Raw genomic sequence first — 72,089 nt, 5'->3', positions numbered from 1 at the left:
CATTCTAAATGTCCAAACTCAAGGCCAAGATTTACGATTGATACCTGTTCGAATTGGTCATACAAGTACAGTTTATAATAAGATGCAAATTGGCTGTAACTTTAAGAAGAAATTGTTCCGCTTAATAATTTTCCTGGATTTGTATAGTGATTTTATATACCGTCATTGTATGAGTTATAACAATATACCTTAATTCATGCCCTTTCCCAAGTCATGTATAAGTAATCATTTTGAAAGTTATACCGTAACTTAAGGTTGTAGAACAAAATTGACCTCAGTGCAGCGAACTGATATGTTGTTCGCTTGCAAGGCGTTGCCCTGGTAACTGTGTAATCTCATGTGCCGCATATATACCATCTTATGCCCTTAGACTACTCTAGAAAATCAAGAAAACTCTCAGTAGAAGACAAAATGATAAAGAAATCAAAAGATTTGTCGAAAATTACGAAAGTAATGATTTGTCATGAAATATAGGTATTGTTCGAATGATTATATGTTTGTGATGATATACGTATCTAGTTTATATTTTCATGACTTATGAATATTTTTGACATTGTCATACGTATTTTTTTTCCAAAAGTAGAGAAATATACCCTACTAAAATTGAAACTGAAACTGAAATACAGACTGACATTGTGTGTGTGTGTGTGTGTGTGTGTGTGTGTGTGTTTCCTTTCCCATTCTATCATGCTGCTCATGTCTTTCGTTATTACGCAGAAACAACTCAAATCAGAAGCCGAATCATATCATATCAAATCGTCGACATAGATACCAAAACTTCATATCGTTTCCTGAAAAGGGCCCGGGAGTTGCATTTTTCCGGTAGTTATTGACTTGTTCAATTTTGAAAAAAACATGAAACACTTTTGAGGTTTTAATATTTCTAAAAGATAATTTGCAAGAAAATATCCACTATCCATGTTAATCTGGAGATCAAAGTCAAGTGAACAGATTATTGACAGTTTTATTGGAATATTTAAATGTTACAGTTCCATATTTCTTTTTTTATCTTTGTTGTTTCACTGTGCTGGCAGAGGTAATCATATCGACAAAATTATTGATTGGACGAGGCGATGACGTCATCAATTCTCAATCCTCCTGGTGGTTTGTACATCAAAGTAGGCCCTACTGTGAACCCGACATTTCATGCATGCCAGCAATTCAGCAAAAGTAATGTCAGAAAGTTTCAAAAATCATAATTGTTCGAGTATCTTAACGGCTGAGTATAATATGTGGGTGAGAATGATAGATATTTTCTTTTCTTTTGTTTTCTTTTTGTCTACGAAATCCAGTGTAAATTTGTGTGTTAAGAAACTCTTTTCCAGAACGTTTTCATTCCTAATTTTTTTATTTTTCATTTATACTGGTCACATAAAGGCTTTACCTCCTTATTGCCAACCCCCTGATGAACACACCAATGATGTATTTGAGTTGTGGTGAGGTAGTAAATGTTACGACCATATAAAAATGAAACTGATGCTATGGAGCTATAATTACTTAGTCACCATGCAATGCCATAAGCTCAATACTATCTCTAACGCCCCCATATCTGATAGCAAAATAGCTGGTACCGTGAAGTATAAGATGCTGTCTGACGTTTCCTTGAAATCAAGTCATATGTGAATTTCATAGTGGAATTACCAGCTGAAATTCATATAACACTTGAAAGTTATATGCATCTCAGAAAATAATCGTTTCTGTGGGACCCGCACCTTTAAATAAATCCGTATAATGGTTGACCCACGTAATTTTAGCTTTGCATATTTTGGGGTGTACTTTCCCACGTTGAACTACAATGATGATTAATTTTACACTAAAGCATGTCTGTTCACCGTAATTCAATCCAAATGTAATAAACGGAGGTTACTAGACAAGCGAAATCTACAGCTGTATAGCCTTTAAAGCAATCGGAACTAGAAAAGAGAGACAGTAAGTATGCAAGCTTACCTGTTTTAGCCGAATTATCATTTTATTCCATTTCATTTCATTTCATTTCATTTCATTTCATTTCATTTCATTTAATTTCACTAACTTTTCCTAATGGTACAGACTGTGTGGGTTTTTTTTTCAAGTTCCATCCATATTTCGTCATAATCCTTACTAGCGATTCATAGTGAATTCATGATGATCACATTATGAAAATCCCTTATGTGTTTGTAGGTGCAGCTGTACATGTATTATACTTTGTAACATTCCTCTTCTTGTTATTATTGTTTGCATTTGTATTTGTTTCATGTCATTTCACCTTATCGTTTTTGTTACTTTGCAATTATTTTGTATTACTTGGATATGAAAAGAAATGAATGCAAGTAATATAAAAAAACTCAGCTTATCACCGCATAAATATCCCATAAGATGGTGCAAAAGAATATCACTGAAATCATGCTTTCACAGCAGCAACCCAAAACATGCACAAGCTCACACGCATATACACAACAATTATTTTACGGTTATAGCTGCTTATAGACGATTGACTACCACCAAGTTTTCTTTCTACGTTTGCTTCCTGGGTAGGATTTGGCCAAAGATATTCTTCATTTCACGTTGGTGAGAGCATTACAAGGTAATGCGGGCGAGACCCTCTTGTTTCATAACAGGAAAGCTCTGATTTGAATCCAGAACTGCAGATGCTGCTTTACAGTAAGATACTGAAATAATTTGTCTTTGTACGAGACGAGATTTCCATTTACATTAAGATACCGCAAATCAAGGCAATTTACAGTATATTACCGTAAAATCAGTCTGACAGTATTTTACTGGTCTGGTGGCAGTATATACTGCAGAAATTACTGCTAAAGTTACAGCATTTTTTTTTACAGTGTATCGGAAGAGCACATCAGAAAATGCATTTTTGATCAAATAGATCGCGTATCAAGGAGTCATCCTTGAGCTTCACGTGGGTGACTACCAGCAAGTCTTCACTTTACGCTTGCTTCCTTCGCAACTTCGGCCAACGATATATACGCTTTCATGTAGGTGAGAGCATTAAGGTATTGTGGGCGAGACCCTCATGTCTCGTAAACTGGAAAGCTCTGATTCGAATCCAGCCAGGACGGCGCATGCAACATGTCTTATCAATTCTCATCGGTTACAATATTACGAACCCCCCCCCCCCCAACACACACCTCCAGTCGTGATTACTTGGAAAAGTTTTTCAAATGCTACAACATGCTCTCACAGCATGGATGCGTTTAAAGTTTAGAGATTCTACAAGAAATAGAAAGGAAAACAAACAAGTCTGACACTGTGCACTTCAATTTCACTACGTTTACTTTTCATGCTCCGCGGCGATTTGCTGAGTCATTTAAGTTTAAACAATGTTTGGTTCTGGGCAGATATCATTTGTTCAAATTTCCATGTCCCATTCCTTTGCAGTCACCACAGTGAACCCAACAGCGTTCTATTTACACCGAAGCAAGAATGAAATAGAAATCTTTAATGGGGCTATCATGCTGACGACAGGCGGTAGATGAGGGCTCTTTGGCCAACAATACCTCATGGAAAGAAACGTTTTGTGTTTCTCTTTTGAAATTAGAATTAACGTTAGACATGTCCCAAATAATATTCATATTGGAGTGGTTACATAATTTCATTGAAATAAGTTTACGTGTATGACGTACGATATATAGTATCAAACCTTGCACCTATCAATGCACTACCAAGTCCGAGAAATGCCAATTCCTCTCCCCCTATTTCTATATCTTCACTATGAAATACCATATTTTCCTTTTTACTGTATATAACATAATAGATGTTTGTAATCTTTGTTTTTTCTTTTATGTAAAAATCAGTGAATATCATTTCCATTGACACCCTCTCTTTCGGCTCAAAGGACCGGTACTCCTCTGATAACCCGTAATTAATCTTAATTTTCACCAAGTTATTCTTCATAAATCATTACAGATATAAAAACTGTTCTCGTGTGATCATGCCAATGATATAAATAGTGTATACATGCCCCGGAGACTTCTAGGATTGTTAAACTTAGTCTGATAAGAAAGAGTGAAATATTACGAGTTCAATGGTAAAACTTTGATTGAATTCGGATGAAAAATAAGAAAGTTATGACATTTTGAAGTTTCGCTAATTTTTCAGAAAACAGTTCTTGAATGGTCAATATGAATATGCGAATGGTAAAGTGAGCATGTCATCCCCTCGCAACTTGCCATATAGTTTGAACATAAGATTGGGAAATTTCCAATTTTTCAGCGTTCAAACACGCAATAATTATGCCCGAGGCTCAAATCCTGGTAGGCCCTATATATAACTGATGACTATTTGGAGTTATCAAACCAGGAGTAACATCATGTTTCAGACTTCACTGACAGAAACATTGAATTTTCTTTATTTTTTTTGTACACAATCAATGGAAAATTAAGAGGTTTCCTCACTCATCTACATATCTTTATCCACTGTACAAGAACTGTTTTGCAGAAATTAACAAAACTTCAAAATGTCTCAACTTCCTTATTTTTCATCCGATTTCAGTCAAGTGTTTACCACTGAACAGAGTAACTTATATTTGGACTGGATTTTTCCTTTAAATGTTGTCTTTCTAACCTTTTGTCTAATGTTTGATTTAACACTTAAAATGTTGAATCTACCATTTTATTTGCCAACTAAGTATAAGGATGGCAGATGCAGCATTTCATGAGTAAAATTTAACATTTGACAAAAGCTTGGAGGATTGACAACAGAATGTTGACTTGCCATTCTATTTCTTTAGAGTGCAGATATGAAATATACCTTGAATCTGTTGTGTCATCTACTTTTACTTCGTTTACGTAACTCTAAAGTTGCTTGGCTACATATTTCCTCTTTCTAAAGCAACAATCACCAGGAGGAAAAATAGAATCTTCTGTGAAGGCAAAAAAAAGCAACATGGCAGCGAGTTTGGACAACAGGTAAGAACATTAAAATCATTTGCATAGCGGTGAATCATCCAAAAAGCAAAAAATTATACAATACACGAACGATTCAGTTTGTTCCCTGTGTAGCACTCCAATTTGTTTGACCTCAACCTTAAATTTGTACGGGGATTTTCTTTTTTTCATGAGCGAACTTCTGCTCAATTGTCCTTACTCATGAAGTTAAAAAAAATAGTTTGGTACACAGCGCCAAAGTGACACATTTCGCCTTCCACGTACTCCAACAATTTTCTCGGGAAAAAAAAAACGCCAAACGATCATGTTTGCAGTTTCACCGCTTTAGAAAACAATAGCCAGTGTTTTCATGCTTTTTATGACTCAATTATTACAATTGATATATATTCAAGACAGCGCGTCAAGCCTTCTAACGAGGTGCATTATCGAATGAAAATCCATAATTTGTTGATTGAGTTAAATGCAGAAATATTTAGTAGAACACATCAGTGACGGAGGCTAAAGTAAATCGTAAGATCCGCTCAAAAGGTATGAATTTTTGAAGTTTCAGAACTGCCATCGCTGGATAAGAAGACTACAATTCATGATGTCACTGTGTGTTGACGATACTGTACTGTCTTTTTGATAAAAAAATGACTTCAGTTATTTTACAAAGATACAAGAAAATACCCTGTGATAACAAATAATTGAGCTAAAGCTTTGCAAGTGGATAGACGCATAGATTTAACACTGACCCTAGTTCACCCCTCCCCCCCCCCCAAAAAAAAGGCTCCCAGGGTCCCTGCAATGTTCACATACCATGACCGTCTGGCAGGCAAATTATATTATTCGACACTATTTCTCTGTCATGTTTATGGGTGTTCCAGCGCAGTCATCGTCATCACGGCCCTAGGCTATGTGATTTTTACGGTGTGTGTGCTGTTGTTGTGGTTTTTTTTTAATTATCGTTCGTGTAGCATGGTGACTTTGACGGAGAGCGCTGGGAAAGCAATAAGTTGGGCAATAAATTCAAGATGAAGGCTGCTTGTCAAAATATGACTCCCTAATCTGTCAACTGCAACGCATTGATGTTCAAACCAATGTATTCAGTATCGAATGTACTTCAATCAAAAATGGTGCGCTTTGATTTGAGGGTCGGTTTCTGCCGCATTCGATAATAATTATTTCAACCATGACCATAATTCAGTACAGATGGTGTATATAGCGAATCTCTCCTGCAGTCATATAAATTGGCAACATTAGAGGCCAAAAAAAAAAGGCTACTCAATTATAATATATATAATGACTATTACAGTCAGTTATAAGGCCCACCAAAAGTTTCGCTTATCACTTTACCAGGCTCTTCAGAATTATTCTTTGAGCCCGAAGATGCTGACAAAATCATCTAATATCATAAAACGTCATCAGAAGTCGGGCACAATTGAAGACGTGTAGTGTGAGTGAAAAGCAGAAGAAGAAGAAGAAGAAGAAGAAGAAGAAGAAGAAGATTATTGCCATGAACGAGGATCTGTTTCAGCGTTATTTTTGCATATTTGTTTGTTTGGTTTTTTTAAGTGTTAAAGGGATTCAGCGGTAGAAGAGGCTCAATTTTCTTTGTGTGTGTGTGTGTGTGTGTGTGTGTGTGTGTGTGTTTGTTTTGTTGTGTGCTGTCCTGGCTTTGCCGCGAAATGTTGCACTGCGCAGACTACCAACCCGCTGAAGGAGCTGGCTTTTGCACCTGACAACACAGGCCGCTTAGTTTACAGTGCGCTAAAATGGCGCCACCTGCAGTTGTACTTTGTGTCAGCAAGGAGGTAGTACACTGTTCCGGGGAAATGACCATGTCCATCTCCCTGGTACTACATTGTACCTCCTTGGTGCAAGCAAAGTCAACTGGTCATACCACACAGATTATTGTTTAGCTACCAACTTACCACCATCTTTCAACTCCCTTTCTCTCATGCCAAAAGTTCGAAATATAACGTATGCACATATGCATAAACAATATATTATCTCATATCAACAACGTGATAATAATAATAATAATGAACCATTTTTATAGAGCGCAAATTACATTCAAGTCTCTAAGCGCTTATGATGCAAACTAACGTTTGCTGTAGTTGTTAATATGGTCGAGTGATGATGGCTGTTAATTACTATGGAATTTAGGTACTAAGATACGTTCTAAGAGCATAGTACTTTTTGGTGTACCGTGAAGTGTTGCCGACTATAAGATTTGAAACTGGTGATTATGGACTCACCGTAGTTTTGGAGTTGAAGATTTGATACACTGCAGTGGGCTACCAGCAAACCTTAAGCGTATGATAATGCTTTGCTTTGACAGGCATGCCAGTCTTATTACCCTAGTTTTGCCTTTGAAATCACAATGTTTTTGTAAGGAACTGTATACAGAGTTTTGAGCTTAAGATTTCCCCGTGAAAACCTCGGCTACACCCTAGAACTACAACACAACATTGTAGCCCAATGGGTCCACTGATGCGTTTTGTTCATGTTTTTTTTTCCTTCTCTTTTTCGTTGTGAAAATCAGAGGTATACGGGCATGATGTCTAGTTCGGAGTAGTTGGATTAAATCCAGGGTGGCCTAAAATCAATAGTGCTTGGGTTTGTAGTAGTAGTTGTTGTTTTTATTGTTGTCATTTTTTATGTTGTTATGTTTGTTTGTTGTTTCTCGAAAGTGCACGGTACGACATCAGCGCAGGGACTGCGTAACGTTTTTGATCATGTTAAACATCTCAGATTCCTTTTCGCGTTTCCACTTCGCTTCTCCAGTGTGACCAGGTATATCGAAGCGATATAACCTAGAAGACTCCATTTCTTGGTCTATCAACGAAGTATCGAGATGCGATAGCTTTCAACTATCATTGAAATATCAATTTACACACACACCTCAAAGAAGAATACATTTTAAGATAAAGGCATAGGAAATGCATGCGTGCATACCGAAAATCGAGAACTGAATTAGCATCATCTTTTATATAAAAAAAAAGTTTTGGCGTAATCTAGTCACAATTGCTCTTTATAGTCTTGATGATTCTTGACATCTATGACAATTCCAGACTGATGACTTGAGCATGGGCCTTCGGTGAGATAGAGATCAAAAATTTGTAATGACAATGATGACGCAAGAAATTCAATGATTTTACTGTATATTGTTGGATTTTGTTATCCAATAGAGTAGGTATCTCACATAGCATGACCTCTGAAAGTTGAATAACACTGAAGGTTGATCTCACACAACAGATTTGGTGTTGTTTATAGACCTGTGAGATTTTTTTTAATAAGATAAATCGCGTGTACTTTTACAAACAAGGGATAGAAGGTGTCGGTAGTGTCGACATGTTATCGATTAGTGCTAAGTAGCCACAACCAAAACTATAGATAATGAATGTACACAACGAAAACAATGTTAAGATGGTGAAGAAGTCATAAACAAATGGTAATATTTATGAAGGCCAGTATCTGATAGTCACGTACAGTTCAGCATCAGATTTCATTAGCGATACAAGGTTGGGCCGATATATATAAATATATAAATAAATATATATATATATATATATATATATATATATATATATATATATATATATATATAATATGTGTATGTGTGGGTGTGTGTGTGTATATGTATATAATTATATATCGGCAACTTTATTATTATTCTCATTAGTATACTCATCAAATACGGAGAGCACAATGTTGGTTGTTAGGAAAGGAGAACTCTTCTCCTTTTGTTATTGGTACATTAACTTTAAAGAAAACAATAACGAGTTGCACGTTTTCCAAATTTGAGTGTTATCATGGAGGGACAATGATTCTCTCATTGAATGGATGAGGTCTGTCATTGAACTTGGTCAAATAAACAAACCAGCCGGCACGATTCTAGGTTTGTGTTTAGGGTTTCCTCTATATCTTTTGATGGTTCAAAACCTTCAACATGGTCACGTGTCCAATAACTTGATCAATGCCACAAACTTAAGGCCAACCCACACAGTCCATTTTTTCTCTCTTCATATTTAAGACATGGTCTGTCGCTGCGAGCTATGTGGTGAATGTAATAATAATAATAATAATATATATATATATATATATATATATATATATATATATGAATGTGTGGTTTGTCTTAAGAGGGAGTGACAAAGTTGGCTAGGCCTACTGTGTATATACACTCAGCAAAAAAAGAAAGTAGACACTTTTTCGAGGTCATATTTTTCATAGAAGATTTTTATGAAAATCAATGTATTATATACCATATTAACGGTAATCTAATTGCCTATTAAGCTAATAGGTTAATTAGAAAGAAAACTTTACGCATGAGTAAGCAAATTAGATTTTGTCCTCCAAGGCACAAAATTAAAAATTGCAAAAATTGACAAGTTCTCTTTTATTTGCAAATGCCCTTCACGATAACATTGACAACAAAAGACCAGTTTAAGACAATGAGAGACATGAATGAAATAAGAAAAATAAGTTTTTGTTCTCTTTATCTCTTTATAACCTCTAAGAAAACAAAGTGGGAAACTAAGGGGGAAAAACAAAAATTTTCTGTCAAGTCAAACTTCAAATGACAAAGGGAATAATAAGCATAAAGATGGTTAAATGAGCAGAATTTATTCATTTATTTCTTTCAATCTAGTGATTTAAGAATCCATGTGACAATTTCAAGAACCGAACATTATTTACAATTTCCAAATTTGAAAAAAACCCTCAAATTTCTACCATTTTTGTTAATTATTACTTCTTCTGTCATTTCATTTGAATTTAGATTTGACACAAGATGCTTTATTTTTCCCCTTTATTTTTAGTCTTCATTCATCTTTTGGTCTTTAAAGAGATCATAGAGATCAAAGGTTTATTTTTGCAACTTAATTCATGTTTCTTTTTGTGTGAAATTTGTTGTTTGTTCTTATTGTTCTATGGAAGAGCACATACGCATGAATGGCAAATTGTTCAGTTTTGCAATTTTTACTTTTGTGCCCTGGAAGAGAAAAACAATGGTGTTCACTCATGCGTAAAATTTCCCTTTTTGATGATCTACCAGGTTGATAGCCAATTAAATTACCTTCAATATGGTATATAATACACTAGCTTTCAGCCAAATATTCTATGAGAAATCTAAACTTGAAAAAGCGTTTACTTTCTTTTTTTGCTGAGTGTATATGCTCTACGGAAGCTTAAGTGAGTGCCATCGAGACGACGAATTCGAATTCTTCACCTTCTCGACATGGTCGAGGAGGCTTGAAGGCGACTTGTGGGCTCGTGTCTTCCCAACTTCTTCGGTCCGAGAAGGGCAGAGAAAAGAAAGCTGTGATGCCTTTTGGAAACTTCCGGTCTACCCGGTAGCAGGCTGTACCCCTGGATACAGGAGCGCACCTTCTGACATGTGACGAAATTCAATACCTGTTAAACTGCTACCGCGTGTAAAGACATGCCCGCGTGTTATATCACATGGTCGTTTCCCACATTCGATATAATTTTATGGGCAGTGCACCCTTTTGGAAATTTAACTCTGCAGCACTGAAATAAAAATTTATGGGCACATAATAGAGAATAGGAGATGACTATAACCGGGCATGACCCTCGTCGTAACAATTAGAGTTGGTGTTACAGTTCGACAGTTCTCACTGGGCCCTACTCCTTTTACGATAGTCTACATTGTGTAAGATACATTTTAAGGGAGGAATTCAGAACACGTAGTTACACACACACACACACACACACACACAAATGGTTTCATGCCAGGATGAAACTCTGACTCTGTTAATTATTTTGTCCGAAAGAAATTCGTTTAAAGATTTGAAGAAGAATTGAATACCAAGAAACGATATCACAATATACCCAAAGAAATGACATATATTTTATAAATTGTGTGCAAACTTTTGTTTATGTCAGAAAATGCTATAAACGTAATTTATCCATTTTTTATTTGGTTTTGAATGTTGAACCACGGAGACGATGAATTAGCAGTTGGGGTAAAAACAAGTGTAAAAAATGAGATTAATTTTGTATATGCAATCTTTTCCAGAGCTTCCAAAACAGGACGTTTATTTGTTACATGCGTGTTTCCTTTTTTATTATTCGTATCATTTTTGCAAAGTTTGGAAATTTGGATATATTTCATACAATACAGAAATATTGGATATATTCTAAAGGCAATGCCTTCCTAGGAAAAAGCTACACGTTTGAGCAAGTTTATTCATATCCAGTAAAAGTTACTCGTTGAAATTATTAACACTTTACACAATTTAACCTCTCTTTGTAACATTGAATGAATTTCACGCCACGAAATGGAAATAAAAAATAAAAAAAGATGTACATTATCCAAATTAGTCTTTGAGGCTGAATCAGCTAGGTCTAATAGACATGATAGAGAGAAAAGAAAAAAAATGAATAAATGCATTTACAATATCAGAAGAATTTTTGTTAAAATTCTTTCTATTCAATTTTATTATGAGCGTGTTGCAATTCACGTAAATAACACGTCATCTGAAATTTACCAATTGTTTATCTAATTTCGATGTTTTTTATACTTATTACACTTCATCACACTTGGTCTACACATACATAATAATATAACACAATACGGCTCTAGGTTGAATATAATGTTCCTTGTGTCATCCAAATGCTTTTTGCGGATTTGTCTTTTTTTTTTTTAGATGGCTATTTTTTTTGGCAAAGGTATATTCTTAAAGTTACAATGCTTTGATTTAGTGATGAATTTTTCTCTTGGTCGGTTTACGTCTATTTCTTCGTAAACATCCATTGCAATTGTAATTGCATTCTAATTGAGACAATTGCTACAATCGGTACAAATTACATTTGAAAAATTATGAGACTTAGATCTTATTGAATTTTAGAAATATTTTAGAAATATTTCAGATTGAAATACACCATTATCTCATCAGTTTATTCACCAGGATGTAATTTTCCATGATATCATATACTTTGGATAAATATATCAAACTTCCAATCAGTAGTTCTTTGTTCTGAAAACATTTTGTTACCTTATTCAATAACGGCAATAGCATAATCATTAGATTTTTTAAAAACCAAATTAATAAAAGACAAGAAATATCACCAATGACCGGTATCTACGAGAATATATTGCTGTTCATCATTTGATCAGATTTTTGTTTTCTAAACCTGAATTGAGAAGGGCAAACATGATTGTTATTTAGGAAGATATATATTTGTTTATGAATATTTTCCAGGAAAACACTGGGTAATGCAAATATCTGTCCAAGAACTGGAGTAAACATTGTAATCACACAATATGATCTATTTCACAGATTTCTTATGAATCATTGTGACGTCACAAGAGATTTCCTGCTAAAAAGTGTACAAGTGAAATTCAGAAAAAGCAATCGCTTTCAAAGCATCTGCTGCCCTGTTGATATCTTAATCTTTTTATCTATTTTCATGTTTAGTTCAAGAATTTTAATGACACTGACCAGCTGACAAAATAACTGTAAACAGGATATCACACATATTTCACCAAGGTGTCTACATCTTGTTTTAATCTACTGATCAATACAATGTTGTAGAAATGATATGTGGCATCGTTCATAGTGTTTTTGTGTACTTCCAACAGAAAAAAAATGTACCCCCTCCTCAAACAGAAAATCTTTTTGAAATATTTTATGTTTCAACTTAAAAGCCTATCATTGTCTCCCTAGCACATTATAAATTTGCCGGCTACCTATACCCCCTTTGTTAATTCTAAAAAAGTCATGTTTCAAAAGTTGAATTCCATTAAGATTGTGGTTTGTAATCTTTTATGTGTTTACTGACAAATGTGACGTAGGCTATAGTGAACGTCAGCCTACGATTCCATGAAATATGCTTTACAATTCAGTTTTCTTTATTTTCCTTTTAAAAAAATCCTTCCGTCTGGTAAATAGTACGCAACGATTTTTTTTTTCCTTTTAAAAAATGTTGTGAACAATGAGTTTTGTCAGCCTCGTACAAGCAAACATGAAACTGAAAGTTCAACTATATAGAATACATCTGCAATTTAGACTTGCACTCTTAAAACTGCGGTTTGCATTTTGTACGACCATTCTAAATTCCTAAGAGTCGAAAATAGTGAACTACAGCTAAGCAGGTAGGTATCTATATTGATCTAATCTCAAATATCTTCTCATTCTTTCTTTGTTCTTGTCCTTCTGTCTGTCTGTCTGTCTTTCTCGTTTGCTGTCTCACTGAAAGTCTTGTCTGAAAGATGTCTGAAAGAAAGCCCGGTATAATAACGAGACTGATCGTCGGCGTTACACGAAACAGTGACAAGTGTAATCCTATCTAAGTCTTACCCCACTATTCACCTTAAGTGTTTGACCAATACCTCGTGCAAATATCTCTAAGGTTAGACTGGCTATAGTGCTCTAATCTTTTAGATAAGACTTTAAACCAATTTGCTCATTTGAGAGGCTCTAATCACTCAACAGTAGAAGTAGTGCTTTCCACAATTCTACAGGCTCCACGTTTCTATAGATGTCATGTCGTGTGTTAGCCAAAAGGCACAAGATACCCGTGAAAACAAGTGCATTTACAAAGGATAATTGTGACAATCTGTCAAAGAATGCAATGTCTAGAAAGTTAAAGGTATAATATCTTAGGCTTAGGTCTTTATATTCTTTCATTTTTTTTATCTTCAAAATGAATGATTTTATTTCTTGCTTGTTTCTGAAACTCTTTTGCCCATACAGCGTAAGCAAAATACACGTATCTATCCTTCGTTAAAGCTGTTATCATTTAGAATGGAAATCATGCCATCAATTATTGGTTAGGTTACTGCAAAGTTCGTTAGATGTAGTGTAGAAAACAACCGAAAAAAACCCTCCAAGCTCGTTGAAACTGCATTAAAGCAATTGAAGATTGTTTAGGTTGACTTCATAGTAGTGAGACTAGTTGCCAACGATGAAAGCAGTTCCTAAATCGACAGAGTTTAAGTATGCAAAATTGTGGAAAGTTGATTTAATATTCAGTTTGCAAATGTGGTGCTTTCGGGGATTCGAAGAGAAAGTTGTTTCTATTGTTGTGTAGTGGGATCAGTTTAGTTTACAGAGGTACGTTCAATGAAGTATCGTGGCACACAGTTGAGTATATTTTGGCGAACACCTTATTCGAGAGGCGTTTGGGAGCGATCCTCTCTCTTCGAGCTTCAGAATGCAAGTCTTCTTCTCTGCATGTTATAATTCTCTTCAATACATTCAATCATACACATTGGTTACACGGTTGTAACATACTATGAATGGGTGAATGGGGGTGGAGTATTCATGTTAAAGAGAGGTTTTAATGGGGAAAAACTTTGGTTGTTATTATAGGAACATAGGCGGGACTAGTTTTATAAAGGCGGTAGTATTCTTGGTTTTGGATTCAGCAACAATTCTAAGTAATCAATGGGGCAGGATGTTTGGGTTGGACTCAGCCTGGTCGTAAATTAGATGGGGCTAGATGTACTCGAGGGATGATGAAGGTGACTCACTGGAGGTGGAGAGTATAGTATCGGTAGGGGTCATTGACTGGCCGGAGGTGAAGAGACATACTATCCGGTCATCATACACTGTAAAAACATCGGTGTTAGATTTAACACCATGAGTGTTAAAATTAACTTCGATCAAGTGTTAATAGAGGACCACACCCACAGGTGTAGAAAATGCACTGTGATGGTGTTGAAAAGTGTTCACCTGACACTTCGTGGTGTTAATTTGACACTGCACCTGGTGATATTTTGACACTGTACTGGTGTTAATTAAGAAATGACACCACATGGTGTTGATTTGATATTTGTTGGTGTTAATATCAATGGTTTAACACCCGTCCAGCTTCAATAAGAGACCACACCAGCTGGTGTTACTGTGGTGTAAATTTATTTTCACATTTTTTCAAAAATCTAGTATTTTAATGTAAAATTCTTGATCGTCTTGTTTAAATAAAAAATCAACAAGAAGTGCAGTTACTAAGAAACTCTTCAAAAAACAGTTTTATATTTGGAAATGACACCCGGAGTTGTTAATTTAACACCATAAATGAGCACCGAAAATTTAACACCAGCTCGGTGTTCACTATTTAACACCGGACTTTTTGCAGTGTAGTGGAATGGGAGGAGGTAGTGATAACTTTGTGTATCATTACACAACACTACAACCCCTGTGAAGCGAACCCTAAGGAGAAAGGTTAGCTCAGAGGGTCTAGTTTAGGCAGCGTCGCGTGGTCATAGTATCGTGTGTAAGCTCAAATCTACTATAACCGGGACTATACATGATTATTGTCTTTTCGAGAGTAACGACGTCCAATATTCAAATGAAAATGTGTCGTATTGTCCTTCAATCTACTTTGATTATTTGCATTTGCTTTTTGAGGTCTTTTTGCGCTGTCAGCTAAGAAAATATGTGTCATTATCAGATCACAGAGCAACAGTGTGCCAGGAAGGTTTGGTTATTCAAAGAGACCGACATTTTATCACATTTATTTTAATCAGCAACCTTGGATAGTGGTAAATGTTATTTGATTTAGTTATCCAGGGAGGTAAAAAAGACTTTAACCTTCAACAGCTAGCTGTCTGTGCGACGATGAGCTTTTTATGACCCCCTGACATGCAAGTCCATGTTGGCTTCTGCTGATGGGGGTTATATAAGTCGCAAATTGTAAAACTGTCTGATCAAAATATGTATCAATAATATCATAGATTTTTTGTTATTTTAACGTGCTTTCTTACCGCACCACTACTGTTGCCCCCTCCAAAAAAAAAAGAAATGAAATAATAATCTTCAATCCTTGAGCGATGTCATAAAGCAGTAAAGTGTACAAGATAATCATCACAATGTCAAATGTTATGCACTACACCTTGACTATAACCCTATACTGCATAAATTGAAAATAGCAGTATATTTATAGGTCTACAGTAAGTCTACATTTTTTAATGGAAGGAACAAGCAGTTCCCTAGCTATATCATTATCAGAGTTTAGATGAATGATAAACTTCGTGATACCCGCATGCTGACTTTTTGTGTTTATTTTCAATCGACCATGATCAATAATGCTTAGCTTTTGACATTTCATTGCATTTTGTTTTATTAACATCTTGCACCAAGAAAATGTGACTGCATCGATCACTCCTTGCCCTCAGTAACACTCCTTCTAATCGACTTTGATCTTACAGTCCCGCCAAATTTGATTTCAGTATTATACCTCACATCTTTTCTTTGAGATTACACCGTGCTGCCTTTTCTGTAAGAAGAAGTTCCTCCTTAGTGAAGCAGCGCATTTCAGGGATTGACGAAATGGGACCAAGACCATTTCGTAACTATTGCTGCTAATTTCCTTGTCACATGAGCGTTGCGGTTAGATTTGTTTGTTTGTTTGTTCATTTCCATCTGAGAAGATGGCTGGATAGCCCATATTCAGCTACTTTAAGCTGGTCTTCCATGGGGTCCAGTTGGATGTGTGGTGGGACCACTTCACCGGGTTAAATTCTTTGATTTTTAATTTGAAAAGCGACATTGACCAGATGGGGATAACTTGATCGAGTGGATAAGTCTCTGTACTCCATTATCGTTATTGGTTCGAGTCCACATCGTGTCCCACAAAATACTCACATTGTGTTCACATTGTCGACCTCGTGACGTAAACACATTGTGTCGAACCCTGGACATTTTGTTTACACATTGTCTTCAGAGTTGACTATGTGAACACACTGGAGAACACTGACTTCACACTGTTAAAACGCTCGAATCTGACACCGTGTATCACTGTGCGGCAACCTGGCTATACTATGGCAACGGATAAAGCATGGCCCTCGACAACAGTATTGATGGCACAGAAAAAGCTGTTCTAAAAGTTGATCGTGTAATATAAAAATATTCTTCAAATCTGCACAACGAAACAAATCTCACTTCGTTCATCTGAAAAAATAGGACAATATCATTTTGTGATAAAGCATGGGATGCTTGCCTGCTTCCTTCTGCACAATGAAAATTCCTAGGAATGATTTAACGATGTCACAATTCGTCTTTATTCCAATCCTATTCTGATTAATATTTACGATGATATGAGAGATTGTCCTGGCAGTCTTTGTATATTATGCAAGAACACTACCATAGTTTATGATTAGTAATTCCAAGAAACTTAATACTGAACAATCTCCCCTTTCCAATGAGTCCTCGATCTACATGTAAATTTATGATAAGCATATCTTCAAACTCGGTTACTAACTCTCAAATCCAAAATAGCAAGAAACTTCTTTTGTTTTACATAGTATAATCTAAAACGTGAACACAATAATTCATTCATTTTGTGCAGAACCCCTCCCCTTTTTTCCTCTTTTGGATAAATTACTGGGCAGTAACTGGGCGTAAGTCTGAGGGAGTCCGCCAAAATTTGATAAGTGCTAATACGTCAAAACAATTACAAAAGGTCTTGGTTGCACAATAAAACGACAATCCCCTCCTGTTAAAGACGGGCGTCAAAAGTCTAACAATAATGCACACCTTACCAAGCTTATTTCATTATATTTACAGTCAGTTCCCCCGTTATCATGGTTATGTGTTTAGGGTCTTAACTCGACATCCAAGCACTTATGCGCCATCATGCTATCATTTGTATATAAAAAGGCTCGTCTGTAATTGCTTTGAGATAGAGTGATAGGGTGTTAGAATACGATAAGCATGATTTGATAGAAGGATGCCATGATAGTAACAGCATCATATGGAAAGAATTCCTCTTTACAGTGGGAATAATGTTTACCGGAGACCAACAAAGTCAGCAACATGTTCCTGGTCATTAACTCGTGTTTTGGGAAGCACATTACAAAGTGAGCCAGTTAATACCAGAAGGTAAACGAAGCCTGACGGTTTCGCAACAAATTACGAAATCATTCCAAATCAAAGTCTTGGGATACCAGGATTTCATTTGGTTGACAGGTATAAAGAGTCGTGGTGAATATCGGGGATGCGAAAAGAAGAAGAGTGACCACGAGTTGGGGAATCACCGGTAGGTTTGACGTCATTTTCATAAAGGGGTTTAGCAACCTTACTCCCGAGAGGTACATTTTTGAATTACTGACTTATACTGAGTCACTTTTAGAAGATTCCAGAGCCACGGTCTGAACCAATTTATTTACCGTTTCAAAGAACTTTTGTAAAGATACATACATGGGAAAGAAAAAGAAGTACTGGCACTGGTTTGTGCAATATCAGCACGCTTTGCCATTCTTCATTACAATTATTTCTGGGACACTCAAGTACGTAATGATGTATAACGATGGTTGATGAAAGACTTTATGATGTATAAAATAATATACGTGTTGAATTTATCATTTCTGTCTGGTCACAAATGTTACACGTGCATAACAAAGTAAACAAAAATAATAATAGCAATGATAATAGTGGTAATAATAATGATGATAATAACAAGAATGATAACAATGACAGGAAACTCTAAATTAGAGCTCAATAAATACACTAAAAATACACTCGTGGCGCCATGGAAAACAGAATATGAACAAGATATTTGATATATTTAAAAATAGTATCATAAACCATAGGAACATACAAAAGAACATACATCAAACACAGAAAGATATGTGTAAATGCTATCAATGGACATTTACCAGGCAAAGATTATAAGGTTTTCCCAAATTTAAAAATGTCAATAGAAGGTGCTCGTCAAAGAAGTGCGGGATGGTTATTCCAAAGTTTTGGACCCATGTATGGAAAAGTATGATCCCCTAATTATGTTGTTCAGAGATATCTGTAGGATTGTGAGTTTGATGAATGGAAATTTCGTGGCAGTTCGTAAGAATCAAGGTTTTCTTGAAGGTATCAGACACATAAAATCTTAAGCGCTTTGTTTTTGTTCTTTTATTTTTAAAGGAAGTTGCAAATCATATCAATCAATGTTCACGTCATGTACTCCATACATTGTAATTGAAAATGTTGGCCATAAACACATGGCATAGGAGTGACAATTAATTTAATATACGACCGATATGTTTGCAATGAATATTTTGTTCTGATACGTATCCATTTATTGTCTCCCTTCGGGTACGCACGTGGAGAGCAGGTCTATGTTTTTCTTTTTCTGGTATGTTATTATTGTTGTTTTTTGTTATTGTTATTGTTATTGTTATTGTTATTGTTGTTGTTTTGTTTTGTGTTGCTATTTAGAGGCAGCCATCAAAGTCGTACTATAAAGCCTTCATCAATCATGATCATGAGATTGCCATCTACTGCTTTCGTCAGTGTAAATTGATAAAGTTCAGTTCCTCTTCATCGAGATATGGAGTATACTCATAATCAGAGAGGTGGAAATGTCCCCTTTTCATCTTTCTGCACATATGAGTTCCAACAAGTATTATTGGTTCACGAAACTATACAGGATTATACCTTTTTTTTCCTTCTAAACCATGTGTCAAACTATTTATGACTCGTTACCACGAAAACCTGATGAAGTCGCAAAACGTCAATCTTCTGATTGTAGTATCTAAAGTTCTCCAGACTATTAGTTTACCAGTGGCATCCTACATGACCAACTTTATTAATAGCTCAACAAAACATAACAAATCTAATAACAGATGAACCATATATAAATATATATATAATTCATATACAGGTATAACCACCTGGTCTGGTCAAGTCAGTGACGCACGTCCAACCAATGGCCCAGCAGTCAAGCCTGGCCTCAGAGAGTTCAATATTCAGCTCAACAAATTCAACGCGTGTGGTGCCGTGTTTTGCAAACGATTCCTGGAATTTTCTTTGATTTCATTCAGCGTTACTACTATTCAAAATAATGCCTTCGAGAGAGGACAAAAAAGGCACACAGAAAAATAGATAGACCAAGAGAGAAAAGGAGAAAGAACGGGAGAGAGGGAGAGAGATTATCGACCTAAGCGGGCAGGTGTTAAATGGCGATAATGGGACAAGCGTTTTGCAATGTGTTCCACATGATTCGTGTTAAGTAATAGCTCTACAACGAACAAATTATATCCTTTTCAAAAACGAAGGGCTTTTTACACTTGTGTTTCTTAACCCCGGACTTTCTCTGACCCAGGACTATCGTTAGTCCCGTACCAATTTTTTCAGCTTTTTACACTCGCCAGTTAGTCCCGTACTATCTCTTGTCCGGGGCTAAGGAGAAAACTGACCTTTTTACACTCGTATTTCTTAGCCCCGGACTTTCCAAACCACATGAATATTCATAATTACGCTGTGTACTGTACACGTACACGCACGCACCGGCAGCACTTGATTACCTCGTTTCTGATTGGTCAGTGAGGGTCGGACTTCGTCTCCGTCGCTTAGCCCAGGATTATTTTTTCGTTCTGTTTGGCACCGCAATTGCGGTGCTAGCACCGCAATTCTGCTATTTTGCAGGGCCAGATAGTACCGTACTATCGGTGGGGCTAGCCCACTTTGGCAAAAACGAGTGTAAACAGAAAGTGGGCTAAGGATAGTCCCGTACCAACGGTGGGGCTAAGGCCCCCCCTTAGCCCCACCGTTGGTCCGGGGCTAAGCAAAATTTTACAAGTGTAAAAAGTGCATGTGGTATTTCAAATGTTGACTATTCATCCTCCGATGGCATGAGTGAGTCAGCAGCATTTCACGGCTAGTAACATCCGGTCGATTCGAGGATCGCACGGAAAACTTCATCCCTTTGATGTCACGAAAAGTGTGCTGACTGATGTGATTCGTTCTAGCAAATTTATCATCAAAGAGGCCAAATTTTGTGACGTCAGAAGTTTAGATGGAGATGGGAGTGGACTTCTCCATTACAACGGATACTCAATATCAAAACGGCGTTAGATGAAACATATTCCAAGAGCTCGTTGCTGACAACATGTATCATGTTTAACAATTCATAACTCACAGACAGAGCTTATCCATCTGGATAATATCATACGTGTAATATAGTAATCGCATAGGAGTGCACCTGAAGGACACAAACTTGTTATTTTATTTTGCAATGTAGCATGCAGACATCTTATTTGTCTCTTTCGTCTGATAACTACTCTTTGGTGAATTATTGATAACTACTGATAAATCGCGGCGTGGGTCTGTTACTTTTCATATCGCAAGGGTAGAATGAACTGAAAGACAGGAAGAAGAAGAACAGGAACTCAAGATTAAAAATAAAACGAAGAAAGAGGAGGAGGCGGGAAGGGAGGAGGAAAAGAAGACAGACATGTAGAACAGAACAATCCGAGAGGAGAACAAAAGTCCGCAATAGCAGTTGGTAGCCGCGTTTGAAAGCAAAATAATATTCTGAAACTTGTGAGAGTTCTAAAGCAAAAACAGTCATGACAGTCTCGTGCATGCCAAAGTATAGACCTATACATAATCACGTTCTATTCTGAAAACAAACGAAAACTAGGTCACAGCCGTGGTTCACCTTTAGTTAATGTTACATAGATATATCCCATATTTTGTACTTTTTTGTGATGATGATGATGATTATTATTATCATCAATGTTCTTGTTGTTTTGATTAAGTCTGAATTTTTCAATCCACTCTCCGTTTTTATTCACATCCACTGATTATTCGGGGCTTACAGTCAAACAACGTTTATTTTTTGTAGCTCTCGTCATACTTCTCTAATATTTGTACAACCTGAAATACATTAATATTCCATATTGGCTACAAATTTTTCAATCCGCTCTCCGTTTTTATTCACATCCACTGATTATTCGGGGCTAACAGTCAAACAACGTTTATTTTTTGTAGGTCTCGTCACACTTCTCTAATATTTGTACAACCTGAAATATATTGATATTCCATATTGACTTTGGCGGTAACTATCACCAAAATTATTGAGTGTATAAACACACGTGTGCATTCTTTTTGTTTATTTACTATTGACAAAGTGCAATAATTTGTGCTCATATTATTTTCGCTGTACCCTGATTTGAGATGTGTCAAATAGAATTGAATTGAATCGAATATCAAGAAACGGTGTGCTGATGAAATGACGTAACCTACATTTGTTAATTGACCTGAATTGCATTGCCAATAAAGACACATTCGTCATTATGAAGGAAACGGATCGGGTGTATCATAGGGGCCTACGCGTGGCTTGCGAAACGCACGCAGGTAATTCCAAACAATGGTGTCTACAAATTCAGGGAAATTCCCGCACCAACCCTGGGCGTGGCGGTAATCTCTGTTCCAACAGCAAATTTGGCGTAATAATGACCCTTTGCTGACGTCAGAACAACGTTGAATATCATCTACGTAATAATCGTGTGTTGAGAGGGCGCAACGTTAAAAAAATGATAATACTTTATCAGAACAAACAAGCTAAATTGCCAGGGTCAATATACATGCAGATATTGCTAATACTGGTAAACAAACATCCGCACAAACAGAGACACACGGACACAGATTATGAGTGGGTCTATGTTTCCATATTTCAATACAGACTTTGAATACAGTTACGCGAACATTCTTTAAAACGAAGAAAAGAAAAACGAGATCATTGTTAAAATGTGAGTGTGAAAATGTGAGTAACCTGTTGAAAAGAAGGTTAGTGTGCTCCTCTTATGGGGAAGCATAAGAGGAGAAAAAATACAGAAATTATATTGCTTGCTACAAATAAAGAAGCACATAACAGAAACGGAAAGGAACAGGACAGAAATAGAAAAAGAGTTATATATGAGAGAAGGAACTAAAAGGGGAGTTTCTCCACAAAGGAACAGGATACTATAGATCGGAACAGAATTCAGCATCTTAATTAGACTAGACTGTGCTGCATGTACCTTCAAAATGAGGTCATATAAAGCTTTTGTGGTTAAAGGAGACCTACCGATGATTTTTATTTTTAGGTTCCTTGCATCTGAGCATCTATAGATTGGTTATAGGGTCTACAGTGTACAGAGCTTCAGAATCTGTCGTGATTGGGATGAGAAATAAGAATGTTTTCAAAATTCATTGCAAATCACAACGAATGAGGATGATGACGTAGCAGCTTCACATAAGAATGCGTAATTGGGTGCTCTAGGAAGCAGAACAATAGAAGGTATGCATAAATTTTAGGCCTTCATAGGTGAACTTGTTGTAACTTTGCAAGTGATATTGCAATGGAATGACATTGCTACATTACTGGAATTATGAGCCTCCTGTATGCCATAATCTTTGTTCAGCGTATTATGTTTTCTGCGTTTCAAAGTATTGGCTTATTTGCTCAAGGACCACAAATCTTTGCATGGCACTATGATCCATTTATATACTACATGATGTGAAATTACATAAATTCTCAATCATATATAAATATATATATATATATATACCTGGGTGTCCTTTATTGATCATTGTTATTCTATGTCCATGTTGTCTGGCTGTCTGCCTGTCTGCCAGTCTGTCCTTAGAATGTAGCTCCATATCGTATGGTCTGTATTTGTTTGTTTGTTTGTTGTAGTTGTTTTGTTGTTGTTGTTGTTGTTGTTGTTTTGCTGTGTGGTTGTGTGACTGGGTGGCTTTTTGAGTCTTTATCGGGGGCGATGGTGGTGGTTTTGTTTTTCTATGCTGTTCATCCGGTTAACAATATGTTTCCCACACTTTTGCACTTGCTTCCAAGTGGATGGTGCATGGTCGACGCCAGTCTGCTAGGACATGGTCAATGAACCTGCCTTAAAATGATTCATGACTGTTGGTGACAAAAGAATGTGAGGCGATTGCTTGGCTGTAAAGGTATTATTTACTATTTGCAGATGAAACAAAAACCTAGCTTTAGTGCTTCAAAATAGCTCTGAAATGCGAGTTAGGGATAGAAACAACCAAGGTAAAAATATTCATCATGTGTAATCAATGTTAAGTATTATTAAGTATACAAGATGTGAACAAGAGTGATAAAAGGATTGTTTACAGAAAAAGAAGTACGTCCACAGTTATGGTTTATTGAGAAAAATAGTGATATCTCCATATATTTTAGGCTTTATTGCGGAAATTTTATATGGTAGGATGTTTTGTGATATAACTGACCTACACACATGCATCAAATAAGATAACTCGAACATTTTTTGAATCATTGCTCCCAATGGAAAAGATGCGGCACCTTTAATACACCTCCACCATTAACGTCACCCCCAGAGAAGAATTGGGTGACATTGTTGCAGGTATGTATAGGAGCTGTCAGTCATTAGCTGTCTGCAGCGATTCCCGTACAATGTCATTTATGATCTCATTCGTCTTCATAACTTGTACTCCTCCCCCGCACTTTTACCTAACTCTTCACCCCCCCCCCTCCTCCTCTGTGAGTTAATCCTTGAGAATATCATTTTCGAGTCGTTTTGCTCTAAGGAAAAAGCTGTCATCTCATCAAGCACCATTACATATGTTTATTGCACAATATAGATTAACAACTGTCTCGTGCACGTGCAGAACACCAATTTTTGCCTAATTAACGTCGTCAGAGCTGAAGATCGCCATTATTTTGTTGTCAAAATGATACGTTAACTGTTAAATAAATGGCCCTGTACTCAGAGAATGATCTGCCACCAGATTGAGTCTTCAGTAGACTGGATCAATGACACAGATTAGTGGCATCAACTTGATCAAATTGACGCCCCGAAGTCTCTATGGACCGTCATGTTCTCATAAATGCTGGCAAAGATGTAATCCTGCTCGATTACCAATGACACAGCTTTTATTATAATTATAGAACGTGCAGGAGCAATTAAGGTGGTATGTCTTACAACTGACCTGATTTCAGTCATTACGTTTTGATATCAACCAGGCTTCTCAAACCCACGCCATGCAGGGTAATGCGGGTTCAAATGTCACTAATTCGCAGAAGCACCAGACAAAGGCTAAATATTTCTTCCTGAGCTTTATAACGATTATATCAGACTAATAGATATGTGATTGTTGCTGGTACTTGAGGAAGGAGCAAATATTGACGGTTCACAATGTATACCACGGCAGAGCATGATTAGGAAGTGAACAGAGTATTTTATCAAGGTATTTGTACAGCCAAGTTGCCTTGCTAGACTCAGAGTCGAAGGTTCATGCTTTTAAAGGGGAAATCATTCCCTTTGAAGGCATTCATTCCCCAGTGTGTTTTCTCTTTTTGATCATTGATCATCGATTATAATAGTACCTATATATACTGTATTATGTATGTATGGTTAACCGCAGAGATTTCCGCGCGTCTGCCCGTTTTCCATAGATTTATACAGAGACCACCTCCGGGAACAAAGTGTACAAAAGAAGTGGTTGGTAGATTTTCAACGAAATTAGACAGACGTCATGTCCGTGATACTACTCTGTGAAATATTTATCTAATTCAACATTCCCTTGGAATTGATATTTTGTTCTCTATAGCTTTCGTGCTATGTCAAATATACAACATCATCACTCCTTTTTGTTCATTGTTGTTGTTGCTGCTGCTGTTCAAATCAAAAGACGTTATTTCCAGCAAAAAAAAAGGAAGTTTAGTAAAATCCTCAATCAACCTTGATAAGTAGGGTTCATGCCGCATGTTTAAAGTATCAAGAATTGGCAAGTAAAATTTGAATTGCGGCTAGGGTGGTATCATAAGACCGTGGAATGCTAGAATGTCCCTGTGAAATCCTTCTTTGCAGACGATCAAGTAATAGAATTATCTGTAACCCATTAAACTCAGATAGTTTCTTTCCCATGTGAGCATAGGACAGCAGGTTCCCGTGAGCAAAAAGGTTAACATTCTTTATGTTTGTCCTGGACGTCGTTACATTCTACTGCATTTAATTTCATCAATGTATGAGTTGAACGCAATGGCAACAAGGACAGCAAATAGCTTGACAAGTACGATATACATATATAGGACATAAAAAATAGGCCCTACCTATTTTCCCTTGACCGCGATGATGCGAAAAGCGCGCTTCCATGATTTAAAAAATGAGCGCATGATACCAAAGCGACTGTGTTTTCACTTTTAATCATTTTACATGAACTTCTGTGTCCAGTAATGTGAGATAGTAAGGATATCATAAATGCATATTATCTTTTTTTTTATTTGATTTGTCTGATTTGATTTATTTTTTCTTTGTGTATGGCATTGCTTTACAATTTCATCAACTTTTGGCAATATGCATCAAACATTATACATACATTGTTTCCTTTGTTTAAAACAGAGTATGACTATTTTGCACGAGTTCAACAATACACGTACTTAGTGACCATTTTGACAATACTGCACATCTCTTTCGTGTATTGGCCTGCATGATTATTATCGTGAATTCATCGTTCCCATTCGAGACTGTGGGTATGTTTGTTCTAAAACATCACGCTTTGACGGATTCAAGAACTGTGGTTTCCATTTTACATTGGTTGCTCCCTTCACGTCAACCATTAGAGTGCATGGATGTGATGGTACGAAGGCGCGTTTGTGCGTCGGTATACAGGCCTACTTGAAAGACCAGGTACGGTTACCAATATCTATTATTAATATTTGCTCACGTAATCTACAAGGGGTGACATACATCCTGTTCGCAGGGGCGCTTTCCAAACTTGGTCCTTTGCCAACACCTCCCATAATACGATAATGTATGTATGTGACACCGCGAGGAAAAGGCAAGCAAACTTGCCAAGAAAGAGACACAGAACATTATTTCATGTATATTGTTGTATCATGTCGTTATAATATATCATATTATGCATATATGTATATATATATATATATATATATATATATATATATATATATATATATATATACATACATATATATACATACATTAACATAATTCTTTCGTTCACACATATTGTATACAAACTTTATGATCTAGCTGCGTCGCTTAAAACGTGTTAACAATAATAGATTTTCAATGGTTAGGCCGATACTTTGTATCAATACACCGTGCTTGTATTACCTTTCTGTTTGGAGAAAATGAAAAACACCAATAAATTGAATTGCAAAGATACACACATGCAGTGTGTACACATACTGTACATAGGAAACGATAGTAATTGGTAATGAACAACTCTGGCAGTAAAACGATCATGACAAGGCATCGGCATATTCGGTCTGTACATTGTAATTGTGCCAAAATGAGGGGGGGGGGGACTAGAGCCTCGTTTCATAGAAAAAAAGAGGCTTGCATTAACAGCTTTTATGTATTCTATCCTTTCGTCAACACCGATGGCTTGATCACCTCTGATTAGACGCCATTTAGCTGTTGACGCGGGTATGTCTGGTTATTATAGCATGTGACAGGCGATTTGTACAGTTAATGCATATGTAATCACAACGAGTAAATACTTACATCAAAGTATATCATGCAGGTGAGTCAAGTATGCACATACACTCCCATCGTTTTTGATACACCGCTTTACTTGGAACTATGTTCCACCGGGTCAAATGGACCATGAGCAATTAGTATATAAGATCTTGACAAAGATGAAAGAAAAAAGAAAGCTAGCCTGAATCAACATTGTGGTTTTGAAAAGGAACACGCTCTTGGCCTCATCCTTCCATTTTCATGAGATGATAAACTGCACCTAGACAAATATTTACTAAGTGCCGAACATAGGTATGTTGTACATCTTTACTGTTACTCCGAAATCTGTTCTGGATAGCATATAACATAAATTCCTATGTAATAGTGCATTTTAAACATCCGGAGAACCATAAATTTGGTATACATCATTATACTTAAAACCTATAAGCACTGATGTTTGACATGAAATTGGCGTCGGCCAACTTTGAATATCGGAGGCTCACCTTTTCATCTTTAATTTCAATTTGAGAGTAAGATTATATCTAGATAAGGTTTGCTATCATCATACTCTAGTCTTATATCAAGAATATCTCATCCTTTTTTCCACGGCCAATCATAATTATGTTACTAGTTTCTATCCGGCAGTGTTGAAAATCAGATATGGAAGAAATTGTTACATACAATATATATCATCGTATTATTTTCTGAGGAGGTTTCCAACGCTAGGCGAGAGCTGAGAAAAGAATGCCGAATCATATAGCATTTTCTTGCTTCGCGATAGAAATGCTCAGACGATGCTGACCGCATAACCGTACATCAAGCACCCAGGAAACATTAGCCTGTACAACATGAATATTTCCAGTTGTGCTGCGCGGTAGATTGTAGGCCTATTTTGTTGGCGATTTATCGGTACTGGAAAGTGAGTAGTTACTACTACTCCTACCCCCCCCCCCCCTCCCCGCAAAGAAGATGCAAAAGAAGAAGAAGAAGATGATGATGATGATGAAGTGGAAGGAGAAGAAGAAGAAGAATAAACAATGTGGACGAGGGGTTTTAATTACCCGGAGAAATAATAGGAGTTCGAGGAAAGCGGGTGCGATCAAGGTGCGATTTTCAAGTGGGTCATGATCTTTCTCTTTGATCGGGGTTCCATTTTTTTCTTTATCTCAGTGCAAACACAGGTATCATACCACATCCGATCACCTCATCCATTAATGATAAGAATAATGACAATGAAATAATATTTGTACAACGCATATCACAAAACATGAGTTCATATCCCCATACACATTTAATGAAGGAAAACATAGAAATAAATGAAGGAAGATAGTTAAGAGAGAGAGAGAGAAGAGATGGCGTGACGAGATGAAAACTGATAAAGCCTTGATATACAGCGCAGAGTCTATTTCATTGATGTTAAAGAAACACAATTCCAAAAGACTCTTGAAAACTAGTTTTGTATTAGCCTGCTTGAGATTGCAATGTAGTTTGCTCCAGTTGGAAAAATCTTACTTTGCTTTGACAATATTACTGGGTTTGCGAAAAACAAAAATAAAGACAAGCAACATTTTGAGAGTTTAGGTTTCTTGGCGGACTTAGTTTGTTATTAACTGCTGTAGATGATTAGAACCCATGAACACTCGTGTTAAGCTCTTGGAGTCAATTCGCTGCTTTGACTATGGCAGCCAATCTAACATCTCCCCCACCAGAAAAAGAAGAAGAAGAAGAAGAAGAAGAAGAAGAAGAAGAAGAAGAAGAAGAAGAAGAAGAAGAAGAAGAAGCCTAGAAGAAACGATCAAACAGGCCAGCACACAACAAAATCCAGGTAGCAACAATTGTGTTCACCGATTGTTTATCAATTGATTGATCTTTTTTTAGATGCATTTCCGGCACGCTGTCTTCTGAGGTATAATATCAGTTTAACCAAGACTCGCCTAGGACTTCCTTAGTTTAACCACATGTAGTACTGAAGACTGTCTATTTATGACGTAAGTATGACCAGAATTTTATTATGCAGGTTGGCGAGGGGAAAGACTAGAGGGGAGTGTGGTGGGGCATGTGGTGGAGTTGGCGGCTATATGACATCGTTCTGCGTGTGCAGATTATGCCTGTGTCGATACTTACGTAGGCCAATGTCTGCTGTCATAAAGAGAGACCCGTGTTTGGGATGCGGTTTGGCCGTCAGTGCATGGATTGTCTCCGTCGATAACGAGGAGCTAATGGAATTAGCGCCCTCTACGACAGAAAAAGAACAACCGCCTTGCTTGCCGATGATCCCGCAGATCTCGGATGTTCCTGCGAGCATAAAAAGAACCGCGTCACTTGGGATCAAACAGAGCATTCACGAAGTTCACAGAGCAGAGAGGAAGGTCAACCAGTTCCGTCTGCCCGAAAAGACGCAGGGTATCAATAGGAAGCCACTAAGCATTCGAGAGTACCGTAACCGTGTGAGCCTGGGAGCGTGAGGATCTTTTTTCTCATTCAGAATCCAGGGGAAAACAAAACATATATAACGCACCGATTCGGCCAAATATCACTTTGTCGGCACAACTTGACTTGGAACGTTTATGAATTTCTACTCATTCTCTGACTGATACGGCCCCACTGATACGCGTTCATCTCCTCATCACGTCCGTACTGTATAGAGTGGACTTATAAGTTGTTAGTATTTCATCCATTTCAGTCAGAAGAAGAAGAAATCATTAGAATGGAATCCATAAAGGAGGCTAGGATTTCGCAGGTGATCATTTCGATGTCACAACTGGAATGTCAGGACAGCAATAAGACGGATTGTGGAAAAGACACCAATGACAATACCGAGGTAAGACACTAATTTATTTCAGACAAAATCTTTCCTTGGTTCAAATCAGCCGCCCCCCCCTGTTCTTATTTACGTGTATATTTATCTGTCTTATTAAAATCTGATGTCTGTGCAGAGAAACATTAAATCTCATTTTCTATGAATGAAAAGTTTGAATGCAAAACCAGATAAATGCCATTTCAAAAGCTTTTTATTAAAATTAGATCATCATCAAAGTAATAGAGAAAAATCAAATTGTTTCAATAATACTGAACTCGTTACATAACAAATATATTTTGAAGATATTATGAAAATCATATTGAATATAGGCCTATACATTATTATCAATCAATTTCTTTGTTTTTTCAGACTCTTCGATCTCAAACATCTCAGGTTGATAAAAATGGATGTATCCGTTTTTGCATTTTAAATTCTTTTAAGTGTTGTCGTTCTTTCATCCTCTTCTCTCTATTGTCTAAGCTGTTTTGTCGTGCAAAGAGACCTTACGCTATCAAACGCGCACCATTGACGCTCAAAGCACAATATCGTCAACAAAAGGCTTTAAAAAGTGGCATGAAGCTTGCCTTTCTCATTTCATGATACAATGTATTATCATGACGCAGGCCATTTTTTTTCAAATAATATTTCAACCATGGAGCTTTTGTAGCTCCATGTTTCAGCCATCAGTCAATGCAGGCGTGTGTGCGAAAAACCCGCGGCGCGCAGTAAAGGAGTTCACGGGTCATGGCGTATTGGTGTAAAAGGCAATTCTTCCTTTTTTATTTCCGCTACCTCGCTCGCTCGCTCTTTCTTCTCAAGGAAAAAAAATCGAAACAATCTAAACTCGAACTTCAGAAGATTCATTGTAACAGGTGCATCTCTCAGGCAAGAAATCAATACATTACTTCTATTCCCTTGGCATCGATCCTTTTATCTATCCAGATTAGATTATTTCCATCTCCACCAACCAAATTGGTATGTAGGCACAGTATAGTAAGTGTGTGTGTTCAATTTGTGAGCTCCTTTTAGGTCATTTATCGGCCATTGTTTTCGATAATTGTCAGCTCATCTCTAGATGAAATCCCATAAACGACTTCAAATCGGCAACTCCATGTTGTTGCTTTTTTTTAATGTTACAGTAATACGTGTTTGTCTTTTAGCGCATATTATCATACAAATTCGAATTATACCTTGTTAGAAGGAAAAGTCATAGTAATAAAATCTGTCAGCCCTACGGGAAGGAGAAATCTAAAACCCAAATACTACAGTTAAGAGTAACCATGAAAATAATGTGAAAGAGTACAGCTCGGCCTCATGATCTGAACTTGCTGAGCTCGAAGCTTGAATAGAAAAATCGATATTTTAACCGATCATGGCAGTACACGTGATAACAATAGCACATCTCTTTGTACGAATGTTGAATACTGTTATTTACGAGGTGCTATAAGACTGTACTGTCTAGCTAACCTTTCCCTCGCCTCTCTTACTACCTTTCTTACACTCTTATCTATTCATCTCTTCTACTCCCCCTCTTCGAGACACATTGTGCGCTGCGAACAATACGTGTCGGGTTCTGAATGGAAAGACAGGCTAAATATTGATGGGATGCATGAGATGAGAGCCACATAAAAATATATATCATATTTATTCAATCAGTCCTCTCGAAAAGCGAACGTGTGTGCAGCCTGACCGCATTCACAAAGAGAGAGGGGGAGAGAAAGAAAACATAGGAGAGATGGATAATATACCTAGAATTAGTGCGCGAACAATAATCAATCGGAACATATTTATGTGCGTGTCATGAAAAACCCAAACATAGCTCAAAAGTGATCGAAGACCTGGGTTCAATGTAGAGTTTTTGAGGCTGTGCCATAAATAAATCAGGGAGTAAGGTGTTTGTGGAGAGTATGTCCCTGTATGTTAGCCACATTCAGTCTGAAATGATATATGTTATCTGCCTGGTAATGACACAATGGGAACATATTCGTAATTTTCACATGACCCGAACGCAAGTGTACCGTGTCAAATTGCTAGGATAGACATCCCATCCATGAAGTAATTACCGGATCTACCCTGGGTAATCTATTTAATCCCCGATCCAATCCTAGGCTCCAGGCTCCGTCAAATCCTCATGTCGGGCCCCGCCGTTCCTCAGGTAAAACATTCCACACCGCGCGACCTACTCAAAACTAGAAAAGCACTCGGAGAGTGCAACCTCCGCCAAGCAGCTTTATATCAACATCCTCCTATTTTTATCCTATACATAGACAGTGATCCGGATCACTACCAACGTTTCATCGTCTGTTTCTTGTTTAAAGGGATAGTATTTATTAGTATAGTTTTGGTTGAGACCTAATTTCAGGTTTCCAACATTTTTTGGTGAGATAATGAGAAACCTCTTATGAAATATGAAAGAGCATATAATTTCATGAGGAATTAAACGGGGCTTTTTTTAATGAAAATTGGTTTTGAAATGGCTGAGATATCCAAAACAGAGCGATTCTAAAGAAGTATGGGACCCACATTTTATTACAGTCGCTTTGTTTCACTTTGTTTTTGGATGTTTCAGTCATTCCAAACCCGATTTTCTACAAATAAACTTTGAATTCCTCTTAAAATGGTATGTGCTCTGTATTATTTCATAAGTGTTTTCTTGGTATCTCACAAATAGTTCAAAGCCCAATTCTCATCTCCACCAATACTGTACCATCCCTTTAACAAGTCTGTGGAGAATTTTCAACCAGTTGCTTTCATAACTTTTTGAGTTATTTTGCAAACAAACAAACAAACACACACACACACAAACAAACAAACAAACAAAAATACATAAACAAAGGTACACACATACAAACAGAAAACAATCAAACAAACAAACTAACTAACTAACGCAACCCTAAAAGACAACCCCCTCGGAGGAGGTGATAGTGACGAGTCCGCCAGGGCAGGGAGGAGAGCGTTTCACCTCCCTGGTCACGCTAGTCAGGGGAGAGGCCGAACGCGCATCGTATTCCTCAACAAACTCAGCACGAGCAGACGATATAACCCCCACAGGTTCTGCTGTGTCTTGCCAAGAAGGTACCAGGCTGGTCTGCTATAGCCTTCTCTCTCGTCAGTATAAATGGTCCTCGGACAAAGAAGACAACGTTACGGATGAAACACAGAACAAAGATGGGGTGAAAATCCTACAAGACTGCCTTCTTTAATAGGGAGATACTCAGGCGAGATTATGAATTTGATAGCAGTACATGTATTACGAAAGGTTTCATTTGTCTCGAGATATATTGAATATTGAGCTTAAGGAGTCTGCAAAATAGTTCATCATGCACATTCTATCTTTGGTACAATCGTGAAAACCACATTGCCATAAATATTTCGGTTTGCACGACACTGTGAAAATCTCCTTCAGTGCGGTATTAAAAAAAAATGGTTCTCATGAATCGATTCATTCATCGTTTAGTAGTATTCTAGTTAAGAACTTCAAGAGCATCAGGAATGTATTGTAGGTATGTATGGCGTCAACGTGGCATGGATCAGTGGTTTCAGTCTTGGCAATGATAAAAGAGCCTGCCTAAGAGTCTTTACAGTGTTGCAAAGTTTTCAGTGTATAAAGCGCCGACGCAAATGCCACTATTCACAACCAAATTAATGATGACATATTGGAAAAGAGGGTACATAAAAAAGGGGATAACTACCCCTCCCGCCTCAAACCCCCTCCCCCCACCCCCACCCACCCAAAAAAAAAAAATCGATTAGTTTTATCGAAGAGGGGGAAGTATTAGTGAATGGAAGCAAGCTTGTGATCGAGTGGTGTAGGAGTAATTTTACGTCAGAGCCCCTGCGCGGTAAACGGATAGACAAGTCACTGTCTATCGCGTGACAACAAAACATGTGTAGCCGCGACTCAACGCTATCGCACATGCTTCAAATATGATAGCCCCTCTCACCCTCCCTCCTGCTCTGCCCTTCCCCTATCTCCTACCCTCCCCTCATCCTTTCTATCCACCCCGTCTCCCGTTTCCTTATGGTCTTATCCCCTCCCACTCGTTTTCTAAAGGCCATGGTCTGCATGAGGCAGGCTTTGCGCTTTATTAATCTTAAGATGACAATATTCCGTTTTGTCAGCTAGGAGTCAGGTTGTATGATTCAACCAAAACGGAATCCACCCAATAAACGCATTAGTGTATAAAAAGTAGCTGCTCATTCATGACAGTTTTTCAGGCTTCCTCCGTGTTTTCACCCCCCCCCCCCCCCCCCCCACGGTCTCCCTCCCCCCGTTTTTCTCGTAACTGTTGTATAATTTCGTATTTTGCAGTACAAAAAAAGGAGAAATCGCAAAATGTCACGCTTCAATCTAAGTTCAAATTCCAAGCAGGTTTATCCAATAGCAAATAGGGGCGTATACCCAGATTTGAATGCAGTTGTAGTGTAGTAATATGTATGTATGCGCGCACACACGCGCGTGTGTGTGTATGCACATGTATGTATGTATGTATGTATGTATTTGTCTCTCTCACACTCTTTGTGAGTGTCTTATCCATATATGCACTCTTTTGCCTCCTCACAGAATACAGGTTGTATCATTTTGTCTCCCCGTTATACTTCAAAAACGATGAATAAGTAGACAGTGCGGGATGTGTTCCACGCAAGGCATCGATTTGATTTGTTTAACGTGATGAGGAGCAGAGTTGATTTCGATGCGGACTACCCACAATGCCTTGCAATTGACCCGCGGTTCCCCCTTCCAAAACATCGCGTTGAACTTAATGGGAAACATTGTGCCCCATATCAACTTTCAGTGAAGTACAACTTAATATTCTATATCTAAGATTTCTTCTGCAGTAGCGTGGGATTCATAGGTGGTTCATTCGCTGCTCCTGGGGTACATTAAAAAATCACGAATAGCTCCAGTCAGCGAATATGTGCATCAAATCGTAGGCCTACGCTCATCGGTAACGGTCGGATCCAGTCGAGATTCTTCGGCCATGTGTGTGCTTACACAGAGATCAGTGATAAGCCCATACACAATCCGTCAAAGGGATTCTCGAACATATCCGAGCCGGGCCGGGCCGGGCCGCGCCAGCCTTCTCACTCCGCGAATCTCCACGCTTTAGGGTCTTTGACATTGGGGCATTGAAAGTAGACACTGAAACAGGACTGGAAGGCGACTGAGTGGCGCTCTGTGTCTTCTACAGGATTCATCGCACATTTTTTGAATACTACTTGGGTCGAACCAGAGCTCCAGCTTAAATTGTGAATGTGACACCTGCAATTTATATGACCATATGGATCTCCAGTCGAAATTCAATGAAAGTCGGTTCGGCGCGCCAGAATCACCATTGTGGCGCGCCCCGCTCAGCTCTCAATAATTGCGGGGTCAAAACCTTGCAGTTTGACAACGGCAAAGCAGAAATAGACATACTTATCAGGATAAATTCAGCAGCGTCATCTCGCCTTTGGCGGGTGCATTCTTTATCAAACAGTTCCAATCTATTCATGAAAATATAAACCATTTATAACGTCACAATTTCGGGCGTCAAAGTTGCGTCCAAACCTGGCAGGATTTGCGAAGAGGAATCCTGAAAAAAAAAATCATGCCTTTGTCCCGACATCTTGAAACATTGATTTTATGAGTGACCGAGAAACTGTCATGATTTGACTTGCCCAGTACGTAAAAAAAAAAAATCCCTTTATTTGTCATGCCGTCATGATTGCGAATGTAAAGAAACGATGGCGACCTAAGTTGATGGAACTCGAAAGGGCAAATAAGGTTGTGATGTGGAAAAAGAGGGATAAGGGATGGGGAGATGTGAGTGGATTGGGTTTGTGAAAATAAATGATGCTGACGGGGGGGGGGGGATCATCGTTGTTTGTCATAGTTATGTTTTTTTATCTCGTTAGAATACGATCAATACCCACAAGTTATATTTCAGATAGCAAGCAGGCGTTGCTCTCAGAGCTCGACCTGATCAGTCCACACACTGTGCATCATCTTGACTGAGGCTATAGCTCCCACCCCATCCCGATGCCTTTCCTCGCCTCCCCCCCCCCCAATAAAAAAGAACTAAGGATGTGGCGGCAAAACGGATAGAGGACCACATGCCTTTCTCTTCATTGTTATTTTACAGGGTCAAATTTTGAAAGAATGCAGCGATTGTAAAGACTAGCGAGAAGTTATAGGATTGCTCACTTTCTTTTTGCAAAACTTGTAAATTCAAACAGTTCTTTGGAGATTTGCGAGTTCGTTCCTGTCCGGTGAGTAATCACGAGTAATCCGCTAAAAGCAGAAGTGCCTAGACACTGGCATTCTTAACTCACGAATATTGTCGTGGTTTTTTCACCTGCTGATCATCTCGGACAGGAAGTCAGAATAAGTCAATATTGCCGGATCGGCCAGAAATAGCATCAGATCGATATAAAAGACAAGTGAAGACATCGAGCGATTGTTGAGTCCAGTAACATCCCTGCTGGAAAGAGCACAGTGTCCCACAGTGGACGTGAGAAACACAGTGTGAACACAATGTGAATACAATGTGAACACATTGTGAACACAGTGTGAAACACAGTGTGAAACACAGTGTGAAACACATTGTGAACACAGTGTGAAATCTCTTCACACTGTTAAATTCGAGCGTTTTAACATTGTGAACACATTGTGAATCATCAATTCACAGTGTGACGCAGAACATTACCATGTGAACACTCTGTGAAAACCAAACCACAGTGTGAAATCATCTCCGTTTCTCAAAGTCGACTGTGTCACCACACTGTGAACACACTGTGGGACACTGTGTTCTTTCCAGTAGGGATCGCATGCTCATAGGCTAGGTGATGTTGTCAGCCTAGCTATAATATGGATGTGGAAGACGATTACACAGCTAGGGGAACCTAGATGAAATACAATCAACCTGGAAATTGAACGAATGTCTTTTTATAATACTTCGAAAACAGTGCGATTTGAAGTTTCTACAATCTTAGATCGAGGAGATCGAGGTCATGTGCCTGTGAAATTTTTACCAGGGTCGGAAAGTCGTGAAATATTATTTTCTCGTCTTTGGTTACTTTTAAGTACTTTGATATTGCAAACTTTCCAATGCCTGCAAAATAAACCCTCCTTCTTGTCATGTTTGTATACCAGGCTGACTCAAAAGATTATGCTGGAAGGAAAAATCGATGTTCGTTCTCACAACAACACCCTTGACACGAAATCATGACTTTAGTGAACACGATGCCAATGGAATTGAGGAAGATTTTGTTGTTCATTCGATTCCATTTCTTTATAAATCCAATACATGTTTATTGGTTTATCACGTGCAGAACTGGTTTCAGTGCAACCATGGTATAGCTTTATCGTATGTCATGGCTCTGGTGATAGCATTAGCCTGTCAGTCTGATTCACCTTTGCAACCCCTGTGAATACATTTTCAGTTTCTGTTTAAGATCATGAAGACACAAGGATACGGTTTCATATGTGACTTACAGCCATGCGATCCAATATAGTAGGCCTACACGAGTTTTTCGTCTCAGATATGATGCCTGCTCTTATTCTAACCTAGCAGCAAGCGCCCGGTTTCTCACCTGTTCAATTCATTTGAAGTAATATTGACTTAATCCCTTTAGGAATGCATGCATATTGCGTGCAGAAGTATTGGTAAGGTAGGGCCACCCCATTTTCCTTCCCGCTCGCCCTCCCCTTCCCTCCGGCAGTCATCGTAAAGGATATAATATGACTGTTGATATTTTGAGTGCATTGTGTGAATGTCTATACATGCATAGCCCAATTTGTGACTGTTAAAATGCCAAATTTGACCTTAATGATAATAATAATAGTAATAGTAATAATAATAATAATAATAATAATAATAATAATAATAATAATAATAATAGTAACAATAAATATTATTATTATTATTATTATTATTATTATTATTATTATTATTATTTATTATTATTATTTTGATAATAATAATAAAGGACGTCTATATTGCGCAGCTTCTATACTGTATGCGCATTACCACACAACACAATTATAACGTCATTTCGTTCAAAAATATGATTTTGATTTCAGATTTTTACCCCGCCACACTTTCTCACTGCCCTACCAACTCACAAGGTTGGATAGTAACCCTGACATACAGCTGATGAGGCATCGGTTGCCCTGATAATAGTATCCCTAAAGGATATTTTAGCGATGTGCAAAAACGATCTCGAGAACTTCGAAAGCGGTAATTTGTCCCATCAAATAGTTCCAGTTTAGGTTAACTAACAGAGAAAACCTGCCTACTGCACTGTGCTTTGTAGTTACTTGATACAAGGTCCAAGCGTGGAGAACCACGCTTACTGAAGACCAGTTTATTCATCGAACTAATAGGTCACCCTACGTGTACTTTGTGTTCCCTTGTGGAGTTCAGCGTCTTCAAGAGACAAGCACTGGTGTGGGTTTATAGATATTTAGGAACGCTTTAGAAAAAAAAAAATGTTGGAGAAGGGTTTCTTTCAGCAGCTTATTACGCGGAAAAAGTAGACGCCTGTCTCCAAAGCAACGAAAGCAAGTAGATGATAATTGTGGCTGACATCAACTGAACATGGAATGAGGCGCCAGACAAATTCACAGCATCCTTGGTCGTATGTCGCGATCCTGTGCGTGCGTTTGGATCACTGGCAGTGAAATGAGCACTGACGGGCATACGACGAGAGCTAAGCAGGAGAAAAAACGTGTTCAGACAACACGCAAAAATAGCTTTAATTATCCATGAATCATGTAATGAGTGTGTATAGGGGTTACTTTAAAGTATAACACGCCAAAAGGTAGCTCCCACCAATGTGAAAGCTGAATGAAGATTGACGCGGCTGTGGCACTTTCATTAAGGGTCTTTTGTCATTGATTGTTAATGAAGGTCTAGTTTGACACCTGCCTCGGCACCGCCGTGATCAATAATGGATCTAGTATTTGGCAAGTGCCGTTCTAACACGGTTAGTTTACCAAGACTTTATGAACTACCACGTGCCACATAACGATTGTTCTCGGAGAGTACGTAAAATAATGGTGATAATAATAGAAAAAATGATACTTTAGTACTTACTCTCCCATGTAAAATGAATATCAGCGTTGCATCAGCTTAACGTTTGAGTTCACCTAAAAGACTAAGTTTATTACAGTGACGATCAACCGCTGCGGTTTTGTCTCTATGTGATCATATAATACGAATGTTGCCGGCCGTGCATTTAAGATTTATTATGACTTAATTTGATAATGTTAAATTGGTGACTATCAACCTCTCTACAATTTGTGCGATGCATCCTACCGTCTTTAACTGTCGCATTGTTTTTACACGAAATATTTATATATTTCGTGAGCTTTGAATTCATACCATTGTTATCATTCTTATCGAACTGTTTAAAAGGTCTTAAAATGACCCTATTTCACATGAGATTACATAATCATAACAGTTGGAACGAAACCTCCAATCAAAAGCGTCTTCGGCGAGGAGACTCGGCGGCTTTATCCGCTTCTCCCCGGGAGCCGTGCTAGGGCCCCTACGAGACACTTGGCGGCGTGTTTGCGGGACCGTAAATATTTTCGGTAATACCTGATGTAGTTCTTTAGTATGGTAAAGCCGTATCGTTACGTGAGAACATCCTAGGCATTTGGAATAACCAACGATCAAGGTCAGTTGTTAAAGATACGTACGCGTATTTACCTCAATGTTCCTGGTATGAAAAAAAAAGTATGAATATATTTGTATGTTCATCCATGTGACAAAGATATCATGATCTAATCCAGCGGGATAAGTTCCACTATGATAGTGTTTTCAATCAAGTCATCAGTGGCTAAAGGTGTCTCTGAATGCAGTACATCCTGCCTTGGAACTTCCTTGAAGGAAATGAAATCTTATATTCTTTTTTTTTTCTAGTTCCTTCTCCATTATTAGACGAGAAATATTTGATCTATTCTGATCCGGTTATCGGATAGTGATGAAAATTATTTTGCCCCAATTTATGACAAAACATTCTCATCCGTACGGCTTCATACCAGCAACTTGGTTGAAATCCCAGCAGTTACTGTTTGATATTTGTAATAATGTATAACAGCAGAGTTTAGATCAATTGCCAACGCCAGACACTTTCAAAGGGCTCTGATCTCATTAAAAAAAAGAAGAAGCAGTGAACAAGCGTGGCAGGTCTGAACGACTAGGCTTGCATTTATCGAAGATTGTCAAGTAGTGGTTCGAATTCGATTTCATTTGTCGAAGTGCACAATCTGAAGTTCGAACAGGGACTGTACAGTACTGGCTGAGGTGGGGGTTCATGTTTTGCACATTCCTAAGTGCGATAATGAGAAACCTCTTATGAAATATGAAAGAGCATGTAATTTTTAAGAAGGGTTCAACGTTTATTTGATGAAAATTGATTTTCAAATGGCTGAGATATCCAAAAAAGCGATAATAATAAAAGGCGACATGCCACAACTTTATTAGGATCTCTTTGTTTCACCTTGTTTTTTGATATCTCAGCCATTTCAAAACCGATTTTCATCAAATAAACTTTTGATACCCCATGGAATTGCATGCTCTTTGACATCTCATAGAGTGGTTTCTGAATATCTTGCAAAACATTAACAGCTAAATCCTCACCTCAACCAGAACTGTACACACCCTTTAATGAACTGTATATACATTTACAAGCTCATTGGCGATTGTATTCTCTCACTCTGCACAGTCCTGAAAGAATTTACATGAGGAAACTAGTTTAGCGGAACATTTTCTCCGATCATCTGGCTTGTAATTCTGACTTGACGATTATTTTTCCAAATCTCACTGCAGCCTTGAGAAGCGGCCAGGATATAGTTTCAGGTACATGAAAGCAGGTCTTAAATAGTACGTGGATCAAATATCGTTTAACGCGAGGGATTTCATGGTTTGCAGATATAGCTTCCCAGCCTTTCCCTCACTCGATCAAATTCTTCAAGGGCCATGCCCGCACATTTGAATTACCACTTATCTGTTTAACGGAACAGATACTTGCTTGGACCTTTAATGAGTTAATGGGGTGAAAAAAAGGCCTCACTGTGGCATTTTTTCACCCCATTAACTCATTAAAGTATACATTCCCTTTTACAAGTATATAGATACTAGCAGATCTTCGTCATGGTAAGGATAAAACCTCATTTTGACAAAATGTTTGAGATAATCTAACCTCGAGACGTTCTTGGTTATGCAACCAAAGTTTTGGCTTGTTGGTACCTGGGACATGAACCTGTAAATGATATAGCGAAGAGGAACATTCGATGACAGTGTCCTTCCTGCTAGGGGTGGAGTTTCGACGCGATAATTGGACCCAGGAAGTATCACACACCTCGATATGAATTAATAGTGGGCCGGAAGTGTAAGCAAAAAAACATCCTACGAAGAATTTGAGGGACGGATGGAATAAGACTGAAAGAAAGGGAAGGAGAAGGGAGGTGGAAGAGGAGGAGGAGGAGGAGAAAAAATTTAAAAAAAGACTACAAACTTTTTGTTCAGTGTATAACTGGGCTGTGCACAGGAGATCGTATGGTTGAAACCGTATATCGTGTCACGTGTCATTTGTCGTTTTGTTTCAGTCTCCTTGGTCCCAGGTATAGAAATGGGTATAATGGCAAAATACTCTCTGTATAGGATGAGGACAGATGAAATTGAGGAGGCCGCCAAAGGGGGGGGGGGGGATAACATAGTGACAACTGGTGACATACACACACACACACACACACAAAAATACTTAAGTACCAAACAAAGGAGGTTATTGATGTTTACAAACAGAAAATACGGGCTTTGGTCCAAACTGGAAGGCACCTCCCTGGTCCAAAGCAGTGCAAGAATATAAAGGTTCATCAAAACCTCTTTTGATACTCACATGTACATCATTGATACATGCGTGCGTATTTCAATCTGATTGTCAAGTCTTATTGTTGACAAGGTCAACGATCTGTGAAGTGAGTCAATAGTCTTTGTTGCTTCAACATCTCAGCTGGGAGAACTAACTGACCGCTTTGACCTGCCTTGGACACGTGTTACCCCACATGTCAAGTTATAGCTCACACAGAGTAATTAGGGAGGTGAACCCACCTTCCGAGCATAATCTGAGTCCTCGGTTTAGGGGTCTCGTGGGGTATATAGAGATAACCGACAGTAGTCCGTTGAGATTGTCTTTTCTCCGATTGTGCCGAGATTTCGGGAAACGCAGGGTGATCATCAATTCACTTGGCAACCTTCGCAGAATTGTTTGGGGTTGTTTCCTCGATCACACTAACTGTAAGACTCGTAAAAGGGATAAAAGGATTTCTCTGATAGCAAAATGGTATAATCGGTTTAGGGGATAAAATATTATACAGAGGTTTACTTTATATGTGCCGCCATTCAATGTGATGCCCTAGCTCTAACTGCAGAAATCTGTTTGGCGCAATTATCTCATTACTTGATTTCTTTCGCCCTACAAACCTCTCACATTTCTTTTTATTTGCCGCAAGAAATAGATAAAGCTCTGGATGAGTCCTTGTAGAGGAAATTTAATCATCTCATTTACGTCTCATATAATTTTTTTTTTCGCTTGTTAAGACGAGAGATGTTAAAGAAACTTGCCCTACGCCATTTCAAACTCCGATATTCAGAACGCCACTGGTATCTCCTCGCCTTGGTATGTTTGTATACAGACACCGACACGCCCGAACACATACACACACACACACAAACACACACACACACACATACACACACACACACACACACACACACACACACACACACACACACACACACACACATATATATATATATATATATATATATATATATATATATATATATTATTATTATTATTATTATATATACTCGATTTTGTTATTATGTATATAAAGTTGAAATATATAGTTATTTTGCGTATCTGTTTTACATTCAATCTTAACTTCCATTTTCAAAGCGGAGAGAAACAGTCAAGAGGAGGGAAAGTGATGAATGAGATGATTAACAAACCGGGCTGTAAGTTTGGAATCAAGCAAATTTGCCGTGTGAATTGAAACTGGAATCGCGGAGGGTGATTTTAAACTTTTTTTACAATTAAGTTTCAAATCACGATCCTGAGGTGCTTTTTCAATCATGTTTCGCCGGAATTAAGCAACGAAACTAGCGTGAGAACGTGATTGACCTCCGATCATTTTGTTTGTTTGTTTGTTTGTTTGTGTGTGGTTTTTTTTTTTTTTTTTTTTTGGGGGGGGGGAGTTACGTGACCCTTCAAACACTTCCGGAGAAAACCCGCGTTACTACACAGACTACAAGAGTGTTTGACAAGAACTTGGAAAGAAGCCACACCTCCCCTCGTCGCTCTGATATTCAAAACTGCAGAATCCGCGAAGCTTTTTCCTGCGTGTGAACGGACGGTGATCTGAAACTTAATTGGAAAAGAGTTTGTAATTAAGCAACTCGGTACGTGTGAAAAAGCTCAAGGACTGATAATCGCGAACTGGTGCACATCATTAGAATTCATTGGCTTTCATGCGATCGTCAGAAATGTTGCTTTCATTTCTCAGTTCAGTTTAGTGTATTTCTGCATTCCATGAATTTTCAATGCAGAATTTAGCAAAATGTCACATTTTTGTGTCTTTGTTTGTTTGTTTTTACAAACACAAGTTTGCCTCAATGTGATTGATTGAAAAGGTTAAGTTACGAAAAAGAAGAAGATACACTGTACATGCAAGTACTGCATCTAATCAGTAGATAAATAACGATTCCAAAGGATTGGTAGCTGAAACAAAAAAAGTTGTTCTGTCTGAATGAAAATGTCGAATCTTTTTTTTTTCTATAATGACTCCTCCGCGGATTATCCAAATCTTTTGCCTCTCCAAGAGCTTGTCGAGAGCTTGAACAAGAGCAAGGACAAATAGACCGCCGTGCCAACCTCTGTGAAATGATTTAACTGAAGTCACATGAGTTGTTCCGGATGTGACGTACGTAGGCTGCATGGGTCGTTTACAGTATTATTTGGTTGAAAAGTATTATGATAATGCGGAGGAAAGGTATAGAAGGAAATGGCAAATGTAAAATCACAGTAGCCCCTTGGATAGGAACTCCTTAATTCCACCCAAATTACGTTTGCTATCTGTGTTTGGTGTATGAAAAGCAACGCACTAACAGTGTCAAATAAATAAATTTCAAGCCTGCATAGAATATTTTGTATGTCGTTTTCCCCTGGTGAAACCTTCTCACGTCCGTCGCTTATCATGGCAAGTGTATGGCACGGACTTTTCGGTGAAAGACATTGGGATGCCGTCTTGTTATCATGGAATTAAAGCTGAAGACCTGCTAACGTGTTGGTGTGGATTCACTAGGTGCAGAAGGATGAGAGAAAACATCAGCCATAAAGTTTCAGGCAACTCAGATAATTTGATCAGAAATTATGAAATTTTACAGTTTTGCTGAATTCTACGTGTCACACTCTTTTCAATAGAAGAAAACGAGACAACAGCAGTGGAAAGATAACAAGGGCAATAAAGGGATCTTAAGTTTTCATCTTTTACTGGAGAGCTGCAAATGTTCCTTTTACTCTTTAATATGTTAAAGTACATATCATTATCCACGTCTCCTGAAGCATAGAGTAATGCTTAAGTGCCTCTCCGACCTAATACTAGTAGATTTTTTTCTTATTTGTTGTGAAGTAATATAAAGGTACGTGATGAACACAGTTACATGTGTGCTTCGGGCGTCCCTTTAAAAGGTAGTAATTTCGTCCCGTTTGTAGCCACGGAGCCCAGTTGGCATACACTCGTTGCGTTGAAGGGATGTAGCTATCCCATTGTAGTCTTGTGATTGTTTGTAAATAATCCTGGACCGTCTCATCACTATTTACTTGAAACCAAAACGAATTAGGAAAGAATGGCTGTTCCCTCTTCCGTAAAACCGGTATTCAAAACTTCCGAGTCCAAGGCTTTTCACTTGACACTGCTTGGGGGAGTACAAAGAAAACAAAGTGATAGTGCAAGGTGAAGTGGAAAGTTTATCAGATTTTGAAGCCAGTCACCCTTACGACATTTTCGTGTGCCGTGTCGCCTGGTTATTCCATTACAAGGAACAAACAGAGGGTTGCTCTATTCCACACAAACAAAGCAAAACGCAACGGCAGACTCGAGCTTTCTCAGCCACTATGGAACACTGTATGGACAAATATTGCAGCAGTATTGCTTTTTTCAAGGTATGCGTATTTTGTTCTTTCCAAACATTTGCATAGACCGGCGTACCGTACTTTTTTGTGGTTGTTGCTCGTTTTATTTTCGTTTTTGCTTTTTAATTTGAGAAAGGACATTCTTAACACGATTAAAATATGCTCCTCGTTAGGCCATATAATTTCCAGCAAAATATGTCTCCTATAGGCCTAGATCGTCAATTATCTTTACTATATCTGTTGTCATCATAATCGCGTTGTGCAAAGGTTTTCCAAATGGCTAAAATCTTAAAGCAAGGATATATATCAACAAATCAACTCCACAATATTCGCTAACGTTTTCCGAAGAAGAGTTCTTGTGTGCGCCTGTGTGTGTGTGTGCACGCGTTGATATCATTTTTAATATTTCCGGAACTCAAAATTCTCTCGGATGTGACATACCTGGATATAGCCAGTATTGCTTCACCAGAGGTCCCTACCCCTAGATCGCATATGGTATTGGCACTCTTCCTCTGAAGAACTTCTGTGACTGGTTACTTTCCTGGACTGGTCGACCTCACAAGTCTTTCCTTTCTTCCATATTTTCTGGACATAGACAGAAATTATGAGGGGTGTTGAGATCATGGAAAAGACAAACATTTTTTTTTGTTTTCGTTTATAATCAGTAACATGTCATCGACTGTCAATTCGCGTCATAGAGGGCCTACCTAAGCTGTTATTTTCGCGTACATATGTTTTCGTGAATGAGGAGGTTTCATACAGACATTTTTCGTGAGTCGTTTTGGCGATTTGACGAAGAGGCAAGTAGTAAGAGCAAGGAGGTACTAGCCTAGTACCTCCTTGGTAAGAGCAAGGATATGAGCCAACTAGTACGTACCCTGGCGTGTTGCGATATCAATTTCGCGTATTGTTAAATTCGCAACCGAACAGCGATTCGTGAAATTCGCGAAGATTGAATCCTCACGAAAATAACAGTTATTAGTAGTATTTCATGTATTCAGTGAGTGCGGCAACATATAGTGGCGGCAACGTGACAGTAAAAGGAGACATACATTGTCACGTAAGATGATTATGGCTATGGTGGCGCTGGTGTACAATGGGCGTCGTTGGGTGGTGCGTGTATATCGACTATTCGGGATTTTCTCGATGTCTTTTGAATCGCTGGGATGAGCTCTGTCTTTTCCTGGTCGTTCCAAAGAATGGCTGCAAATTACTGTCTGATTGTTACAGCCTGATCCGACACCCCCGTGGGGATAACGTAGTCAAAGCTCGGCTATCGGTCGAAGCTGGTGTTAGCAGATTACGGGTTCAGTTCCTTGTTTATAGAGGAATCCTTCTGAACAGACACGCATTTTGAACGCGGACAATGCATGGGTGTAAAACACCAGACGTCTTCTCTAAATGCAGGGGTTACAATAAAGGAGAACGATCTATACTAGAATCATGGGGCTATGATAGAATAGCCCAGGGGCTATGATAGAATCGTTTAAGACCCAGTAGACGCGAGGGAATTGAATTAAGATTTAGGTGTCTTTTTGATTGCAGCCAGACATTCGAATACTGGGTTAGAAACAGAAAAAGATCCTGGAGCGCCACTTTTAGCTCGGGCGGGATAGGCGCTTGAGTTACTCCTTCAAAAATCGAACTGGATAAAGACTTGAACAAACGATAAGAGCTAGAACAAGGTATGCCGATAAACCTGACTACCAATAACAATGCACTGACTTTCAGAGAAAAAAATGGGCATGTAAAGACGCACAGCAGAAGACTTACGAGGCAAAATGGATAGTCTCTGTCCTATTAGATTAGAAAACATGCTTTCTATACAGATGATCGGCCCGGATCTCAGTCCACTCTAAACGCGGTAAATAGGGCCTGGTACTCATATCAAGGGACGTGAGATTCATTTCTAATGGGGCACTCCTCTAAATTGGATCACTGCGATGACTTTGCAGCGTTCTGTGGCAATTTCTATTAACGCTTCGAAGCGACGCATTGCATAGCCTTGGATAAATGCGTTCTGTCGAGTTATTTGGGATCCATCCGGCACTATCTCTTTTTTTTTCTGTTTTCCCTATGGTATATAGGATTTTGGGTACGGACGCCTGATACCTCACAATCTTTGGCTAATAATTAGTCTTGCATTATGAGCCACAACATTAGTGTTGGAGATAATGAGAAGAATGTCCGGAGAGGAAATAATGGGTGTGGAAATTTAAAATCACCGATATGATGTGCCAGTCCCATAATGAATCTGCACAGCGAGGATGTAAATAATAGATCATGTAATCTGATAGAGATAGACATACTGAATGAAAAAGCAAGCCCCACGCTAGTAAACGATGACCTTCATATCTGACTAAACGAACTAGGAACGCATTATTAGGTGTCGAATCTTCAGGCTCGTTACAGGCGAGGCATACCAAGGACGATGCGAGGAAATTGTCACTGAAATGTCACATGCTCGTCTCGCGCGGAATGCATTTATTATTTTGCTTTCATCATCTTCAGTGCTTTACTTCTTCTTCCATTTGTAGTGTATCCTTTAAGGCAAAAAGATTAATCACTCTCAACTCTTCGCTTGAAAGAACGTTGTTGTGTAAGATTATTATTAACCGCTTGGGGAGTTTTACGGTGTGTGTTCAGAGAGCAGGCGGCTGCTGATTCTACTCTGGTGCTATTAGCTCTCACTGCGTAACTGTCTGTCCTTCTCTCTCTCCCTCCTTCCCTTACACACACACACACACACACACACACACACACACACACACACACACACACACACACACACACACACACATACATACTCACACGCACGCATTTAATATACTATCCTCCTCCCTCTTACACAAAAACGCAAAATCTCTCCCCTCCCTCCCTCTCATTTCCTTTTATTATTGAACATTAGGGCATTTCGCTCTTGACAAATTTAGTAAAGTACCTTCCATAATCAGAGTCAATCCGTAACCATGGTAACGCTCTCCAAAGCTTTCCACGCTTGTTCTCATCTATGGAAGTTTAATCCCATGATCTTGGTGTCCCATGTAAATGGCGTTTGCTTTCACCGCCGTTCACGAAGCGCGGAGCCTGGCTCTGCTCCGGGTTTGTGTGATGGAGCGAGCGGTGGGTAAGACAGGTGGATCAGAGAAGGAAATCACTCAGGGTCAACGCCATCCCATACAGGGAGTACCCCCACACCCCCCCCCCCCCCCCCCCTTGCTGGTCAGCTCATCTTCATCATGTTCATTACTAGTATGCAGTGCTCATTTTGGCAGAACGCGCAAGGAAGGGACTTCTGCGAACCCAATATATATACTGCCCCGATGTGTTTCGAGATCGCCGGAAATTTTGACCTCATGTTCGTCATCCGTCGTCATGTTTAGACCATATCAAAACGAATATGAGACAACATAGATGTATGTTTTCGAAAGACCATACTTTACAGCACTGACATACACACCTACATGCACACGCACACATAGATAAAATGAGTAAATGGGCGTGGTTAGTTGTGAGAAAGAGCAAGAACGCAAGATGTTAAATATATACTTTGTAAAGATAAGTAAAGATATCGATACAGAGCGAGAGGGAGGGCGTGTCTGTTCGCGAAAATAAACCCAGATGCTCCTCTCTCTCCCTCCTTCCCTCCCTTTCCCTATCCATCTGCCCCCTCTTTCATTCTTAATCTATCTATCTATCTATCTATCTATCTATCTATCTATCTATCTATCTATCTATCTATCTACATCTATCTATTTATCTGTCTTTCTATCTACCTGTCTCTGTCTCTCCCATAAATGTTTCCCATGGATCATAGTCGATCTTGTTTGGCATCTCGCTCCCTGTACAAGCGAGGATGACATTTTTACCTGTCTCTTTTTCGACAGCTCTCGGTAGATATTAATAATACGCAAACCTCACGCGAACGTTCCCATATTATATATACACGTCCCGAGCAAGCTCCCAACTGTAATCCCATTTTCCAGCAGAAGGCAATCTGATTAAATGCCTCATCGCTCAAGACAGGGCAAAGGGGTGATGCCCGGGTGGATCGCGTGCACCATTTTATCATGAACATGACCTTATGTGGTACAAGGTGAACCCAACCAGGATCCACCTCCCTGCCCCAACCATGCCATGATAGTCCTAAGAGTAGGTTATATTCTATTTCCCATCAGGATCAATGACAGAGTCTCGACAGAGTCTTCTGTGTAATTATGCATTCTACTCCATTAATGTTTCCAGTACCATTATGTTGATCTACTTAGCATTTATTGGACTGTCAGCTTTATCGACATCTATGTGACGGTTGATTTTTTTTTCCTATATGAGGTTTCCCATGGAGACAATAATTTATTGTGATGAGCTCCCCGATATAGACATTATTGGCACAAGTTTATATACCAACAACGTTTGATCTGCTTGTAATATCGCTTGATTTTATCACAGTATTGTTTTGGGCAAATTATTTTTCGATAGGTTCCCATTTACTTTTATTTTTCTCATATACAAAACAACAAACAAAAAAGGAAGAAAATAATAATCAAACTAATGACATCAATTCCGTTTTCAAAGGAAACCGAATCCCAAAGAGAAATGTGGATTGAGTGAAACCAGCGACATAGTAGATCACATCAGTGAAATTTTGAAGAAAATCGACTGTTCAGTTTTCCTCAAACTTTCATTAATGTGTATCTATCGGAAAGATTCTCGTATCAAAATGAAAGAATTGTGCGGATGAGAATAGGGCGTAGTACGAAGAGTAAATACATAGCGAGGTGTTATATGGCAATACGTGTGGAACAAGAACATTTCTCTTAGGAAGATGAGAGAGCCCAGTGAGGCAGATGATACAGGCACCTCGCACCTCTAGATTGTACCGACGTACCCAGAGGAAAAGGCTTATCCCAAGGAGGTACGATACCTTCTTGCTCATCCTATATCTTATCCATCCATGTGTATTTGTGATGACCCCCCCCCCCCCCAGAGTTTGCACACCAAGATCACTCTCGCTCCAGTAACCACTTTTTTCGAGCTCGGTGTTCCGTTATGGTTTAGCGCCATCGCAACTCTTTGGCTTTTTCGACACCAATTATTGAAGTGATAACCTCGACTTCTTCCATGGTTCTGTGAAGATAATACCCAGTGTACATCACCAGGGAAGGCTCTTTAGTCGCCAGCGTTTTATAGAACTTAACGACTTGTATAGTACATGTGTACTTGACAAAGCTCAAGCTGTGAAGCTATAATGAATCCCTCAGCCTGTGGAGTCAGTTTAAAGGCTTCAGTTTGTGTCAGAGGATCCAATAAAGTCATTATCTCCACTGCCGAGCACAACGAGTGGGGTCCTACACAAGACAACGTAATTACTTTCTTCTTATTATTGTTGTATTCCGTGGGATATTGTGATAAGCGCGCAAGAAGATTCAAAGTGACGATCAAGTAAATTCCTTCAGATTTAAAGGTATCCAATCGCTCGAAACAAGGCGCAACCCTTTTTAAAATTGCAACACGACAATGTAGACTTTGTAATGACGGTTATTGTACCATCTTCAACTGATTAAGATAATATCCACATCCCACTCAAAGTATTATAGTTGAATGAACGCTAGCTTGCTGTGACGTTCTTTTGTAGAAGGATAAATGACGGCCAAAAGTTTTGAGTCAGCTCTCAGCGACAATGGCCAAAAATTGAACATCTTATGTTGGTTTATGCTATGTAGATGTGGTGTTTTAACATGTTCGTGTGTATAAGAAAGTGTCGCAAAAGATTATCAAGTTGTGGAATGCAAGCACCACGTCGTGAAATTGCACTGTTATACTGCATTCCAACTGAATTGAGTTGTGGGATTACTGGATAATGGACTAAGAAGAGCAAGCCCACATTAAAGCCAAACTTTTCGGCGAGAAGCTCTCCGATTAGTCAGTGATTACACTCCTTTAGTAGAATACGCTCTGATTAAACAATTCAGAGTAGAATAGAACAATTCAGAGCAGAATAGTACAGCAAGTTATACTTCCGCTATGGAGTAAACGGAAAGGGAATCACATGCTATGGTTGCAAAGAATGGAGGGGGGGGGGATACATTATAACACCGAGAAAGTACTAAGCCACCCATGTGGGCAGAATTTAACACTGGTGTGGTAGTAGAGCCTCGTGGGTAGGTACAGCTGACTTTTCACTCTTCCAAGTATCGCGGGCTTTAAGAGTTTGAAATTAGTTTTAGTTGACACCGGGATAATTTGACGCCTTTCTCAAAGTGCATGGTATATATATATATATTATATGTAATCAAGAATGGTCAAAATCTGGGGCCCGTTTCATAAAACTTGTCATCACTGACAAGTTGTCATAGATGTGACAAGCTGCTGAAATCCTTGCATCTGACTGGCTGAGAAAAAAAAAGGCAGTTGTTGTAGTTGTCACTGATAACAAGTTTATGGAACGGGCCTCAGATGTGAGTTTTAGATGATGAAGAATATCATCACTTCCACTTCTCGGACATTATTTTTTCTAATAACTCGATCGAAGTGAGTTGTCTTTGTGGCAAGACTAAGATGTGGAGTCATAGATAATGTGGCTCGATTATAATAATTGAATAAAGGCAATAATTACAACCATGCGGAAACAAAAATACAAATCAAAGAAAAAACAAAACAAAACAAAACCCATATCATGTCGACTCTCGACCTTTCTTCCACTTCTCAATGCTCGACTATTACGAGTTGAATCCTCCCGTGCGGTTTTTTCTTCTCTGTTAAGAACGTAGGCAGCTTTCCTGGTTACGTATAAATTTTGAACCTTGAACTCCGACAAATTCAGTAAATAACTAGATATCCCTTGGTTGTTGTTGTTGTTGTTGTTGTTGTTGTTGTTACTGTTACTGGGGAAGCGGAGAGGTCGAAGAATGCTTTCGTCTCCTGCGAGTTCAATTTGCCATCTCAAAATGAGACCTTTAGAGTGACTCATTGTTTGTGATTGTCCTCCAATGAAACAAGAGGGCAAATTAAGCGTCATTCTTCAAAGGAAGTGCTGCCCTAGACAAAAGTTACGCGTTATTTGTTGTAAAAGATGTACAAACTCGACGCGACGCGACAGCTCAAGAAAGATTGGATCAAAATCAGAGCAAAATCGTGACGAAGTTGTTACCGTCCCAAAGTCAGTAAGTCAGCAGCCATTGTTTTTGTTTTTTCTCCATGGTCTTGAACTGCCGTCAAGGATGCATGAACACTTCAACAGGACGTCATTTGGGTATAAGGTCATTAAATTATTTGGTAAAGAAGAAGCTGGTACATTTTTTTCCCGATAAGAAAAGATCTCCATGTAGTTATTTTTGTTTTCGTAATGTACAGAGAAGTATATGTTCATGCTCATTGCCCGAAATGAAGAGAGACCATAACTTCGGAATTCTAGCCTTTTGAACATTTAGACATAAGATGACCATTCAGTAAAAGATATCTGGGAGGGAATGTGCTATGATGTACCGAAATATACGCAGCGGTATCTTTTCTCTTTCAATGACAATCCTTGATCTGCTTTTTTTTTCTATAAACGAAATAACTCAGTTATACTTGTGGTGAACTTTTCAGGTCTCATAAAGCGTCAAACTCCCACTGTCTATTCGTGGTTTTTCTCGCAGTCTGAGAGATGACGGTTCGCATTCTGAACATCTTAATAAGTATTGCGTATCATAATGAAACGAACACGGTATAAGCCGCCATGCTCAAAACCACTGAAAGACACCCACACGATTTCGGATTATACGTGGCTGTTCAACTCAAGAGAATCAGTTCAAAGCACGTGTCCAATTTCTATTTCCTTGGCCCATGGTTTTCTTCTTTTTGGAAGCGCACTCCAAGGAGGGAGATACCTGTTTGTTAGTACAATGGCGCAAAGGCAACTGCTTGGTCAACTTTGAGAGGAAATGTACAATCACCGAGAAGGTTATTACCGTCTGAGTGTTCGTGAGTAACAGAACGACGTAACTCTGACATCACCAAAAGTGTCAACTTAGTGTTGGTATTTTACCCAGCTGGAATATCTGTACAACACCACATGCCTACTCATAGCAGAGTAAACCCGTCCTCTCTACAATCAAGATTTTTTTTTTTCATTTTATTCATCAATTTTTTTTTATTTTTTTTTAACACAAGCGCAAAAATCTACACAACCATGATTAGGTCGAAACAATGTCAGCCGATACATGCCACCACGGAGTCTTTCGTCCCACGCGGCCAGCACGACATCCTTCAATTACGTCCAAAAAAAAAATAAGTCAAAATAATCATATCAGCCTGCATTGTGCACATGAACAATGTATAGATGCCAAGACAGCAAGATGATAACAATCATAAAGTAATATCTGTTTTGAATGAAAACGTGATGTAGACACAGGATCATGAGTCATGAGCGTACTCTGTTCTTGTCATTTTTCAATTAGCGGGAGCCGACCACCTGCTCCAGGGACAGTTCATTTCCGAAAACAAGACAGAGTGCCGTCAGTTGTTAACGCTTTCAGAACCACGATCTCAAAATGAACCTGACATTGTATATGAACAGGGTGCCACTGGAAAGAAGAGGGTTAAGGAAGCTAAATGCTCTTGAACGAACCGCGTGTCTGTGAGATCACGTGAAACGGGAGCATCCCAAAAGACTTGGTCCACGTCCATGATACACCGAATTTCTGTTGGGTGACAGGCGCGCTGTATCTTCGGTCAGTCGCCGACGGTTTCAAGGCCTTGTTTGTGGGGATAACTTTTTTTTTTTATTGGCTGAAGTCAGTCGGATGTTACAGGTTCGAAACCCCCCAAACCAGGAAACCACTGTCAACCAAGGATGGATTTAACTGACTAGGGGCGGAGAGTGAGAGTTGATAACCTGATTTGAATCCGTTCCCAGGCCAGTAAATGATTTTGAATAAAATTGCACCAGGAATCGAAGATTCCGTTGGGAATGACCGCAGCTTTATACGCACGACAAACCCTTCCGTCGTCGCAGTGACCGTGGACGAAGCTGTGACTAGTCATGTTGAAAGCTGAACGCGCGCGTATTCACGAGGTCGTTTCCCTCCATAACCGACAACACTAAAAACGCGATGTGTGTAATTTTTGTAGCCCTTCACTTTAGGAAGGCTACATACAATCATGTACACTGTACTACATATATGCCAACTAATTTGATTTTATAGATGAAACCCCAAGTTAAGTGTGACCGTCGCAAGCTGAGTAAAATCAAACAACTCATGATAATAATGTGGTAGAAATTTCTAATGCAACATATGCAAGTAACGTGCCGCGGTACTTTAGATAAAAACGTTGGTGCTTTTGCATTTCTCAAACCTTTGGTTCGTACATAAATGGACTGAAATTGGCGGTATCTTCTTTCCTGCTTTTGGCGCCGCTTTCAGAGGTTATTTTGTGTGGCATGTTCTGCCTTCTACCCTGTGCAGATGGCACGCGTTACATCGGCCCATACAGTAAATCGGCGGACGCAGCATAAAAGCCACAACCTACAAAAATGTGTTGATTATTTCTAGTTCATGATCTTACCACCGTCAGAAGACAAGGGGAATAACATAATATTGACGTTTGTCTAAAAAATGTGTATGATTTTCATTGGTATTCTCTTCATATAATGTTCATCTCGTTCCCCAACGTGACGGATTGTTGTAGCTCATAACAGCGTTGACGGCACAGCGCACACCGATGAAGGATGAAGAACTTTTGAATGGATTTCCTCAAACCTTTTTTTTTCTTTTCTTTTTGGTGAGATACTGAACATTGATTTCACGTCTATCATTTGTTTATAGTTAATTTCCCTGTTTAAGAAGTACACTGGCCGGAGCCAAAATTCCAGGGCCTATGCTTTAAAGGGAAATGGTATAGATTTGGTTTAGCTGGTGTGGATTCAGATCTAAGAAAGATCAAACAATATTAGAAAGAGGAATTCAAAGTTTATTTGATGAAAATCTTTTTCGAAACGGCGGGGCTATCCAAAAAGAAAGTAAAGCAAAATGGTTCTAATAAAAGCCGGTTGCCACTTTTAATAGGACCTCTTTGCTTTTTGGAAACTTCAGCTATTACGAAACCAATTTTCATCAAGTGAACTTTGAATGCCTCTTAGAATTACATGCTCTTTCATATTTCGTAAAAGGTTTCTCATTATCTCGAAACCAGAAACCCCGTTTCAACCAAAATTATATTATCCCTTTAAGGCTTGCTTGATAAAGTAGTATACAACTTTTGCTTTTCAAAACCCTTTTGCGATACGACTCTATAGTGACATCCACCTCAGTAGGTGATATGATAACTCATTCTATTGAATTTAAATGTGCGGTAAATATTTTTCAAATGGTGTACCAAAAAAAATTATGATCTATAGAAATGTCGCTGGAAATATGAACAATGCTGAAATTTTAGATCTTTTACCTCTCGCACTGCGCTTGCTCTTAAAGGAGTATTTCGAATTAGTATACCTGGCCGTATCACTGACACGAGTGTTGAAAGCCTATAGAAGATCAACGTAAGCGACCTGTCGGATTACCACTCCTTCTAGAAGAGAAAAAAACAACACTTCTATTTCCGATGTAAGCAGATTATCTCGACAAATCCGCAAACTACATATCCATTCGATTCCTTTGGTGTCGCAATAAGCGAATGAAATCCTTCCAATCAAAATTCTGCAGATTGAATCTTGGCATCGCTTTCTAGAAAACTATTGATCTGCCTTCGTGATAGCAGCCAGCGTATGCGCATGCCCATTGCAGTATTGGTACATAGATCATGCATATCCTACGGGGGGAGGGCAAGGATCGGTACACCCCTCCCCCACTTCGACCAGCATCGATCGAATGAATCTCGGATGATACCTTCGGAAAGTGATGGATTTTATGGGGTCTTTCATCTTTTTTTTTTTTTTTTTGGTTCATATTCTTATCAAATAATGTTCAAGAACTTTATCTTGGAATGAGCAAAATTTCACAATTTCATCACTTCCTTAATCTCATCCGAGTTTTATCAGATCGTCATTGTTGGGGACTAACTTTCAACGGAATGCCTATTTAAGAGAAAGGAGCGAGACCAGAAGAAACGACCGCCCCCTTTACAATTCATTTGAAAAAAAATGACCGAAAACTGTCAACAAACATCTTGGGGAAAAATCTCACAGTAGATCTTTATAGCTGACAATAGTAGCTGACAATACTTCGAGGGCTAATTCAGCTTTTTGCCACCAACTGTGAATGCAACAGATCACTCGCGGGTCATTGACAGCACTTGTAAAAGCTAAGCTCACTACTTATCTAAAACGGGGATATATATCATTTTTTACGTGGTATTCAAATCACATTTGTCTTTTGTCCCCTTGCCATTCACCCCATTGTACATATCATACGTCCCCTAAAGACACACCAAATCCATTTTGATTTTTTTTTTTCAAAGGCTTCCCCAGCCAAAAAGACGGGTTGTTACTGAAAAAACGCGATGCCTTTCAAAAAGCCAGGGAACGACACCCATCCCGACACGCGGATTGATACAATAGTCATGGGGCCAATAGGGGGCAGTCTTTACACCCAACAACTTTGATATGCTACCATTAAACGATGTTTATTTCTCCCAGCCCTGGAGGTAAAAAACAAAAACAAAAAACAAAAAACAAAACAAAACAAAAAACCCCAAACATTTATCGCAAAATCCTTCATGTTTTATCGCAACGTTACTGTATAGTATGTCAGTAGTTATGCACCGAGAGCAACAAAGCATTAATGTCAAATCAGAGGGAAGGGATTTCAAACGTAACAAAGTGACATCCTTTCAAAAATGGCAATGAAATCTCCCCATTTCATGTTCTTCTTTTCACAAAATCCAAATACTCACTCTATTGTAGAAACTTTAGGGAAATCGAACGGGTCTGAGAAAAGATGGCTTCTTCAAAATGTTTGATTCCATGCAATGCGGATCTCAGTCAGAGCCTGGTAGTACCTTTATGTTTCATATCTATTTATTTCAACTGAGATGTTTTATTTCCTAATCAAATCACGTTGTTTTGACACCAAATTCCTTTAAACATAATAAAGAACTAGTATACGTTATGCTTTTCATAATAAAATGCCCCATAAACAGTTTAACTGTTTCATTTCTCTTTAGACTATAGTCTCCTTTATAGCTGGCAATAAAAAATGCTCGTGTTTCTGTTGACATAATATGATTATGAGATATAATGTTTATAGATCACAAATAAGGTAACATTGATAAGTAAAATGAACACACCTGATTATTGTTTCATGGTACATTCAAGCTAATATTCATTCTCTCTCCATTTATGTGTCTCCCTTTTGTTCATGATAAATCATTTTCTGTATTGTATTTTTCGTTGGATCTGGACTTTTTTACATCTGTATACAATTCACTCCCCTTGAAAAGAACAAGGTTAAAACGAAATTCACGTTACCTTGAAATTTCAATAAAAACAAAAGAAAACTACAGGTCCCGAGGACTTCGTTATAACGGGAGTCGCCTGTATTATGAGCATCGCCGTATCGATGCTATGACGCATAAATGAGTCTCGTTGAACCTAGAAAATGTATTTCTTCCACATACACATTTATTTATTTCTCCGAAACAAACTTTCTATCGATGGTAGACTGTGAAACCCAAAAAAGCAAAATTTTCCTTGTTCTTGGTATACTCTACAGGTTGATAGTCCGGCCACCGCTACGACAAGGTATGTCATCCGAAAGGGACGCGCCGAAGACTGTCCTCAAATCTCAGTGCTCATGCGAAAGTTGGCGGCCAGTGAAGACTACGGAGACCGAGTGGAGGTGACGGAGGAAGGTGGGTTCGGAAGTGGTATTAAAGGCTGTACTAGTGCTAGTGGGTCACAGAGAATTGGAGTGCTGCTGCCGACCCTGCACTTAGAATTTTTTTTTTTTTTACCACTGCTCCCTATTTCTTTTTCATTATTCGCATGTAGAATATCGTAAGGCTGACCTTAAAAGTCCAATTACCTTGCAGCTTGTTGATGAAATTATCACGCAATGTGTTTAAACGAATCAGATTTACTTCTTGACTAGAATACTTTTCAATGTTTTTCTAACGTGGTAATACTCACGCGCTTCGTTTAGAAATCACTCACTTCATGTGGACAATAACATCTGTCTGGGTGGACATGGCATGACGAATACTCAGGTCCCATAATCGTCCCGAGAAAATTAATAAACAATCGAGTTCAGGTCCAGGTTCAGTGACATGTAGCTTTAACTAAAATCTCAGAATTTGTATATGGATTTTTTTGTAAACATTCCAAAGAGGCTAGTCGAATGGTGTAAACTGATTGCAATGTTGAGCTTTGGCTTCATTTTTTCATCTCCCCAGATCTCCGTCGAGATGGCTTTGGTGAGAACCCCGTGTTCGAGTGCATCGTTCTCGAGGACAGGGAGGCGAACGAGGTGTCCTCCATCTTGGGTTACGCCCTCTACTTCATGGGTTTCTGTTCCTGGAAAGGACGTCTGCTTTACCTCGAAGATGTCTACATCAATTCTGAATCCAGAGGTATGTCTTGTGCACATTCTGTGAGATCATCTGACATTTGAATGCATTGACAAGGGACAAACCATGAATCGCCAAAAGGTTCTTCCGTAACTTCTCCCCTCACCAATTCAACAAAATTATCTGTATCGATTATCCGACCTTCTACCAATTTTCACTGATATATGTATGTATATATATATATATATATATATATATTGTTTTTTGTTTTTGTTTTTGTTTTTGTTTTTTTGCTAATGTTGCTGCCTTCACTCAATCCTCATTTTTCTTTGGGTTTTTGTTTCCTTGAAACTTGCCAGTTATTTATTTATTTTCTGCAAATTTTCAAGTTATCGGAAGTACTTGTCGGAAATATCGCCGAAGCTACCATAATTGAAATAAACACCACCATCACCAATATCACCAAAAAGCAATACCATTACAAAAACTTTTGAGAAATATTTCCTTTTTGTTTCATTTTTCTGAATTGCTGACAAAGAAATCTATCCTGGACAAAAGGAAAACTGTCCTTCAATGTCGTCATGCATAGTTTCCGTACTGAAACGAAATAGAGTTGATATAATATTCATCTCTTTTTTGACTTGTTCTATAAACAGGTACTGGACTTGGATTGGCACTCCTACACACTATTGCCAAGGTAAGACAGTCATCTATTCAATGTAGTGCATACGAGTAAAATAAGATCCTGAAAGTTAAAAGCATAGAACCCAACAAGCTGTGGGGGGGGGGGGGGATCCTACTTTGATCAACCAGCATCTAACAATCTCTCATATCTTAGGCATTTTAATAGTGTTCTTTACTGCAATAAGAAAAACGTATTGATACTCCTTGTTAGTGAGTTGATTATTACACGTTTGAACCAAACACTATACTTTGATTTGATTTTTATTATCTCAAGTTATGATAATAATTTACCGCCTCCTTACGTCGAAAAGACGATTTCTACCATCCGCTTTGTCACTGGATTAGATAATTTCAAGTTAAACCTGAGTGATCTTTGATTTGATACTATTATATTATCATTTTAGTACGTTAGCAACAGAATCTATCGTACTCTTCTGAATGGTATAGACTGTCGCCGACGCGTTGGCGACTCCACATGTTGTAAGCATAGTACGTGCGTGTCAGACTCCAGTTATGCCGACTTTTCCGCGGCAAGGACTCTTATCAAGTGGTAGAACTTCGAGTATCTGTATCCTTCGAAATTGTGAGATCTTGCACAAATATTCTGCAGAGGCCTGTGCTTATAGGTAGTAATGGTTTTAATGTGTTTGCCTTCTTCAACAGATATCAGAAGAGAGAGGCTGTAAGGCCATTCAAGGCACTGTGGTGGAGTGGAACACCGACGTGATGAAGCTCTACAAGAGGATAGGAGCGCGAGACATGACCGAGAACGACAAGTACCATCTCGTAGCCATCAGCCGCGGGGAAGTCGCCCGATTCTCCAAAGCCAAGATTCCCGTCCTCAACAACGGCTCGCAAATCGTCACGTGCGAATTATGAGAGCACAAAAGCAACGGGAGTTGTTTGTTCTCAGAACTTGCCGCATGAGGGTGTATCCCATCAAAGACAGAAAAATCTCGGTGGGTCACGTGAAACTTTGAACAGCCACAACGAGCAGATTGAAGGACTGAACTAAAGCTCATCTAGTCCTTCGCCTTCGCGGCTGATGCATTCAGTAAACCCTTTTTGTGCCAGGGAACTTGGAGAGTTTGTACGACGCTATGGGACATTCTGTGAAAATCGGTACTCAAAGCACACGAAGGGTTCATGGCATTGCAGCGGCACTCTTCAAGTCTCTACGCGCATAGCTATACTATGACGTCATCTTCGAAGACGGAGCAGACATTCGTCTCCAACCGTGGTGTAAATACTCGTGTGCAATTCTGTTTGTAAATAAACAACATAATCAACTGCCTGAACAAGTTATAGAACCAAGGAGTGCTCACAATACAATAAGCCTAATTTTGCTGCATTGTAATCATGTCCGTTTCTTGGAATGTCGCTGCACAAAGGTTGTTACCAAGGTGTTTGTATCCTGGAGAAAAAGATGTAGAGTGACAAATAGAAGAAGAAAGAGAGTGAGAGAGATGGCGTGTGTTTGTGTGTGTGTGTGTGTAATGATGTATGTGTGTTTACGAGAGAGAAGGAGAGAGAAGGAGAAAGAAGGAGGGAGAGAGAGAGAGAGAGAGAGAGAGAGCAATGCTCTCTATTGGACAATGTTAGATGTCTCGTTATATGAATTAAAAAAAGACTTGCCCCGTGGTGGCGCATACAGTTCAATGAAAGTAATGTTCATGGACGGAAGCTGCATAAAAGAAAAGGTAGGGATTAACTTAATTTCAGGAGGATTACAAAGCCGCAGGTTCCATTCTTTTTGGACCTATAGATGTGACTGATTTTTGTATTTTCCGTAACATTGAAACTTGTTGATGGAAAGTCGATGTCATTCCTTGGGAGATTCTTGAAGACGACAAAGTCGTCATTACGGCTGTTCGCCTTTTATTGGAGAATGTTTGGTAGTAAGACTAGAGTGAAAAAAGAAGAAGAGCAAGAGGGTTCCGTTTTGAAGAGGTGGAGGCACAAAGGGGTAAACAGAGGTGAAAATAAGGTCAACAATACCACTGGTTTCCGACGCGCTGATGAACTGTGAAATTCTAGACAAGATGCATCCATTGTTGGAAGATCTTCTAATAATATTCTACCTCCGAATGGTTGATTGAATACTGAATCACAATCTTTGTCGCGTTGGACTCAAGTGGGCATTTTATTCATCCCATACTCCACACTGTTTGTATAATTATGTGATTCCAAATTTGATAGAAACTGTTTTCTTTTTCTACCAAGGATAAAGGCAGAAGTATGTAAATATTTTCAAGTTATTTATCTCATGAGGCATCATGTATATGAGGCGTAATCTTCGTCAGAGTATATGTGCTCAATTATTGTAAATAGCACAACTGAAGTAAAGTACAATGTATAAACAATTGATAACATTGATACCTTCTTCCATCTTTCCACTTTTTAATACTTTGTATTTCTAATCATGCACTTTAAAGGGGCTTTCACTCTTTAACATGAAATTGGCTTAATTATAGGCAAGGAATCGTGCTGTTGATACATCAAGCCACCAGTACTGATTGACTTTGATAAAGTGGCGATTGCCCTGATGGTCTCCGAAACGAAAACAAACAATCAAACAAACAAAAATCCGGGTTCGAATAATGCCCTGTACATAAACCTATGTAGAGATCATAGTTATCGTTGTTGGGGCTCTCCTGGACAGAGAACACTGCAATAACAGTTTTGTTTCATTAGATTACAATTCATTTGCTTATTGCCCTGACTATTTCATAAGTAAATTCTCTCGAATCATCGAGAGCAGTTTCAGCGATAATTCAACAACGATTATATTAGGTTTGCTAAACGTGACGGATTATAACAAGATTGACCCCTTTTCATAAATGTCATAGATTGAAATATGATTAGAGGGTTTATCTTATTACTTCTGCTTCAAGGCAAATTCGTTTTCTCTCATGGCATGGTGCTTTTTGTGTTGTGTGTGTGTGTGTGTGTGTGTGTGTGTGTGTGTGTGTGTGTGTGTGTCTTTATCTCCATATGATCATAAAGCTAATGACGATTTAAGAAGTATACATCGATGACATTCTGCCAGTAAAGCAGTGCCTAAGGGGTGATTCATTAGAAAGAGTTTACAACCTTCAATGGTTTTAACAGATTAAAGATTTCAGGGTTGCTGTAATTATTTTGGTGTTACGAAGTGCGTTTGCATCTTCTTCAACAAACGTTCAAGGTTACAGAAATGGGAATGTTTTCTCCTATTTTTCAGATGACACATTTTCCTGTCTCTAGATAGTATACTAGGTTGAGTTAGGTTTGGTTCTACTCGTTCATTGCAATATCCAGAGAGTTGCGGTAATGACAAGTGTGGGGATTAGGACGAAAGGCTTGAAGTATTCTCACCTTCGTTTCTTTCAAACAACTCCTTGAATATTTTTGCTTGATGGTGTTTGTACCTATTGTTGGACATCTTAAAGAGCGAGGGAGGGGTGGGTGGGAGGAAAGAAAGAGCTCACAGGAGAAGTAATTACGGCAGCGACCAAAGTAGCCACTACAGTCGAACAAAATGCTATTTATACGAGAGGTAACCATCGTTTGTTTGTTTCGCAGACGAATAATCTTAATACCTAAGGGTTTATATGAAGAAGTGAAGGAGTAACGTCTCGACATGGATTTACACTTTTCAGTAGCAGCAGCTTCAGGCATGGTCTGTACTGTAATATGGGTTGACATTCAGTGAGAGTTAACGAACCAGAATGTTGCCTTGTATCTTACAATATTTTCTTTTACCTCGGTTTTAATTTCCTCGCATAATAAATGTTTGTTTGTTTGGTTTATTTTTACGATTGTGTAATAAACGATTATGCCTCAAAATCAACAAACAATGTATTTAAGGCGGTCTATCAGTGAACGCTATTTCAGTTTTTAATCTACTTTTGACAGGTCTACCTTTGCCTCGGTGGTGATTCAAATTACGAGAAAAAAAAACGAATAATAGGCAGCAACCACTTCTAATGTGTTGCTTTTATCTACTTAATATTTCTCAAGGAGAAACTCATGTAGCAGATTCAACTTGTCTATTCTACGATATTTATATAATGCAAACACATTCAACGCGATTTATTTTCTTTTATTCTGTATGATACCTCTTTTTACAAGAATGTATGGTACATGTACATATTAAGTTGATTTCATGAAAGCAAATTTGCTTTGTAAATATTGTGCATCGCCAGAGAAATATTTATTGGAGTTTTGATCTTTACAATCTCATGAGTATGAATAAAACCATTTCATAATCCCCAAACGCACGTAAATCTTGCTGATCTCTTTTTCTGCGATGTTTCTGTTAATGTGTGTCAACTTATTATGTGTTGAATCCCTGAGGCACTTGGCCCTTCTTTATCCTATTTTCCTTTTTTCCCAATCTCGATTCCTCTCCATTCACATGAACCCTGCCAATGGATGGCTTCCGCGAGCAGATCAGCATTCTTTACTTTCACTTAAATCCTCTCTCGATCAAACCCCGTGACATTTTTTTTCTCGTGGCGCCAACAGTCCCCCCCCCCATTGTATAGGTCTATCATAAAAGACATAAGTGTGTGTGTGTGTGTGTGTGTGTGTGTGTGTGTGTGTGTATCTGATTCCAACTGTCCCTGCATAACCTTGCCCTGTGTAGCGGCAATGTACAAATCTCAGTAGAATCTATGTCGAGGGATTCCGTCACTCTGTTTTATAGAGCCCAAACCCTGAGTATTATAGTATTAGTGGCGACGGGACACTTGCTTCTGCGATATCTTATTTTCTCCAAGGACTTAGGTTTAGGGATAGGGCTATGGTAGGGTTTTAGGTTTAGTTTAATGTGAGGATTAGGATTATGGTTACGTTTGGCTTAGCGTGCAGATATATCGAAGCAATTATTGTCGCAGGAGCAAATGTCATGGAACCAGTATTAGTATTGCAATTAAGGAGCTTAAAGGAGACCTCCGGATGATTTTCAAACTTTTACATTCAACAACTATAAAGTAGTTATACTGAGTACAGAATTTCAGAATTTATAATGATTTGGATGAATAATAAGAATGTTTTCAAAATTTATAGCAAATTGTAATGAACAAGGATGATGACATGCAGCCTCACCATCAGAATGCATAAGTAGGGGCTAAAGGAAGCAGAACAAAAGAAGGCATGCATAGATTATACGCAGGTGAATTTGCAAGCAAGCATAATTGTAATTGAATTACACTGCTACATTTCTGAAATATCATGTGAGCCTCCTATGGCATCATCATTATTCAGTGTAATTTTCCAAAGTATTTGTTTCTCTGCTCAAGGACCACAAAAATTCCACAAATCTATACTTTGAGCTGTCGATTTATGTACTACATGATGTGAAATTATGAAAATCGTCTGGAATTCCCCTTTATTTTGAGCTTGACGCTCCTCATGGAATTAGTGAAGATCTGGATGAAATAGATCCACGTACGTGAAAGCAGCAGGAATCCTTTAATCTTTACCATTCCCCACAAGTTTCAGAGTTTGATTTGATTTGATTCGATCTGATTTATGTTTCCATAATAATCATAAATAATATATATACAAACATTGAAACAACTACATAAAACGATAACAAAATTTCATAAACAATACACATTTCTTCTTCTTGAACTGGCAAAAGTAAAAAAAAAAAGAATTATTATGGAGGGAAACCTAAAGAATCATAGCCTGTAAGATTTAGGTTACCCATCAATGACGTAATGGCCCAAAGTACGCAAAGTAAATAATACTAATTACCAAAATAAATTGCCTTCATACAATAACTACGTGATTCTACATACGTTGAAATAAAAAAAAAAAGAAAAAAAAATCATCTGAGATTACTACAGCTGACTTTAAAGAGGAATTCCAGCCCAGTTCAAAGTTAGTCTAAAAGAAAGAGTTTTTTTTTCTAAGCACAACAATGAATATTTAATCAAACTCACAATTTGTTAGGAAGATAAGAAATCGTATCATTTCGCTAATTTTCACGAAACAGTTCTTGAACAGTCAATATGAATATGTAAGTACTGATTTGATGATGTTATCCCCTTACAACTTGCTATATGAATATACAGTTTGCACATAGAATTGTGAAAATTTCCAGGTTTTCGTTAAAACGCAATAATGCCCCAGCGTCAAATAGTTATTCTTTTAAAGTTGTTTGACCAGGTATAATATGTTTTACACGTTTATAGCAGAGAATTGAATTTTTGTCATTCTTGTATACATTCAAGGGGAAATTGTGAGGTGATGACATCATCAGCTCACTCATCTACATATTCAAATCAATTGTTCAAGAACTGTTTGGGGAAAATTTGTGAATCTTTGAAATTTCATAACTTCTTTTACTTTCAATCCGATTTAGAGATTTTTACCAAGTTTTCACTGTTGTGCTTGTCATAATTTACCCTTTCTTTCTTTCTTTCTTTTTAGACTAACTTTTACCTGGTCTGGAACTCCCCTTTAAGAAATGATGGATGAATTCAATGCCAACTCTTACATGTTATTGTCTTAAGATATATAGACATGGTTTAGTAGGCACATTACCAAACAAGAAAACAATAAATACTCGAAAGATCTACTTTGGATCAATACGATTTAGATAGTAAAATATTGCATAACTAAGCATTACCTGACGTTTTCTTTATTTCGAGTTTTTTTTTCTTTTTCTCTCTCTCTCTCTTTTGTCCTTTTTTTTCAAATAAAATAGGACAGACTCTTCCGGCATTTTATAGAATTTGAATGACAAGAATGCGCTCTTTCATTCGAACGAAACAGCAAGGGGAAATTAGGGACAAAAAGGTCAAAAGTACCATTTCCAAGAACGTTTCTTAAATCATGGGTAGAATTTTGTAAAAAAGAAACACACACAAAAAAAAACCCAGCATAATTTTGCCCAAAGAAAACGAAAGAGCACGACATATACAATTCAATAAAGACTGTACGAAATTTCCTTGTCAGGCGATTTTTTTTTCACATCTTCGTCTTCCGGTTATAAAGTCTGCCTCCTTCAATTATCTGAAGATTATTGCATACTGTGTGTGTTTACCGTATTTTACGTCTATCATTCGAGTGTATTATTTACATTGCTATACAGTTCATTTACAAGTATTTACAAACATGTAGTAAACATAGCAAGTAGGAAAAACAAAGACCAGCCACTTTTATCAACCGTCAGTGATCGGGGAGTGATTGACACGTTCTTCTTGTTAAGTTTTGAATTGGTTGTTGTCGTTGTTTTACGTAGGTTTTTGAAATCTGCGACAAAATGTCAACAAAATGTAGGCGATGTCTATTGGCATTGCCAACACGGCGACAATCAGCAGTACATTGAAGAGAGGTAGAAGTTGAGTTCGCGGGCAGTCACGCGAGAAAACATGTGTTTGATACTCCCGTATAGTGCGCTCCGCTCCGCAACAGAGTGTGTTCCTTGCCACACCAGCAAACAAACCTCAATGCGTTACAAGAACGTTATGAACTCCATGCTCTGTAGTCCTAAAGTTGAACTCGAATCGATTCTCACACTAACTTTCATAAAGTCAAATCAAACAAACAGAATACAATGCAAAAGTGTCATTACAAATAATATTTCAATGAAATTAAAAAAAACCCATATATTCATCCCCCCCCCCCGACTGCCTCCCTGATATCAAATCATCCAGGGAGGTGGAAAGAGTCTTTGATACATATACACTCGAAAATAATAGGGTTAGCACCTTTCAACTTTGCACCTCTACTTGTGATACAATTGTAGCACCTTTACGGGTGCTCACAGGTCTGAAAGGTGCAAAGTTGCACCCGTAAAGGTGCTGCAATAATTATTGTGCCACACGTGAAGGTTGCAGAGTTAAACCTATTCATCTAAGAGCAAACCATCGACATATTTGAATGTATTAGTCAATCTGTCCTTTGCCTGAAGCATCTTTTCTAACTTTGTCATTCTGAAGTTGGTGTCGTGAAGTTTTTCCCTTCAGATAGGTACCCTATGTGACAATGATTCTCGATCCGTTCCGACTAGTAGGTGTGAAGTTTGTGCCCCAATGGCATCGACAAAATTTTCCCTTGACAAAAGCAGCGCTTTGACAGCTCAAAAAGGTAGAAAAAAATCATTCGTCAACCTTCAGACACATATCTAAAATAACCTCAAACAGACACGAACATGCACCCACCCACCCACCCCCCCCCCCCCCCCCCCCCCACACACACACGAACATTTTATGGGGTAGGGAACGGACTCCCTGTAGTAACAAAACTGTATACAAAACCATGCAGGCCTAGACATTAAAAAAAACCCACCAAACATTAGTATGACTGAATAACAAACTCGTAAATGAAGACAATCAGAAAATCCCGGCTTGAAAACGGCTTGAAAAAGAATGATAGTCAGAAAAAAAATATTATGCAGACTAATCTAAATGAAGATTCATGTGAAATGAACTGAGACAATGAAGCTGTTTCTTACCACGTGGTGTCAGTAACTCCCTAGGAAACTGGGCAATTGGAATTGGACGTTTTTAATAGACGCTCAACAAAAAATAGGACACGGAAACACGTTCTGGACTTTTTAGGTACCGGACGTTTACTTTTATAACGTCCAATAACGTTTACAAACGTTTTGTAAAGGACGTTTCATTTTGTAACGTCGATTGACGTTTAAAGACCGTTTAAAAGAAAATGTGCACAGCGGTAAATGCTAAGTCCAAACTTTGACGTTCTATGTACGTTTTGAAAACGTCCGTTTTAGACGAAGACGTATACGAAACTTAAAAACAACAACAACAACAAAAAGAAACGTTGAGGAAACGTTTTGATAACGTTGTGTGTTAGCTGGGAACAACAACAACAAAAGATAGATAGATAGAGAGAGAAAGCGAGAGAGGAAGTGAGAGAAAAAAATCTAACGGAGAATTTGAAAGAAGTCTATTACACACAAGTGTTTGAAGTTCTTTAAGCCCTTGTCACACTTTGCCGGATAGGCCCACCGTAAAAGAAACGGGCAAGATTTTGCTCATCCGTTCTTCAAATCGTCAATCCGGTGGACAAAGTATACATTTTCCGTTTCTGAGGAGCGTACATACACGGTCTAGCAGCTGAACAAAACGCACTTTGGGCGATTGTGTACAGGACAGTAGAACGCTCGCAAACGCATGGGAAACGAATAAGAACCGCATGCCAACAGGACAGAACGCACGAGGAACACATGGGTGACGCATGAGACGTACAACGGACGTCAGAGAACCATGCGTACGCGTTTGATGTGCTATACATGGCCGTTCCATCCGTTTCATTTCTTGCAGCAAAGGACTCTACAGGAGGCCTAGCGGATGGAAACGCGTAAAAAACGACAAAGTACAGCACAGATACAGGAGAAAACGTATACATCTATCGGACAAGAGTCAGATCGCGCTATCCGTTTCTGGCAAGAAGAAACTTTGTGCATTTACAAAGTTTACTGGCCGCTCTGACGGAAATCACCGGAAGATAAACGTCCATCCAAAGAATCAAAAGGACATGAAACGCATTTTAACGGATATCAACGGATGCCAAAATCGACGTTCGTTTTTTTTTTTGTGTGTGTGTAATGCGTTTGCCATATCCGGCAAAGTGTGACAGGGGCATTAGCATTGTATTCTCAAAATGAAAACAATAACAATATAGTAGGCCTATATTATACTACTAGTAGTAGTTCTTTACCGTGCACGATCAGAATAAGTAACGAAGAAATGTATCATGGGCTGTTGGAATGTCTCTAGTGTTAACAACGTACCTTAAAGCTCCCCTGCCATCCAAATCCAGGTTAACATCTGCTGATATGAGCAGGCCTGTAAATCACAAATTCGGGAACTGCTGGATCAGAACGTAGCTGCAAAGAGTTTCAATCGTTTAATTTTTCATTTTCTGCACCCTACTATTACTGACTATACTAAGCTGCTACTGTCCATTCTACCCCCACCACTCACTCCTCCCACCCCCCCCCCCCCACACACACACCCACAAAATGGAATTTCATCATGTCATGAGGAGTAAGCGTGGTAAAGGCAGCCGGGGAAAAAAAAAGTATCGCTACATGCTTAGTGTAATCAGGGAGGTGCTCCCTGGTGTAATGCTCCTTTACCTGACTATCTACAGCATAAAAACCTAATCTTAAAGGGATGGTACAGTATTGGTAAAGATGAAAATTGGGCTTTTAACTATTTGCGACAAACCAAGAAAACATTATGAAATAGTATGGATCATATCATTTTAAGAGGAATTCAAAGTTTATTTGATGAAAATCAGGTTTGGAATCGATGCAACATCCAAAAACAAAGTAAAACAAAGCGATCGTAATTAAAGGTGGGTCCCACACTTTGTTAGAATCGCTTTGTTTTGGAAATCTCAGCCATTTCAAAACCAATTTTCATCAAATAAACGTTGAATTCCTCGTGGAATTACATGTTCTTTCATATTTCATAAGAGGTTTCTCATTATCTCACCAAGAAATGTTAGAAACCTGAAATTGGGTTTCAACCAAAACTATACGATCCCTTTAACAAGACTGGCTCATGCAGTAAAGCTTTAGAATCTTTCAATACTTACGGCAGTCATTGCTACCTGGATAGTGTTCCACGATTACGTGTAGATCAAGAAAAGGTATGGAATTTTTCTATATTATAATGAAACCCGTCCTGCTATTGTGAGCTGGCGCATTTGATTGTGATAAGATGCGTCCCATTGGGTATTGTTATGCTTATTTCAGCTATCAAACTTTGCGACATTATGGTGACGCCTTGAAACCACACAAGGATTCTATAGGAAAATGAAATATAAACGATCAAAAAGAATAGTTGACGTATAGTGTGACCAAAGAATTCCTGACTTTGTAATGACATGAAAACGTATTGAAATCAGAGTGGAATATTATTTCACAGGACTGGAATCGCCATGTCTCGTAGACACCTTTTACTGATAGTTAATGATATCGTCGCTGAACAAGCTGTGATTAAAGGGACTGTACAGTACTGGTTGAAGTGAGGATTCAGTTTTAACATTTTTGGTGAGATAATGAGAAACCTCCGATGATATATAAGAGAGCATGTAATTTCAAGAAGAATTCAACGTTGATTTGATGAAAACTGGCCTTGAAATGGCTGAGATATCAAAAAAAGCGATCCTAATAAAATTGACAGGCCACGACTTTTATGAGGATCTCTTTGTTTTTCCTTGTTAATAGATATCTCAGTCATTTCAAAACTGATTTTCATCAAATAAACTTTTGATTCCTCTTAGAATTGTATGCTCTTTAGCATTTCATAGAGTGGTTTCTAAATATCTCGTAAAACGTTACAAGCTGAATCCTCACCTCAACCAATACAGTCCAATGTGATGCTGCACTGCTGTATTATTAAACAGTTAAAGGGCACCACAGTAGGTCTGACTAGAAGGAGTAAAGTGTCATAAGGCACTGCAATGCATTTTCGAAAATAAAATTAAAAAGAAACTATAGAAGTAATACAATTTTGAAGTTTCGCTAATGTTTATGAAACAATTTTTGAACAGTGTAGGCTTACATGGATATGCAACTCAGTGGCTGACGATGTTATAACCTCACAATGTTCCATTGTTTCGTGCACATAAACCTGAAAAAAAAATTAGTCTGCGATAAAAGTTTAAATCATAATGTTATTCTGCGCTTAATATCTTCAAAATGCTGATCAGTCAGATAATTTAGGAATTGATACCGAGACATAACTAAAAAAAAGAAGATATTTCATGATTTTGTGTATACAAACTGAACGGCAATGAGGGGTGATAACATTATCAACTCACTCATTTGCGTACTCACATTACTCATCAAGAACTGTTCTATGAAAACTATAGCGAAACTTTATTATTTCATAACTTCCCTAACTTTTATATCCGATTTTTATCAAATTTATGAGATTAAATTATCACTGTTGTTAAGTTAGATTTTACTCTGGGTTTTTTTTTCCAGACTAACTTTTAACTTGTCTGCAATTGCCGTGTAGTTGATGTCGGGTTGAGATTGGATGCTGTTCAGATATGTTTAAAACGTTGTCATCCTTATTTCTTTTCGTTTTCTTCTTTTAATTTGACATGGGTAATGAGGGAGATTTAAAGCTCGCCATAATAATGATACAGACCTATATGTTTGTAGGAGGAGAACCGCTGCATCAGAAATAGATTGCTACTTCCTACCTTGTTTGGCGCCAAGTGAGTAACGTCATCTTGAGCAAGATTACCGTGATAGGCAGGAATTAACAAGGTTGTTGCATGCAAAGCAAAATGGTTGAAAAATGAAGCATTAGCCCCTAAGTTTGTTCCGATCGCTTTGTTCTGTCTTTCCCAAAGAAACATTGTTTACTCTTGCTTTTGTATATATTGCGAAAACTTCCTAGCACAACGATGATCTGAAAGCTTACAACAAATGGATTTCTCTTCTCCCTAACTGCTATCACCGTGCACAACACACCTGTGTAAAACGCATCTTTTTTTTTTCTCTCCCTCTCTCTCTCTCTGCCTTGGTATCCCTGTGCGAAATGTTTTATAGCCATCGAACGCTGTTCCTGGTATATTGCTAGGTGTAGTTACTGTGCCCAATTCATGCAAAGTCCAACGGAGTTTGTGCATGTCGCGCATTTTTTTTTTAATGAATGGCTGAAAATTGCATTGATGAATGCATTTCCCTCGTTCGTTAACCACACCGGTGCGATACAATTGTGGTGGCTGATGTTCGTGCACCTGAATGATCAGACTTCGTCCGGTGTTGATGCCGTTGTTGTATTTTCTCTTCCAATCCAATTCAAACGCATTTTATCTTTCTCTCTCACACACAAACACACACCCACACACTATACAAAGAATCTCT

General features: G+C 38.4%; 1 protein-coding gene across 1 annotated transcript; it reads left to right on the top strand.

Annotated features, from left to right (window-relative positions):
- The first annotated feature begins 29,432 nt into the window (after positions 1-29,432).
- Positions 29,433-60,166, top strand: LOC139741989 (thialysine N-epsilon-acetyltransferase-like). The gene is made up of 5 exons (XM_071652554.1): positions 29,433-29,896; positions 57,754-57,892; positions 58,433-58,609; positions 59,203-59,243; positions 59,894-60,166. Exons 1-5 carry the CDS (start codon positions 29,783-29,785, stop codon positions 60,107-60,109), a joined length of 687 nt encoding a protein of 228 aa, XP_071508655.1. The 5' UTR covers positions 29,433-29,782; the 3' UTR covers positions 60,110-60,166.
- Positions 60,167-72,089: the final 11,923 nt, after the last annotated feature.

This window comes from Diadema antillarum, unplaced genomic scaffold (genome assembly GCF_040938485.1).
Source record: "Diadema antillarum isolate AM-2024a unplaced genomic scaffold, OU_Dant_1.0 seq00000971_RagTag, whole genome shotgun sequence".
Lineage (NCBI taxonomy): Eukaryota > Metazoa > Echinodermata > Echinoidea > Diadematoida > Diadematidae > Diadema > Diadema antillarum.
This window is presented reverse-complemented; position numbering and strand designations above follow the sequence as displayed.

What these genes read in the sequence shown, in the direction of transcription:
- LOC139741989 (XM_071652554.1), top strand. Translation starts at nt 29,783, where the DNA reads ATGGAATCCATAAAGGAGGCTAGGATTTCGCAGGTGATCATTTCGATG. An exon ending in AGTGGAGGTGACGGAGGAAG is followed by an intron (nt 57,893 to 58,432) that starts GTGGGTTCGGAA and finishes TCATCTCCCCAG; the next exon opens with ATCTCCGTCGAGATGGCTTT. An exon ending in TCCTACACACTATTGCCAAG is followed by an intron (nt 59,244 to 59,893) that starts GTAAGACAGTCA and finishes CTTCTTCAACAG; the next exon opens with ATATCAGAAGAGAGAGGCTG.